Genomic DNA, 60,948 nt, shown 5'->3' with positions numbered 1-60,948 from the left:
AGTGCTGCCTGGATGCGGTGCTGGGATGGATGAGGGAAAACAGACTGAGACAAGTCGGAAATCCTGTGGATGGGGGCCCCTAGTTTCTTTGGTCTGGGTGCCTCCCTGTCTTTCGGGTGTGTCACTCTTTCCACAAAGGATGAAGTGAATAGCTTGGTTGTACTTCTGGACCCAGCACTATCAATGGCATCACAGGTAGCGTCTGTGGTCCATTCCACTTATTTCCACCCAAAGCGGGTCGCCCAGCTGCGCCCCTATCTTGACACCAGGTCCCTCACCATGCTTGTTCATGTGTTGGTAGTCTTCACATTAGATTACTGCAATGCCGTCTACATGGGGCCGCCCCGGGACGGCTACGGAGATTGCAATGGGTCCAGAAGGCAGCAGCCAGATTATTGAGTGGTACAAGGAAATACCAACATGTCTCCCCCACCCTGGCCACCTTACACTGGCTTCCAGTTAGCTTCCATACCAGTTTCAAGATGATGATACTAATCTATAAGGCCTTAAATGGTTTGGGACCTCGATATCTAACTCCTTCCAGTTAGGCCTGCCCATCCTATAAGATCGTCCCAGGCAGGGCGACTGAGAGTTCTGACCCCGAGAGAGGCCCGGAAAACAACTGCTAGAAATCAGGCCTTCTCGGCAGTAGCCCCACAGATATGGAACACTCTTCCGCCCGAAGTCCGCCTGGCCCCTTCACTGGGTACATCTAGGAAGCTGTTTAAAAAATGGCCATTTAAGGCTTCCCCTGAACAAACAACTGTACGATGCAACAGCGTTTGCTAAAATATCATCCATCACACTGCCATGCTTCTTGTCTTTTATATTTTATGCTTTTAATTGTAATTTATTGTATTATATTTCTTTTTATTGCACTTTATGATATTTAATTTATGCCCCAATAGTATTATTATTTTGTATTCGTATTATTTTATTATTCTGTTGTTTGTTTATCTGTTGTAAACTGCCCAGAGTGTCCTTGGCTGCCAGATGGGCGGTATACAAATCAAATTAACAATAACAACAACAACAACATCAGTCATCATCATCATCATCATCTTGTAGTAACAGAATAACGACCAAGCTAGAAGGAGTAATAAATGACTGAGTTGGGGTGGTGGGCAATCACAAAATTTGTTTTGTTATTTTGAAATTGCAATAAAACATGCATTTCATAGAAAGTTAAACTGGTCAGGCTAGGAAGCAAACATAGTCCTTTGAAGCAGCAATTTTCTGTTCCAACAAAACACCTATTCCACCTAAAAGAAGGAAAATAAAATTTCCCATCCTCAGCTTTAAATAAATTTGTCTTAAACCGTGTTCCCCAAATTGCTCCCACAGAAAGAGCACCCTTGAGTTTTCCCCATGCGAAACACAACCCAGACATGTGTGTACACATACTTACTAGCCTACACCCTGCCCATACTGCTAGCCCTGAAACACACCCATCACTGAAATCCACGCCCTGCTTTTCTAACACTCCTAATGCAGAGGGTTGGGGGGCAGCAGGTTACAGGAACACAGCCTGGGAGTATTCCTGGATTCATCTCTCAGCCTGGATGCCCTGGTTTCAAAGGTGGCCAAGAGTGCCTTTGCACAGTTAAAACTAGTGCGCCAGCTGCACCCATTTCTTAAGAGTTCTGATCTGGCCACAATAACACATGCCCTAGTTACCTGTCAGTTGGATTACTACAACACACTCTATGTGAGGCTGCCTTTGGAAAGTGTTTGGAAGCTCCAAAGGGTCAAAAATATTGCAGCCAGATTGTTAACTGGGACTGGTTACAGGAAACATGTAACACCCCTATTACAACAGCTCCACTGGCCGCTGGTCTGTTTCTGGGCACATCTCAAAGTGCTGGTTTTAATCTACAAAGCCCTAAATGGCTTGGGTCCAAGCTATCTAAAAGACTGCACCTTCCTATAAGCTTGGTCAGGCATCAAGATCACGAGGGGAAGCCTTTCCCTTGGTCCCATCACCCTCACTGTAGGGTGGGGACATGGGAGAGGGCCTTCTCTGTTACTGCTTCCAGACTTTAGAACTCCCTCCCATAGGAAGCCAGGCTGGCCCCATCTTTGCTCTCCTTCTGCAGGCAGGCAAAGATCTTTCTCTTCAGGCAGGCTTTTCCTTAATGACTGGTGGCCTGAGAAAGATTTTAAATAGATTGTTGTGCTCTGTTGTTTAAATGTGTTTTAATATTAATCTTAGTAATTTTAATATAATACTTTTTTACATCTTTTAATATTTGTATAATGTTTTTCAGATTTTAAATACAATTTTAATGATGTAAGGCACCTTGGGTCCTTTTGGGAATAAAATTTGGATAGGAATATTGACAGAGTTGCGGTATTTCCAGGATTACATCAGGTGGCGCTAACCAATAGAGCTTCCCTGAGATATGAAGACGTCAAGCACCAAATCAGTGTTGATAGCAGAATAGTTGTATTATATACAGGATATATACAGCTTAGTCCTTGCTTCCAGTCCCAATGTCATGCACAGCAGTTTCCACAGAGTTTAGTGCATACATCAGAGACAAAGTCCAGTAAATTAGTTCAGCAGTCATATACCATACGTTTTGTCCAGGTAGCCAGAGTTTCTCTTCAGCACACAGCACAAAGATACAGCTTCCTCCAGGATTCTCCAGCATGGCAACATGATGATGGCACTCCACAACCACACGAACATCAACACCAACCTATACTACCACTGCACCACCACTACACCACAGATTGTGTGTGCTTGGTCTGCTATCTTTATCCCATGGTTGACCAATCCAGGGATTGCTCTCACAGCTGTCTCAGTTTACTCAGCTGGATACATTCAAGCTTTGCTTCTCTTTACTGCAATGATCCTGACAAATACTTATTGCCATGCTCAAAACTGCATTTAACAATTCCATCAGGTTTAGCCCAAACCTGTCAAATATCTAAATAAATATCAGGCAGACAGAAATAGAGATTAGGATCCAGCATATCTTCTTCCATAACTGGGAGCTGAAACTTTCAATGGGGGAGGGGGAAACAAGCACTTTATAACAAAGTGTTGACTAAAGTACCTTCTTCCACAGGGACCCAAAAGAGTAATTTGAGATGTTCAGTGTTATCTTCAGAATAGACAGGTTTTTGGTAATGCTGAAGGCTTTTTTCTTTTGAGACAGTACAAAATAGTTTTCTGCTAAAATATTGAGATGCAAATAACACTGTTGCTTTTATTTTGCACACTCTTGAGACTGGGTATCTGTACCTTTTAAAAGTGGAGAGGCAGTTTGCACTGCAAGATAGGAATGAAAATGCCCACCCTTCTTGTTGTTTACTCGTTAAGACATGTCCGACTCTTTGTGACCCCATGGACCAGAGCATGCCAGGCCCTCCTGTCTTCTACTGCCTCCCGAATTTTGGTCAAATTTGTATTGGTAGCTTCGGTAACACTGTTCAACCATCTCGTCCTCTGTCGTCCCCTTCTTCTGCCCTCACACTTTCCCAGCATCAGGGTCTTTTCTAGGGAGTCTTCTCTTCTCATGAGATGACCAAAGTATTGGAGCCTCAGCTTCAGGATCTGTCCTTCCAGTGAACACTCAGGGTTGGTTTCCTTCAGAATGGATAGATATGTTCTCTTTGCAATCCAGGGGACTCTCAAGAGTCTCCTCCAGCACCACAATTGAAAAGCATCAATTCTTCGGTGGTCAGCCTTCTTTATGGTCCAGCTCTCACTTCCATACATCGCTACTGGAAAAACCATAGCTTTGACTATGCAGACCTTTGTCAGCAAGGTGATGTCTTTGCTTTTTAAGATGCTGTCTAGGCTTGTCATTGCTTTCCTCCCAAAAAGCAGGTGTCTTTTAATTCTGTGGCTGCTGTCACCATGTGCAGTGATCATGGAGACCAAGAAAGTAAAATCTGTCACTGCCTCCATACCTTCCCCTTCTATTTGCCAGGAGGTGATGGGACCAGTGGCCATGATCTTAGTTTTTTTGATGTTGAGCTTCAGACTGTGTTTTGCGCTCTCCTTGTTCACCCTCATTAAGAGGTTATTTAATTCCTCCTCACTTTCTGCCATAAGAGTGGTATCATCTGCATATCAGAGGTTGTTGATATTTCTTCTGGCAATCTTAATTCCGGCATCGGATTCATCCGGTCCTGTCTTTTTCATGATGTATTCTGCATATAAGTTAAATAAGCAGGGAGACAATATACAGCCTTGTCGTACTCCTTTCCCAATTTTGAACCAATCAGCTGTTCCATATCCAGTTCTAACTGTTGCTTCCTGTCCCAGATATAGATTTCTCAGTAGATAGATAAGGTGGTCAGGCACTCCCATTTCTTTAAGAACTTGCCATAGTTTGCTGTGGTCCACACAGTCAAAGACTTTTGCGTAGTCAATGAAGATGTTTTTCTGGAACTCTCTGGCTTTCTCCATAATCCAGCGCAAGTTAGCAATTTGGTCTCTAGTTCCTCTGCCCCTTCGAAATCCAGCTTGTACTTCTGGGAGTTCTCGGTCCACATACTGCTGAAGCTTACCTTGTAGGATTTTGAGCATAACCTTGCTAGCATGTGAAATGGGTGCAATTGTATGGTAGCTGGAGCACTCTTTGGCACTGCCTTCTTTGGGATTGGAATGTAGACTGGTCTTTTCCAATCCTCTGGCCACTGCTGAGTTTTCCAAACTTGCTGGCATATTGAGTGTAGCACCTTAACAGTGTCATCTTTTAAAATTTTAAACAGTTCAACTGGAATGCCATCACCTCCACTGGCCTTGTTGTTAGCCAGGCTTTCTAAGGCCCACTTGACTTCACTCTCCAGGATGTCTGGCTCAAGATCAGCAACCACACTATCTGGGTTATCTGGGACATCCAGATCTTTCTGGTATAATTCCTCTGTGTATTCTTGCCACCTCTTCTTGATGTCTTCTGCTTCTGTGAGGTCCCTCCCATTTTTGTCCTTTATCATGTCCATCTTTGCACAAAAATTTCCTTTAATATCTCCAATTCTCTTGAACAGATCTCTGCTTTTTCCCTTTCTATTATTTTCCTTTTTTCTTTACATTCTTCATTTAAGAAGGCCATCTTTTCTCTCCTTGCTGTTCTTTGGAAGTTGCATTCAATTTTCTGTAACTTTCCCTATCTCCCTTGCATTTTGTTTTCCTTCTCTTCTCTGCTATTTGTAAGGCCTCGTTGGACAGCCACTTTGCTTTCTTGCATTTTCTTTTCTTTGGGATGGTTTTTGTTGCTGCTTCCTGTACAATGTTACGAGCCTCCATCCATAGTTCTTCAGGCATTCTGTCCACCAAATCTAGTTCCTTAAATCTGTTCTTCACTTCCACTGTGTATTCATAAGGGATTTGGTTTATATTATACCTGACTAGCCCAGTATTTTTTCCTACTTTTTTCAGTTTAAGCTTGAATTTTGCTATAAGAAGATGATGATCAGAGCCACAATCAGCTCCAGGTGTTGCTTTTGCTGTATAAGGCTTCTCCATCTTTGGCTGCAGAGAATATAAACAATCTGATTTCAATATTGTCCATCTGGTGATGTTCATGTGTAGAGTCACCTCTTGTGTTGTTGGTAAAGAGTGTTTGTGATGACCAGCTTGTTGTCTTGACAAAACTCTATTAGCCTTTGCCCTGCTTCATTTTGAACTCCAAGGCCAAACTTACCTGTTGTTCCTTTTATCTCTTGTCTCACTACTTTAGCATTCCAATCCCCTAGAATGAGAAGAACATCTTTCTTTGGTTTCAGTTCTAGAAGGTGTTGTAAGTCTTCATAAAATTGGTCAATTTCAGCCTCCTCAGCACTGGTGGTTGGTGCATAAACTTAGATTACTGTGATGTTGAAAGGTCTGCCTTGGATTCGTATTGACATCATTCTATCACTTTTGAGATTATATCCCATTACAGCTTTTCCCACTCTTTTGTTGACTATGAGGGCTACTCCATTCCTTCTATGGGCTTCTTGCCCACAATAGTAGATATGATACTCATCTGAATTGAATTCGCCCATTCCCGTCCATTTTAGTTCACTGATGCCCAGGATGTCAATGTTTATTCTTGCCATCTCCTGTTTGACCGCCTCCACCTTCCCAAGGTTCATAGATCTTACATTCCAGGTTCCTATGCAGTATTTTTCTTTGCAGCATCGGACTTCCCTTTCACTTCCAGGCATGTCCGCAGCTGAGCGTCCTTTAGGCTTTGGCCCAGCCACTTCATTAGCTCTGGAGCTACCTGTACTTGTCCTCCGCTCTTCCTCAGTAGAGTATTGGACGCCTTCCGACCTGAGGGCCCCATCTTCCAGCGTCATATGTTTCTGGTCATGGGGCTTTCTTGGCAAAGATAGTGGAGTGGCTTGCCACTGCCTGCTTCAGGTAGGTCGCGTTTAGTCGGAACCCTCCACTATGTCCTGTCCGTCTTCGATGGCCCTGCACGGCATAGCCCATAGTTTCTCTGAATTACTCAAGCCCCTTCGCCACGACAAGGCAGAAATCCATGAAGGGGTTATATACAGTATTTCTATTCAAATGATGCACAGGTAAAATTGATTCATTTAGCCAGCCAGTTGATTTTTCCCCACCTCAGCAGTAGAGTTGTTTTAAAATATACCAATCATGTGTTGCTTCAGTTCTTGCATGTGTGAACACTGCTGTTGATTTATTTACTTTGCAAAGGGATTGGGTTTTTAGTCACTGTGATTACTTCATGGCCACTGCGCTTGTACCCTTAAAAAATTTAAAGGGATATTTACAAATCGCTTGTAGCAGCAAGAGCACCAGCCACAAAAAGAACATGAATGCATTGCTCGGGAGGAGACAGGCTCCCTGCCTCCTTGTGAGTATAAGGAAGGAAAGGGGAAGGAGGGCTTGAGCAGAGAAAGGGACATTTCCTGCTTAGAATTGTTTGAGGGGAGAAAGAAAGGGTCACTGAAAGGTCTCTTTTTTAAACCCTGCTCTTCCCAATACTTTACAAGTCTTTTAAAACCTGCCTTCTTCTCCTGATGCTGTTGAAAAGGGAAAAAGAAAAATGAAAGCCAAGAACTGAGAGGAAGAGCTATGCAGAGAAATGAGGAAAAGGACAAGATTGAGTTAAGGAGGGCAGGGAAAAGGGGAGAAGGACAGAAGGAAAATGAGTGTGGGTAGAAAAAAGGAAAGTGGAGAAAAGAATCAGGAAGTGAAAAAAGGGAAGAAAGGGCTTCAGGTGACATACTGTATACCACCAGGTTGTGCATTGACTAACTGTTGGAAGTGACAGAATAATAGCAATACAGTATATCGCTTGCGAATTATTTTTTAAAAGAGAAATAGAATTTTAGGGCAGCCAGGACCACCACCACCCCCGAAACAGGGTGGCAGATTAATCGATTCATATGAGATGGCACATGTAGCCTACAGAACCAGTACAAATAGCAAGAAATGTACCAATTGAACTGAATGTCATGTGAACAGGTCCAGCAGTATATGTACCACATGACCACATGTTAAAACGTCTCGATTCCTACAAGAGATGAAAATGGAACGATTCTTTTGGCACATGTGATCAAGCCTTTACACTGTAGTGTTGTATTTTCATGCCAGCAAAAGCCTCAACTGCCTAGTATTTCACTGTTAGACTACTGTTAAGGAGTGATGCCAAGAAAAAAAATAAGGTGCCAGCTCACGTTGCAGGGAAGACTGAATTCTGTGGTGTTCCTAACTGGATGGATGAGTCAAGTTTCAGCAGTGCTGCTCTTTTTATTCTTGCATGGCAAGGCCCAGCTATCCTGTCTACTTTCTTCACAGCTGTTGGGATTGAATTTTCTGCATACTTCATTAGAAATAGGTCCTACTGAATGTACTGAGATTTATTTTTGAGCAAATTTAGAAGAGACTTGTATGTAAAGTTGGGAAGAGAAACTTTATGGGACCCTCAAGCGAGGGCCCTTCACGGATTGCTGCCTTGTCATGGCGAAGGGGCTTGAGTAATTCAGAGAAGCTGTGGGCTATGCCGTGCAGGGACACCCAAGATGGACAGGTCACAGTGGAGAGTTCTGACTAAATGCGATACACCTGCAGCAGGAACTGGCAAGCCACTCCAGTATCTTTGCCAAGAAAACTCCATGAACAGAAACAAAAGGCTAAAATATATGACGCAGGAATATGAGCCCCTCAGGTTGGAAGGCATCCAACATGCTACTAAGGAAGAGCGGAGGACAAGTACAAGTACTGTAGCTCCAAAGCTAATGAAGTGGTTGGGCCAAAGCTGAAAGGACGCTCTGCTGCGGACGTGCCTGGAAGTGAAAGGGAAGTCTGATGCTGCAAAGAAAAATACTGCATAGGAACCTGGAATGTAAGGAAAAATCAGTTGTACAGGCATTTCAGTCTGGCTTCAGGCATGGTTATGAAACTGAGACTACTTTGATAACCTTGGTGGATGATCTACACCAGGAACTGGACACAAGATTGTATATCCCTGTGGGTCCTATTGGCTCTCTCAGTGATTTTCAGTATCATCAGCCATGGACTCCTTCTGGACCACATCTCTGATATGGGATCTGGGGGCCCTGTTTAACAGTATCTCAGTTCCTAACCAGAAAGACAGACACAGAAGCTGGTATTAATGAGGCTCCTGTTCAACTTCTTAGCTACTGACCTGTGGAGCCCCTCAAAGGTACAGTACTTTAATCCCATATGTTAGGCAATATTTACCTATTTGGTGGCTGGGGTTTTGGAGTGTAATGCCACCAGTATGTTGATGAGAAAGACAGCAAGCAAATCAATCAGCATTGTATTGGGTGCAGAAATTAACTTCAGGATCCACACGTGGGAAACAGTAAATGAAAATGAAAAGCTTAATCATATACATGTTTTGAAAGCCTGGTGTGGGATTGAACAGGAACATGTAAATTATTATTACTGTTAATACAACTAACAAATGGATACCATGTGCATAAATAAACATAAAGAGTTTATTTCCTCATGTGGTTTATTAATTTTTTCATGAGAGCAAAGTGGCAAAGGATTTCCAACCTCAAGGGAAAGATTCCAAACCCTTTTCCAATTTAGAGCTGCACTTCTAGCAGCCAGGCATATAAGAGCAATTAACTCATTATGACTCAAGTCACTGTCATTGGCTATAAAAAGGCAAGGGAACCTGTGTGGGGTCTTGCTTGCTGATCTTTCCCATTTTATTAAAAGTTGATTTTTCAAAACAGGAGATCCCAGAACAAAACCACAGCATAGGAAGACAAGGACCCAGGTGCCTGCATTTTCTCCAAGTTGTTGCATTCAAACCTTTGTTTGCATAACAAGCCTCAAGTGGGGTAAGGGATCAGCAATCTAAAGCCTTACTCTTTTGTTTTAGAATGCTTGCTGATGAGATCATTTTCATAGGAAGCTTTTAGGCCCATAAATCATCTTCCATATCACATGCAAAACCTCTTTCCTAAACACTCTGCCCAAGATAATTTGTCATATGTCAATGTCAGGTAAAGTATACATCATTTAGAAGTGAGCCCATAATTTTTTTCCCCTGGAATATAAAATTAGAGAGGTGACTTTAATTACTTGATGAGCCAGGAACCATTATATTACCTTTGGCTCTAACTGTGAATACAGCTGAAATTCTGTCTTAGAGGACAAAGTTCTTTCAAATGATCAAGGCCCTAGACTTTCCAAGCTTTGTATTTAGCAAATTTATCACAGTTTGCTAATGCAAAAAGGACACAAACAGGGTGTTAAGGAGGAAGGGGATGAAATAAACTTCTTTTGCTACTAGAGACAGATTTAAAAAGTCACATTTAGGGATTATTAGGAGATTTTATGGTAAAGAGTGAAAATAAGAGGAAGAAGATGCTCCAATTTTTTTTCAGTTTGTTGACTAACATTTTCAAGAGGGGTGCAATAACTCATCTGAGTTTGGAAAATTAATAAATCAATTGTTTAAGGTAAACAGCATGATAAAGTTTTAGATTATGGTTTTTCAAGGCTAACTGTTTTGCCTTTTCGTAGAAGGCTGAAAGAAGGATTCTGTTTCTTTATGAATTATATGTATAAATTTAAAATTAGTTTCTATCATTGAGAAAGGAAAGAATCCAATAAGGAAAGTGGGATAGTACGAAACAGGTTGGAAAATTTGGAAAGAATAAAAATTTTGCCAGCTGCGGTCCTACCCAAACAAGAAATACTGAGTTTCTTCCAGATTACAAATAGCTGCTTAACTTCTTGGCTGATGTTGTTGTTTCTGATTTACAGTGACCCTAATGTGGCTACCACAAATGGTGACAGCAGCCACGAAATTAAAAGATGCCTGCTTCTTGGGAGGAAAGCAATGACAAACCTCGACAGCATCTTAAAAAGCAGAGACATCACCTTGCCAACAAAAGTCCGAATAGTCAAAGCTATGGTTTTTCCTGTAGTGATGTATGGAAGTGAGAGCTGGACCATAAAGAAAGCTGACCGCCGAAGAATTGATGCTTTTGAATTGTGGTGCTGGAGGAGGCTCTTGAGAGTCCCCTGGACTGCAAGGAGAACAAACTTATCAATTCTAAAGGAAATCAACCGTGAGTGCTCACTGGAAGGACAGATCCTGAAGCCGAGGCTCCATTACTTTGGCCGTCTCATAAGAAGAGGAGATTCCCTGAAAAAGAGCCTGATGTTGGGAAAGTGTGAAGGCAAGAGGAGAAGGGGATGACCGAGGACGAGATGGCTGGACAGTGTCATCAAAACTACCAACATGAATTTGACCAAACTCTGGGAGGCAGTGGAAGACAGAAGAGCATGGCGTGCTCTGGTCCATGGGGTCATGAAGAGGTTTCTTTACTGTTCAGCTTTCACATTTGCACATAGTCATCAGGAATACAAGAGTGTGAATGATCTTGGCCTTGGTCTCCAGTGATACATCTTTACACTTGATGATCTTGTCTAATTCCTTCAATGCTGTCCTTCAGAGTCTCAAGTCTTCTTCTGATTTCTTGGCTGCAGTCTCCATTTGGATTTATAATTGAACCCAGGTAAACAAAATATTTAACTTTTTCAATTTCTTCATTGTCAACATTAAGCTTGAGTAATTCTTAGTAGTCATGAAGTCAAGGTATAAATTTCCCTTTTATTTTTTGAATCTTCTGGAAGATTTGTCTTGTTTTTCTTCATTTTTGTTTCTTTGCACTGGGCATTATAATAGTTCTCTGTGTCTCCACACAACAGGATTCTGAACCTACTTCTGTCACCCTTTTCCTTTTGCTTCTTAACTGTCCTTAACAATTGTGTTTCTTCTGTTATCCATCTAGCTTTTTCTTTTCTTTTTACTACAGGAATTGTATTTTTGCATTCTTCTCTAATAATATTTCTGATTTAAATCCACAATCAATTGAGTTTAGTAATGCGAATCTATTCTTTAAGCAGACATGAAATTAATCAGAAATGTTTAAATTATATTTTGGCATTGGAATTCTTTTAGTGCTTTTCTTCAGATTTACTCCAATGTTTGATATTAACAGTTCAGGATCAGTACCATAAACTGCTCCTGGTCTTGTTTTGGCAGAGAGAATACAGCTTGTCCATCTCCTGCTTCCAGTTACATAGTCTATTTGATTTTTAGATTGGTCATCTGGTAATGTCCGGGTGTGCAGCTGTCTGTTCATTTGCTTAAACTAAAGCATGAATTTGAGATAAACAGACTGTTGGCTTTACAATTAGTTTCTCACTCCTAGACCAAAATTTCCAATAACATTTGGTTCTGTTCTGTTTCCTACTTTTACATTCCAGTCATCTAAGATTATAAGCATGTCTTGTTTTGGTGAGTGATCAATTTCCTCCTGGATTCTTGCATAAAAGCTTTCTATTTCATCATCTGTAGTTAGAGCATAGATTTGAATGATTGTTGATACATTTTCCCAGAAATCTGTTGGATATTATTTAGTCAGACCTTGTATTTTAGCCCCTAACTACCTATGCTACATCTTGCCTCAGTATTAGATTCACTCCATTTCTTCTGAGATTGTTATTTCCAGAGCAAAACATTTTGAACGTAATTGTCTGACTTAAAATGCCCCAATCCACTTTCGTTCACTGACATACCAAGTGCTGCAATGTTTAAACATTCCGCTGCTTTGCATTATGGTTTCCAGCCTATCTTGATTAATAGTTCTTGCATTCCATGTTCCAGTTGTGTGTTTTGTGCAGCATCAGACTTTCCTTTCATCTCTGTGCACATCAGCCACTAGATGTACTTGTGGCGTTAATCTAGTTGTGTCATTAACAACAGTGCACACACAGTCTGAGTCTTTGAGTCCTAGTCCCAAGCCTCAAGGGGCAGGGAACCACTAGAGACTTGGACTTGAGGCTTGGAACTCAGGCCTCAGAACTTGGACTTGGGATTTGAGCCTGAAGACTTGCCAGCATCCCTGTTATTCATAGGGTTTTCAAGGTAAGAACCACTGTCTGCTTCAGTGCAGTACTAACAAAAGTTAGCTTTAGTAACACTGCCACTTCTGTGAAAGATTATTCAGTTTATCTGCAATAATAGCAGTTTAAAAGCTTGACACCTTGTTAGTAATAGTAATGGGGCTGTAGAAATCAGGGTTTGAGGAGTTAGACAGTCTTTACCCAATATTTTGGGACCATGTGGCCATTCAAGATAGAACTGAATAGAGAAAGGAGGGTAAGGTCAGCTTCATATTGTAATTTTGAATAGAAGCTATTACAAAAACAATCTAGTCCAGGGATTTGTTAAGTTTTAATCATTTGATTGCATTGTGGATTTCATCGCTAGAATTTTGGGGACAGAGAAATAATTTGTGTTTAGAGGATAACTTTGAAAAGTCAGCATTGTCCAGGAAAGATTAAATATCATTCAGACTGCAAACTTTAGTGGTGCAGAGGAATTTTAAAAATCTTTTAAAAACTACATCAATATCATTAGAAGTATTTTCTCTATTTAAATTTCAGACTTTTTTTGCACTTTTCCCCCTTAAGTTGATAAACTATGAGTTTAGAGCATTGGTTATTAAAGTCATGATATTTCTGATTTGTAAATTGAAGAAGATTTGTATTTGATTCAAATATAACAGTTCTAATTCATTTATCTTCTCTTGGAGCAATTCCTTACATCCCTTTTTAAATGGATATTCTCTAAAGCATAGTTGTGGTTGTAGAAGAGGTAGCCATCTTAGTGTGTGCTATCATATCAGGCCAAAACAGAAAAAAAATAAGATAAAAGTGGCACCTTCAAGACTAATTAAAATGTAGCAGTTAGTCTTTGAGGTGTCACAACATTTTTTCTTCTCTAATTCCACTAAGCAATCTATTGCTCATAAATTGTACACATTTCTTAAGAAAGCTGTATTCTTTGACACATTTTCTTCACAAATTCAAAGGACTGGTGCCCGGATTATTGTTTTATTTTGAAATGGTTGTTGTAATCTGCTTTATTTTGTCTCATGAATCTTGTCTGGTTAGCAAAGCAGAAGATAAAAACCAAGAAAAGAAAGTAAGGACGTTGCCTGGTAAGTATCGTCTCCATGAAAAAGGCATGCAGTCAAGAAACTGAGATGAAACTGATATCTGAGTCTACTAACTGACAAATGATGGGTCTTGATTTCAGTATAAAGTCCATTCAGGAATATTGTTTGTACCTGTGGAAGAAGAAATAATAATTCTATATACGTAGATGTAACTCCTACTAAGTGTAAAGTAGGCTGAATTCTATAAAGATGGTTATTGGCGCTCCTTTCCAGGGTTCCAGCCAGCATGTTTAGGTTTCTACCTAAAATAACAAATCCTTGTTTAATTATTTCCATTTGCTGAAGAGTAGAATAAAGAAAATGATCTGGACAAATATTGAGGTTATGTTAAGAGACCAAAATTATTAAGCATGATCCTTAATGACCTTTAAAAATAAATGTCCTCTTGGGTCTTTGATGGTTTCAAGATGCGGGAACATATTTAGAAAGTGCAATCAGGACTTGCAAAAATGTAGAAGAACCAGAGGAATCAAAATGGGTTTTTAACTTGCCATGCTGTGAAAAAAATGCATGGATTTTTATTAGGCGGAGTCTCTTGTATCATAACGATAACTGGGTCTCCACAACATAATAAAGTTCAGTGGGTGACTTTGGGCAGTGTGTGGGTCCCCAGACTCTCTATAGGCAAGGAGATGGATGTCAATTACCACATAGGAGAACAGTCTGAGCAGTAAACATAGTCATTTATTCCAAAACTATATGCAGCAGACTAATTGACTTTACTATCTCTTCCTTTCCAGACCTCAACTGCCTCAGATCCTATTCTATAGAGACAGGGTGGTTAACTTTCACCCCGTTGCCTCAGTTGAAATGCTCTGGGTTGTTCTATTCACACATGCACACACATCCCATCCCTCAGTGTCCTTGTTCCCCCCCACCATCAGTTCACTGTCAGGCTGGTGTAACAGTTTTCTGACCCAACTATGGTGAGTCCAGTGGGTACTGGCTATGGTAGAAGGATGCTCCATAGTACACCTGCAATAGGAGAGGACCTCTGGGCACCAGGGATCCTCCTGCTCCTCCAGAGCATTGGCCCATATATGCTCCCCTGTCTTTACTTCCCCATTGTGCTGTTCATCTCAGCACTTGTCTTTTCCTCTTTTATGCTGCCCCCCTCCTTCCCTTCCCAAAGGTTCTCCCTCTTTCCCATCTTTGGGAGCTCCAAAGGTGTGCAGCCTCAAAAGCAGTCCCCACTGAAGGACTGTCCCACCTTGGGTAGTGCCCGAGTGAAGGATTCCACACACAACCCTCTTCAGGCTGGCACACAAAAAGGGTGCAGAAGGCATTGAGGACAAACTCTTTCCATGGGCAGAGATGGCCTCCTACTAACAGTCACTACAGGCATTATTTCCAGGTGAAGATCTATTAATCTTACTTTCTCATGAGCAATTTTTACATCAGTCACATATTTGGCTGCTCCTGCTAGTGGTCCAGTGCTGGAGGATGTGGATATCTCTTCTAATATACTAAACAACTCCCAAAGCCAACTACAGTGGACCCTTGACTTACAGACGGCTTGACTTACCGACTTTTTGAGTTACAGACTTCTCTGGCCGCAAAATTTAGGTTTGACTTGCAGACTGAGATTTGACTTACAGACCAGAAAAGAACCAAAATGGAACAAAAACGGCCTGTTACAGGATTAATTGGTTTTCAATGCACTGTAGGTCAATGGAGACTTGACTTACAGACTTTTTGACTTGAGAACCGCCTTCCAATACGGATTAAGTTCTCAAGTCAAGACCCCACTGTACACCAGAGCACAGAGTGCTTGTCCTCTGAAGATGCCGGCCACAGAGACTGGTGAAACGTCAGGAAGAACAACCTTCAGAACACGGCCAAAGAGCCCGAAAAACCCACAACAACCATTAGATCCCGGCCATGAAAACCTTCGCGAATACTTTAATACTTTGTCCACAACATGAGAAACAAAAAGTACAGATGGCTATTACTGATTATTCAAGGTAAAGTAAATGGGGAAATAAGTGCAGGAAGGAGAAGAACAAATTGGCTGAAGAACCTTGAAGAATGGTTTAAATGTAAAAAAACAGAAAACGGAAAATTACTCCTGACTCAAAGACACAGCTAATCTAAGCCCAAGAGACAAAGAAAAGAAATACTGTATATAAATCCCCAAATATCTATAAATATATCAATAACATATGTGTATTCACAGATAGAAATAATACACAGTGTATGTGCGAACTTTCGATGAAACAACAAGTAAATCCAAGTAACAGATGATTATATTACATATGGAAAGTCGCATACATAAATCCTGAATACACATCAAATAAAGAGCTGTTGTATGGAATTCTTAGGTTAAGGACACCCAGGCCAAGCATTCTGTTAGAGACCATATGGAAGCTGTAAATCATTTTGACAACCAAACACATTTCAACAAAAGTAATATTTCTCAGTGTCCAATTAGAAGCCTTTTAGTGCTTAAAATCTTCAATACTCCTCAAAATACATTTCATAGAAAAGGTCAAAATTCTGTATCAAGGGGAAAAAAACTTTTTCTCCCTTCTCCTGTAGTAAAAACAGCATCAATAAAATAATGCTCTCATTAAAAATAACTTATGCTTACTTAAAATAAATACATCTGATTATAGAGGAAAGAGGGATGGAATGCTGAGCTTACTAAGAGTAGAGTATCTCATAATCACCAGTGGTGGTCCAACAAAGGCAAAAACAGAGAGAAAAGCACTCAATACAATAGCAGCCCCGGGCTGAGGCAAAAAAGAAAAAACCAAACACTCTTGCTAATACAGTTGTCAAAGTACCCTTGCGATTTCAAATCACCTTTCAAATCACCTTGTATAGTCAATTAGTACAATATTTATTTATTTATTTATTTATTTATTTTATTTCTATCCCGCCTATCTGGACATATTAGCCCACTCTAGGCGGCTTACAATAAAAGAAACAATATAATTTTAAAACATTGCACCTAGACTAAGATAGAAATCAAAGAAAGATATAAGAAAAGAAAAATCGTCAGGAGTTTTCTGTTGGGAAAGCCTGCCTATACATCAATGTTTTTAGTTGTTTCTTAAAAATGTCCAGCGAGGGAGCCACGCGAAATGCTTCCCAAAGAAACCACTACTGAGGGTGTGACTCCATGGCAATATACTCCCCCAGTTGTTCTGGATTTAGCATGATGCAAATCTATTCAAAATGTCCAGACTACACAATGTTATTATAAGCATGGGGGAAATTCACACTTTTTTTCGGGAATTGTTTATTTTTGAATTCCCATTGAGAAGTTTATTTCAAATTGCTCTGCACCCTGAATCAGTCAAAATACAAACGAAGTTCTGCAAATTTTTACATCACATAGTAGTAACATTTAACTAAAACAACAGCAAATAATATTTTTAAAAAATCCAGTAGAATATAGCCTATTGTGTGATCAGATGGGTATTTGTCCCAAAGTTTGACCTGGATTGGGAATGGGCTGGTTGGCTTCTCTTTCTGGTGACCACATGATGGATATGCCATCTTGAATCAGCCCACCCCTGATTTAATGCCTACTGATACCTTTTCAGGTCCCTGTCAGGAGCGACTTTGGTGAGTGAGTGGGTAGGATCGCTCTATTTTGGTTCAGTTACAGCATGTGTGATTGCTAGAACCGAACCAAAGTGGCTGGCTGGCTCTCCCTCTGGTGAAGCCACTTAAAGATTTTGAGAAATTTATCACTTCCTTGCCACTCAATTCTGAAGGGCAAGAGAGACTAAGTTTTCCATTTTTAAAAATTGTAGCCTTTCAAAGCATCACTGATGCAGAGTATTGGTTAGCAACAAAATAAATGTGAAACTAGCTCGCTTTTCCTCTCTGTAGGCAAGTGGAAAGGAAGCTTTCCATTTCTCAAGATGGTTAAGTGGCTTAGGTAAAGCATAGAGGAGGAGCCAGGAATGGAATTTTTGTTTTGTTTCTCTTCAAAGGGAAAGAAAATATGTATTCTCGAAGGCTTTCTATTTTCTCAAAGAACATAAACGGGGCCGCTCAAGATGTGGTGTGGTCAATTCTTGCATGTGGATGTAAGGATCATTTCAAATGACATTCTGCACCTCAAAGTGACACCCATTATCACTATCTGGGCTGATCCAGGACAGGATAATTGGGCCATCTAGTCAAACCCTGTGTAAACAAACAAACAAAAAAATACAGTTTACCTCTTAATTAAGTTCACTAAATTACTTAACCTGTGAATCCAATAAAGTTCTCTCTTCCTTAATTCATCATACCTTTCTCCTTTTTTCTAATTTGATATCCTGTTCCCTGTGTTTGCATTGATAGAAGTATTTAACTAACAGTGCCTGCTTTTTCCCAGTCATAACATTTATGCTTACAAGAAAAAATGGGATCTGTAACTGTGGTTTTCCCAAGATATCACAGGTTACAGTGCATTGAATCAGATAAATAACATTCTGAGTATAACAAGTAAGGCATTAATTAATGCTTTGATCCTGAGAATTAATTAATGTTTTCTCCTGACAGCAATTGAAACATACACTGCTTTTGGCACAGGGGAACCGTCCACTGTTTTCTGCTGTCAGCTACGCCCTGTAATGTGATGAGTTGGCTCACATTGCTAGGCATTAATATACCCCTAAGGTTATGTGCCCTTTTGAATTGAAATAAAGGAGTCCTTTTATAATTGTGAATATTGTTTAATATTTAAAAAAATAACTAGTTCAATAGTATGGATGTGAGGCATTAAGGCTACAAACATTCTATTTGGTTTATACTTAGTTTTTAAGATTCCAGTCCTATTCATTTCTGTTGCCATATACATGGCCAATTTAAGAATGTTAAGAGGGGTGGCCTCTCTCTAGAAGTTGCTAGCAGAAAGTATGATTAACTAAGCCAGATAGAATAGTTATAGCCTTAAATAAAGAAAAAAATGTAATAAAGAAAAATAGTTTCGCACAACTCAGAGAGTGGCCAGATGCAAAAGAAGGCAAGCATTGTGTACTTTTATAAGAGGCAATTCAACAGTATTAAGCAAATCCTCTGTATTTGCCCACTGAAAGCAGTGCAGTCTGTAAAAGCGTGCTGCTTATATACCGCCCCATAGCGCTTCAAGCACTCTCTGGATGGTTTACAAGTTAATTATGCAGGCGACACATTGCCCCCCCCCAGCAAGCTGGGTACTCATTTTACCGACCTTGGAAGGATAGAAGGCTGAGTCAACCTTGAGTCGGCTACCTGGGATTGAACCCCAGATCGTGAGCACAGTTTTGTCTGTTTGTGCTTAAATGTCTGTAAGGTTTAGGAGGGAAGAATGCTCCTTTCCTACTATGAAAACTGTGAAGATTAAGCTGTATGTAGAAGTACCGTTGGCACCTTTATTGACACCACAGTGATGGCTCTTGAAGTAGAGGGCTCCCTTCCCACACTTTGGCTTACACAATTGGGACACCCAAAATTAGAAACTCAGGTACAGTAGTACAAAAATCCTCTAATTGAGATGGGGTTAATGGCAACTGCATACTGAACTATTTCCCTGTCCACTGAAATATGGTGTCCTTTTCAGCCCATGTGATATTATCATTACTGTATTATGCAAGCATCAGTATACATTAAGATTTACACGCAGTATTCATTCACCAGACAATATAATCCTGCCTCAAGAGGCTCAGAGCCAACAGTTAGGCAAGGAGAGGAAGCAAGAGAAAAACATAGAAGAATGTATGAGAGCAACTACAATTTATTTCAGCTGGGGATAATAAAAAAGGGATTAACAAAAGAGAACAATTCCTCCAGCAGTATTTACCGGTATCTTGCCTATCACCAGTGCCTGATTTTCAAGACAGAGTTGTGAACAAAATGGTGCCCTCTTGAGCAGCCACATTGTAGAGTTATTCTCACTTGAAAGTACATAACAAGAATGAAGAAGGGAACATTACACTGCAGTTACAATGCAGTGGGTAGAATTTACTGTCTGCCTCCACAATCACATTTCTTTACATTGGTGTACATTGGTGTTTATGATAGCAGGAAAATCCTGTCAGACTTAAGCTTTATGTGATTCTACAAAGAGTTAAAAGTTAGATTTAATTAAGAAATTTGTTTATTTAGTTTCATTGTTTTGAATTATCTACAAAAATTGTTTAAATCTAAATCCTTTTACTTGAAAGTAAACATTATGGAATCTTTGATTCATTCATAACATATGTACACAATTTATTCATACAATAACTATTAGAAAGCAGATCTGATTTACATGTGAGTTAGGTATCTGGCTACAGAGCCTGAGGTTGGGAGTTCAATTCTGTACTGTGTCTCCTGTGAGTAGAGGCAGCCTGTGTGGCCTTGGGCAAGCTGCACAGGCCCAGAATGCAATCGTAGAAGGAGGAAATAGTAAACCACTTCTGAGTATTCTCTACCTAGAAAAATCTGAAAGGGGTCACCATGTCAGAATTGACTTGATGACACACAGTTCTTCTTATTTGTTAGTTATATGCTGTCAAGTTGGAACTGCCTTATAGCGATTCTAATAGGGCTTTCAAAGTAGGTCAGACATTTAAGGAGTGGTTTTACTACTTCCACACTCCCAGTGAGCTTCCATGGCTCAGTGGGGATTCAAACTCAGGTCTCCAGACTCTTGGTCCATTGCTGTACTGACAACACCGCACTAGGTACCCAACCCACCTATAACCCCACTTTAAAGCAGGAGTATCAAGAAAAAAGGTCCTCAGGGCGTGTTTAAATGTCTGTACTATGGGAGCAAGGTGTAAATCACCTTGTCAGCTACTCTAGAAACAAGATGTGATTATTAGAGTGTTGGAGATCTAGGACCTTGTCTCCACAGAGTTATTTACTCATGAAATAAGACTGAACTGATCACAGACTCTCAGCCTGACTTAACTTCACAGGGTGTTGTAACAATCAAGTGGGGAGGAGATGAGCCATTTACGCTGCCTTGAATTCAGTGGAAGAATGGGAAGATATAAATTAACAAACCAACCAACCAAATGGGGGATCCACACAATAATGAACAGTATTCAGGAAGAGGAGGAGCAACAGCAGCACCAACATTTTCTGTAGGTTAGGGTCAAATGACAAATAGTTAGGAGAAACAACAAAGTCTCTTGTGCCACCTTTAAGACTAAAATGTTTTCCTTGGTATACATTTTCAGAGACTTTTGCAGGTGCAGCCCTGAGCAAGTATTAAGCGGCCACATATCACCAGTATACGGTCATAGCACTGGACTAGTGAGGTCTGCACCAGCCACAGTAAAAGACCTGTTTTGAAGAATACCTGAACCCAGAACTGGTGGTGTTCTGATCTAAGCTATCTTCTCACAGGGAGTCACTGGACAAAGAATGTCAGTGTTTGCCTTGTCTGCCTTTCTGCTAGCTCAATATACTTTTTTCCATAAGGGATTCAGTGCCTTTTCTACATGGTATTTAACTTCCTTGCTCCAATATAAATTAGTGCCAAGGCAGTACAGTAGTACTTCTCTCATCATTAAGTCTCCTGTCATTGTTCAGACAGGACTGTCCGCAGCCCCATAGTTGGAAGTGGTGTGGGTTCAGTAGCCCTTACTTCCAAGTAAAAAAGGTTCAAGTTTGGAGTCCAACATCTCTGAGCTGCCTTTGGCCAAGTGTGTCCTTGTGGGCCTGGGGGTTCAGGGTGGCTTGCGTCCCAGGGCAAGGACCTGGGGACAGCCAAAGGCACATTCTGTTCCACTTGACAAGTCCAGAGCCTCAGATATATCACTTCCCACCTCTGATCTTTCAATTACAACTCTTAGGGGTCTAGAATTTTTCAAAGCCTGATTTTTCTTCAGTCAGGTTAAACTAGGTGATGGTTGTTGTGGGTGTTTCGGCTTCTTTGGCCTTGTTCTGAAGGTTGTTCTTCCTGACAACCTTCAGAAAACGGCCGAAGAACCCGAAAAACCCACAACAACCATCAGATCCCGCCCGTGAAAGCCTTCGAGAATACATTAAACTAGGTGACTTAGCTGGAGCTTTCTGAGAAGAGACCCTCAAGCGACCCATTCAGCCTGGATAAGTTATCTTTCGTTTAGTTAGCTCCGGAGGGAAAGAGCCAAGACTGTGAAACACAACTACGGTATCGGTAAAAGCACGTCGGAGAATTCCTATAGGTCATCTAGACCCCTTTCTCGTAATGTTCTGGTGGAGCGTTTACATTGCAGAGATTTATTTTCGGAAAACCCCGTATAAAATTTCTCCTCCCCCTCCTCCGCTTTCTCCCTAAATGGAAATTTGTTTGCAACTCCCCAGAACAAAGTCAGGTCGGCTGGCAAGTTCAGAAGCATCCTCCCTCCCCCCGCCCCCATTCCAAAGGAAAGGAAGAAATACAGTAAGAGTATTGAGAGGAGGGAGGGGGGGGAAGAGGCAGCAGCCGGCTCGGGGCTCCGCTAGCCAGGCCTGTGGGATCACCGAGATGGAGGCCTGGCTCGGCTCGGCTTATGCGTTGCATTGCCCTGGTTCGCAGGCGGCTACATCCAATCGCTCGGCTCTCTGCTGAGCCTGCCTAGGCTGACAATGAATGGCTGCTGCTAGTGCTGCTTGGAGGGCTAGGGGAGCAGAGCCCCTCCGTTGAGCGAGATCTTCCCTCCTCCCCCCCTTCTCTCTTCGCACAGGTGAGGGCTACGTCGCGTCCCCCCCCGGTTCAAGGGACGGAACCCCCTCCATGGACCCCGTTCCCGCGGGCGGGGGGGGTACGGCACCACTCCACCACCTTGCCCCCCCTTCTCCCAGTGCACGCACCCCTCCCCCATTAGTCTGGATGCTTAAACTTTCCTCTTCCCTGATCAAGCAGTTCCCCCAAACCTGCCTGAACCTCGAAAGCGGGAGAGGGCGGAGAGCTGCCTTAATCAGAGCAGCTCCTGCCCGGCGCCCCCTTTTCCCCCCCGGTAGGAGAGGCCACCCTTTCGCTGCCCTCTCGCCGACACCCCCCACCCCCAACCAGGTGCCTCACCCTCGCTGCCCTCTTCCCCGGTTCCCTCTCCAAGGGAGTCCTCCCTCCGGAGCGCCCTGGTGCGTTTCAGGGGTGTGGAGGGGCAAGGGAGGCAGGAGCTGCTGCTCCTCCGGCTAGGCCTCCGTGCAGTCTACGACTGTTCCTTTCCTCACCCCCCCCCCAAAAAAATAAACTGCCCCATAAAGAATGGGGTGGTGGTGAATTAAGCCCCCCCTCCCCGCTCCAGGCCTCTTTAGCCTTTCTCCTCTCCTGCCCCACTCTTTGAGCAAATAACATGGAGAGGCACTCGCTGCTGCTGCTGCCGCTGCTGCTGCTGCGCCCTCTCCGGGTTGCGCCTCTGCGCGAGATGGCCGGGAGGGCGCGGGCTTCCAACGGTTTGCAGGCCTGTCCGAAATTCCCCCCCCCACCCCGACTTTCCCTACGGAGGCTTTGTCCTCCACTTCCTCCTCGCCTCGCCTCCCGGCCCCGCACCCAGCGGGAGGAAGGGCGCCGCGGCCAGGAAGCCAGCGGCCGCCTCCCGGAAAAGTTTTGAGCCGGAGCTCCTTGGCCGTGGCGAGGCGAGGGCGAAGGCCTGCCCGCCTGCCTGCCTTCGGAGCCGGGAATTGGAGGGCTTCGGGGTGGGGGTGGGGAGTGGGGGAAGGGAAGGATGCTTTGGCTGAGGTGGGGTGGGGGAGGGGTCGCGGAAATAAAACGGGGCTGGCGGGAGGGGCTCCTCCCTTTCTCCCCCTCACAGGACTGAGGGGGGCAAGCCCTCGTTCCCCTTCCCTGTGACCTTTCGCATCAGGGAGGGGGGGAAATGGGGTTGGACACTCGGGAGAAAGGAAACTTCCCAAAGTCCCACTTGTGGTTTTTTTAGAGAGGGGGGAGTTGGGGGGGGTAGGGAAAGTTAAGACCCCTATATTGACGCGAGTTAATTACGTGGGGAGGGGCCGGGGAAAGGGTTCAGTGTTTGGCGGGGTTCCTTTAAATTGGGAATGGACGCCCCTGAGATTAAGGGGGCTTGACTCCCAAACCAGGGCGCCCAGTGAAGAGGCTGAGTTTCTGTGCATCTCCCTGCTGTGCAGAGAGGGGTGGCACGGGGATGAAAGTTTACGAAGGTGGTTTTGCGAGTGGGTGGGATTATGACCGTTTTGCCTAAGGTTAACTCCTTACGGACATGATAAGGGTGAGGGAATAAATAATACGGGTTTGATCTGAAGATGTCGTTTGTCCCTTGAAGAGACTTTTGTGGAGGTGGTGCAGCAAGTTCATGATGAACGTTGATGTAAGCCATAACTTGCTACTCTGTTGTCGCCATATGCTGTTTGTGTTCTTAAATCTTTACTTGGTTTTTTTTTCTTACTAAATTCCTATCTGCTTTTCTCAAGTGCCAAGTTTATTTTGCTATAGAATTCACTTATGCCTTGTAATTTACAGTTTTATAACTGCAGAGAGTTGCAATATTATTTTTTACCAGCAAGTGTGCTCTGCAGAAATAGTTGGGGTGATCTTGCACCCAAATTGGCTTGAAAAATTGGAAGGTGACTCCTAGATGGCCTTATAGAAATTATTAATTCAGCATCTTAGAAGGTCTAGCTTCTGTTGTAAATCACAGTTTGCACTCTATGCAGTAAGGACTACTCTGGAAAAATCCTGTTACTATTAAGGTCTGACTAGACAGAGCGAGAGAGCGAGAGAGCGCACAGACAGATGATGGAACTTTGCTCCAGAAAACATACTATCAGTACTTGTAACCATGCATTACAGCTAGCAGTTTTAGACAAAGTTGGGCTATTTTGAGAGACTGAAGTTCAAACCATATTTTGTTAGTAATGAATCATGGACAGTTGGATGATGGAATCCCATCCCTGGAAAACATCAGCGTATTGTTTCAGGAACTGGGCTCGAAAGTAAGTGGGCACAGAACTGTAGCTTATTTGGATCCCAAGCACATCTGCCAATAATAAGCCACACTGAACTCATTTGGACTTACAAGTAGATCTGTGTAGGATCACATTGTTTCTTTCCTGCAAAGATTTATGATGCCATCCTTACAGGGAAGAATATCAAATGCTAACATTTGGCTCACTGTACTCAAGAGCTCATTAGATGGTGTCTGGGAGTCAAGCCATCTCTGCCCACACCTCAGCTTTTGTTCACATTCAGGTACAACAAAGAGTTTTCTGGTTCAGGCAAGAAAAGATTTGGTAGCTGGTTCAGCAGACCTGGATCAACTGGTTCAGTTCCCAATTATGTGTGAAAGCATACTTGTCACTTGCATATATAAATATGTGTATTACAATAATACTGTTTTATGCTCCTAATGGTATAGCTGTGATCCCAACTTGGTGTTGTAGCCATGCTGGTTGGGGTTTATGGAAGATACTCTCCCCGAAGTGCAAATATGCCAGCTAAATTGAAGATTTTTGTGTGGTGAGGAGTGTGGTACAGAAGGGTACACCAATCATGTTGATCTTGGCTACTTCTGCCTCTTAAAATGTATACAGTATAATTTCCAAGACTTATTCCTTGTGCCTACTTCACTTGGCCCTATAGTACTGGATTGCTAGTTTCTTGTCTCATGAAGATACACTCTTCAGAAAAAGGAGACTGATAGGCTGTACTCCCTGGGCCCTTATAAACCTTGTCACACTAGCAAGGTTTATAAAGTTCTGACAACGAAGAGCTATGGAGACTGCTTAGCCTTGGGGGAAGCATTTCTGCGGTGCACAGAAATGATATCCTTTTCACCTCTCTATTCCTTTCCTCCAACAAACTGGAGGAAAGTTTCCTGCACAAAATACAAATCCAAAATGTGTAAAACTCCTTACAGGTATTGATTTCTTATACTCTTAAAGTGCATGTACTTTTGAAATGTAGTTAAAAGCATTTTGCCTAAACTTATAAACCCATACTCTGGAGCCTTTGGTGTTCTTTCCAGTTTCACTGAAGAAAGTTTCAAATAGCCAAAACTATATATAGTTGAGTGGATGTTCAGTTCCATGGTTTCTGTAAACTTGCAGTGATCCACTTTACTGGGCATCCATGATGCTCTTTGGGGATATGTAATGTCTGGTGCAGAAAATATCTGGCAGCAGTCACATCTGAACCCAGAGCTGTTCTCCTGTCACTCTCCCAGTATTGACATAGATAACTTGGATGTGTGAGTAGGGTTTTGTAATGATACAAGTTACCAAAATAAACTGTAGATGCATTTGTGCCTTAAATACTGTGTTCATTTCTGCCTACCTCATCTTATAAGTATAAAAGTGAAAACAGAGAAGGGAAGAGTTAATAAATCTATTTCATCTGAGGAAAAAGTAAAGCTATTAAGAGCCACTGAAGTAGATAAAAATTACATAGGTGAGTGTAAAAATTATATAGACTGTGAATAGAATGAGGAATACTTTATTACTTAATATATTACAATCAGTGGGTTCACCAGTTAAATAAACACAGAGCAAATATATAAATATTTTTGCACAGAGTACAGTATATTTGTGATTTGCTAATAAAAACATGAGCAGTAGTGTATAAATAAATTCAAAATATGACCAGAGCAATTTATGAGTGATAGTAATATCAACAGATGTTTGCTAAGTTGGTCGGGGTAGGCGTTTGCTGAGCTGTAAGTGCTCCTAGTTGAGAAACACCCAGAGGGTAAAAAAAGGATACCAAGGAACAGAATTCTGTAATGGTACATTGAAGAATTGTGCTTCCTGTGACAGATTTGGACTCTGCCAGATGCACAAGTGTACATTTGGACTGGTCCAGACCCTTCAAAAGCTTCTGTTGTAATGAACAGATAATACAGGCCGCAGTACTTTTTAAGAAACATAAGGCTACAGTGTGAGATAGAGGAGGGGGCATGGAAGTAGAATTATTACCCAGCTACAAAAGGGCGAGTGGGGCACTAGGAATTTTTAACTTCAGGATTTTTAGCTTCAGAATATAATTTTAATTTCCATGTGCCTGGTGTAGTGAAATGTATATATCTAATGTACAGTCTGAGGTTTTTATTAACTTATTTGGTCATCACAGATGACTAGGAATTTCAAGGCAGTATATAAGGTGAATGGGCAACCTTGCATAGATGGAACTGATCCATTTACAGTACTGGTCTGTGAATAGCAAGGCAACATAGCAGGCTAGGATAGAATGGATCTGGTAGAAATTCATTTCCAGTGAGCCTCCTAAGACACTGGTTCTTAACCTTGGGTTACTCAGGAGTTTTGGACTGCAACTCCCAGAAGCCTTCACCACCAGCTGTGCTGATTGGAGTTTCTGGGAGTTGCAGTTCAAAAATATCTGAGTAACAAAGGTTAAGAGCCACTGTCCTAAGAGATGAAAACAAAGGGTTTTTTAATGTTAGCCGCAGAAGAGGGCTTTTCTTTCTGCAGTCAGGAAGCCTGGGGATGTTCCGTTTTAATGTTTCACGACTAAGAGCTCACGTTAAGTCAAGACTATGTCTGCTGTACAAATAAGGTATGAATTGGCTCAGCTGGTAGCAGTTGGAACATTTGAGCACTCAGAAAAGCTTGTAAACTCCTTTGTTCCCCCAGTGACTCTCTCTGCCAGAATGGAGAAGTATCGCCAGCAGAGCAGCCTTGATAAAAAGCCCCACCTGCAAGGGCAAGAAGTTATGGCTGGTTTGACAGTCATTTCGAGGCCAGACCTGTTCTGTATAGAGACCTGATTTGGCCTAGAGAGGCTCAAAAATAGAATGGCTGTTGAAATATCTGAGCACTTATGGAGTCCTGTAAGCAAGTTTTCTTCTCTTCTGTCTGCCGTGGGAAGTCGAAAGTGTGAGAAGCAATATGAGTGGGAACTGTGTCCTGTGTGTTGGTAACACCTGGCAGCTACAGCAGCAAATTCATTTGAAATATGCCATAATTCAGAAATGCAGAAGGGGGAATAGCTGCTGGATTGTTTGAGATGTGAAGGAAGATTATATTTTCCCTTCTTAGTGACTCTTGCCCTTTTGCAAGGAGGGGAATTACATTTTGAAAGTATTGTTTGGTACTTTGAGAACTTTGGTAAATGCGTTGTAAATGCTGCATGTAACAAATAAGTGCCAGGGTGTACTGTTCAGTTATTTTCCCTGGTTTTCTGCCAGATACACTGGTTTGGACCCTGTTTTCATCTGCGTGCAAAAGAAGACTGCAGATGCTAAACCATTAGTTCTGTTGCTGTTGACTTTGTAAGGGAGAAATAGGGGCAGAAAATATTTATTTCTGTCAAATATTTTTTTATTTTTTTATTTATTTAATTTATATCCCGCCTATCTAGTCAGCTCAGGACCACTCTAGGCGGCTAAATAGTAGAGATTTGTTTTGTATTCATAAAGATGGTGTAGTTATTGTAAAAGGAAAATCTCATTTTGTTGCTATCTCTGTCTTCAGTTTTGCACACAGAAAGTAAAAGGAAATGCTAAGGACTGAGTTATATTCCCAGCTATGCATCGAGCCAGTGTCACAGGGTGAAGGCTGGAGTTCTCGTACTGTAAAAGTTGTCATCGATTGCTGTTATTCTTTTAGATAGCTTACTCCTCTGTGTGTGACTTATTGGTAACAAGGAAATGAAGAACCTTAAGTAGTCTTTGCTTTGCTTTGAGAAGGGAGGGCATGGAGATTCTCTTCTTTCTGGGCTTTGTTGAAGTCACTGTCACCATAGTATCAGAACACAAAAGGTTGTCTGGTTTGCTGATTGCACAAGGAAAGAGTCCAACCCAGATTTTTCATTAAGACTGCAGTCCTCAACTGACTGGTGAAAAGTTCCCGAGAACTTAAGAAAATGTAGGGCCAATATGTTTATTCTTCTTCCAATGTGATCAAGGGTCTCTCTTGATAGGGCCAAAAATCTGGGTTGATCTCCCCCTTTATATATATATAAAGGGAGAGAAATATCTATTATTCATGACCTTGCTATCTCTTGATTAGGGATGATTTGTGAACATCCTAATGAAAATAAATATATAAGTAATTATCTAATTAACTTTGGCCCTGAGAAGAAATGTTTAATTCTTAAATATGTGCAACTCAGTCCTATGCATGTTTACTCAGCAGTAGACTCCACTGAGTTTAATAGGCTTTATTCTCAAATTATGTTGTTGGGTTACATGACAATGATCTGGTCCAGTATTCTGTGTACAGTAGTTGCGAACAAGATATCCTTTGCAAAATCAGAAGCAAGGCAGGATGAGAAATAGCCCTGGTGGATGTGGAAGCATCCAAAAACATGAGAAATGCATTCTTTGAATAGGGAGTCTTCATTTTCACAGGTTCCAATCACTCCACTTCTTTGTGGAAGTAACTTGCCAGGCTTGCTGCTCAAGCCACCCAGGGACATCTGGGTGCAGGCGGACTAATCAGCTATTTTGTGAGGTGTAAGCAGCTGTTTACCTATCTGCAAGGCTGGATTTCTAACTAATCCCTGAAATGATGCACAATCCCAAATGATTTAAAAGTTTGTTGTTTTATTGAGTGGAAGCTCTGGTTCCATCTACAGAAGGGATGTCTGTTGTGGGTTGCGTGATCTGTTTCCTTTTGTGTGCTGGCACTGGAATTACAGTATAGGTACTGACCTTTGAGAGCTGCATGACCCTCACATACAATACTTTGCCCTGGCCTCAAGTGAAGAAGGTATATCAACTTGCCCACCTAATGGGTGGCCTGAAGAGCTTGCTTGGTAGTCACATGTTTGATTTATGTATCTATAGATTCCTTTCTGGTGAAGTTTTAAGTCATATGATGGGCCTAAGAGAGTCTGGTTTCTGACTTCTGTTTTGAGCACCTGGATTCTAAGTCTGAAAGGAGTGTTGAAAATTGAGTTATAACTTGTCCTTTTGCTCCTTAGGCTGCTCCAAAGAGAAGCAGGTGGTGGTCGTGAAGTAAATGAACCCTGATAAATACACTTGGTAAAATTGTGTTTCTGCTAGAGCAGAGTTATGTTCACAGAAGACTCCTTGAGGGATAAGTACTTGATATAAGAAATCTTGATATAAGAAATCCTTTCAGTCATCTCTTAAAATTGGCTGAAGCTGGTCTGCTAATGATTTTTGCCCTGGTTGTTTGCTCACTACACAGGAAGTATCATTGAGCTTTATCTTTCATTTTGTGAGAGGCTGAAGATTGTCCTGGCTGGCCTACCAAACATGGGTAGTCAGGGTGGATGCTTGAGCAGAAAGCCGGTTTGATAATAGTGACTAGAGTCTTGGGATTGAACGGAATGAAGACAGGTTCAAGTCTCTGCACTATCCAAAAGGTGGCTGGATTGCTGTAGGTGAACCTCTGTATTTCAGGATAGCTGTGTAGGTAAAATGTCTGTCTAAGTATGTCCTTTCGTCTGTTCATGTATGAAGATTTTGTCCGCATGGAAGTCAGGAAGTGTTAAAATGTACAACATTAAGGCAGGGCAGTTCGTCTGTGCGGATTTCAGATCATCAATGTCTGTCTTCTAAGAGTTTTTCTGTACCCTACCTCAAAACATAGACCTTTGTTTTACAGGTTATGGGGAAAGAAAGCAAACTCCACAGATTGCTGTTTTGTGAGGTTTTTCCAGACAGCTCTCTCTGTTGAACTCTCAGCCGATTTAACTGTCCTCCTCCCTTGGATTCCTGTTAGAAGCTCTTAGTGTAGGTTTCTGCTTAACCAGATGGAGATGCTTATTTTTTGACTTCCTGCTAAGGTTTGAGATGGCATTCCTGCAGACTCTCTTGATATCTGAGCTCAGATATCAAGAGAGACCCTTGATCACATTGGAAGAAGAACAAATGCAGGCAGTGGCCCAGAGGGATTTCCTCTGGCAGGCCCTGGTCTTTTGTTCCTGGTTTGTTCTTGCTTGAGTGCATAAACCCTCCCTGGGCCACTGGCTCTGTTACACCTTCCCTTCTGAAGAATGAGGTGGTATCCGATGTCTGAGCCAGGTGGCTAGCATGAAAGGTACAAAAGGGCAGAGGCTTCCTGAGTGACACTAGAACAAAGAGAGGGAGAGAGGTGGATTTTCTTATACTGAAAGCATCTATTCTAGGATGTCTTGTGAGCTTGGCTTGCTTGGCAGCTGTTTGGTTGAGCTCTGGCAGATAACAAGCTGCTGAACTTTAACCCCTCCTCTCTGGCACATATTCTCCCTTTCTTTCTACCTCTCTCTTTCCCATCTTCCTAGTACTTTAGAGGGCACAAGAGTGACCCTGTGTAAAAGAGGACAGTCCTCTATTTGAAGGGCTGCCAGAAGGTAAGTCGCTTTTGTGAAGGGCTGCCTAGTCCACGTCTGATTTAAAGGTAAAAAAAACCCCTACGGATGGAGACCAGGGTCCTTGGAATTGCCCATCCATGGTTAGCAGTGGCTGGCCAGCAGGTGCAGCAGGCACATGGGTTGTGGAGCCATAAGGTAAAGGTAAAAGTTCCCCTTGAGATTTAGTCAGTCGTGTCCAACTCCAGGGGGCGGTGCTCATCCCCGTTTCCAAGCCGTAGAGCCAGCGTTTGTCCATAGACAATTTCTGTGGTCACGTGGCCAGTGTGACTAGACACAGAACGCCGTTACCTTCCCACCGTGGTGGTACCTATTTATCTTCTTGCATTTACATGCTTTCGAACTGCTAGGCTGGCAGGAGCTGGGACAAGCGATGGGAGCTCACTCTGTTGCATGGTTTCGATCTTGCAGTGCAGAGGGTTCTGCACTTTAACCCGCAGTGCCACCACATCCCTTCATGGAGCCATAAATTGGGAGGTAATTCCATTAAAGTTCAACCAATGCTTTTTAAGTTTGGTATTGGAGCTTTTTTTTTATAGTTTCTGCAAGCAGACTCACCAAAGGGCTCATAGTGGACCCAGTGAATGACCTGGGAGCACTTCATGATCTGTAACTACTGTATTGAGGCTAAGAAGGTGGCCCTTGGTTAAGCATCTCTATCTGGTTACATTCACCTTGCCAAGTTGAAAGTAAAGAGCATCTCAAAGCTTTAGGATCAAACTAGACAGGGCATAGTATGGGAGTTCAATAATTGGGTAATTGCTTTTTGTTTGTTTGGTACAAACAATAGCTTTAGGGAGGGAGCATTTAAAATAAGGAATCCAAATCAAAGCAGATCTAACAGATTGTTGTCCAATTTTCTCTTGAATAGTTTTCTTGAACACTCCAAAAGAAGGTTTTGGACTTTAATTCTCATTAGACAAATCAGCATAGCCAGTTGTAAATAATGCAGAGAACCTCAGTCTAGTAATAAATATCCAGAGCTCAGGATAGCTCAGTCATTTAGGTATCTGGTTGCAGAGCCAGAGGTTGAGAGTTTTATTCCCACTTGTACAGTGGGGTCTCTACTTAAGAACTTAATCCGTATTGGAAGGTGGTTCAAGTTGAAAAGTTCTTATGTTGAATCTGCATTTCCCATAGGAATGCATTGAAAACCATTTAATCCGTATCTGCTCTTTTCCGTCCATAGAAACTACAGTGGAACCTCTACTTAAGAACTTAATCTGTTTTGGAATGGTGTTCTTAAGTTGAAACGTTCTTAAGTTGAAGCAAAATTTCCCATAGGAATGGACTGAAAACCAATTAATCCGTTCTGGCTGTTTTTTTTTTTTTTTTTTGGTTATGTAGAGGTGCGTTCGTACATTGAAGCATTAGTTCCCATAGGAACTAATGCAAAACTGGTTAATACGTACTCTACCACTAGGGGGAGAATTTTTTTTAACCTAAGATGACCTAAGGTTAAAAAAAGAGCAGGAAAGGTTTTTTTCCTGTTCTTATCTTGGATTTCTATTCCCAAGTAGAAGCAAAATTTAGCAAATGGAGCTGTTCTTAAGTTGGATTGTTCTTAAGTAGGGACGTTCTTAAGTAGACACCCCACTGTACCTCCTTGACAGGGGCTGCATTCAATGAGCCATAGAGTACCTTCCAGGTCTGCAGTTCTAAGATTATTACGGGTTTCATTGTGGTGTAGTGAATAGAATGATGGACTAGAACTCTGGAGAACAGGGTTCGAATCCTCACTTGGCCATGGAAACTCACTGAGGGAGTGGAACAGATAAAAGCACTCCTTAAATACCTCACTAACCTTGAAAGCCCTGTGAGGGTTAGTATAGGTTGGTTCCAGCTTGGTGGCACAGAACACACGCATGATATCAAGAGAGCCACAGATTATCCACCTGGCCTCAGCAAACTGTACAGTTGAGGTAGCTAATCCACTGGATCTGGCTATCTGGAGGTAGGTGAACAGGCTACTTGGTAACTAAGGCACAGGATGCCAGTATGGAGTGATACTGCCTCTGTTAATCTATTTTATAGTAAATCTCTAGATTTTGTGGGAGAAGTGAAGATGATGGAGAAAGGGAAGCCTCAGCATCCCTTTAAGTAGGAAACTGATCTGGGGCGGCTCTCTGAGGAGCAGGACTGCCTTTTCTGATGGGTCTTTGCTATAGAACGCAAGGGCTGCTGCTGTTGCAGCTCCCTCGAGGAGGACCTGTGCCTGCTTCTCTGTAGCTTGAAAATAAGGGATCCAAGCAGTATATCATACCTCATCTATGATGTTCCTAATTTTTAGCTATATTTACTCTGTGCTGACAGAATAAACGAAACAAAGGGGAAAAACCAAGGGCAAACATTGTGACTCTTTGGAGACAAACAGATTTGCTTCAGTGTGAGCTTTCGTGAGTCAAAATCTTCTTCTTTAGATGCAGTACAGTATTCTATATGGATCCCTGTGCCGGAAAGATCTGATGTTATGATTTAATTTGGATTGTGGACCGTGGGCAGGAGCTGTTTGCCTTCAGTCAATCCGGCCTTCTGTGACAAAGATGGGTAGTTTCTAGGCCCTGGCCTTTAACTGTTGGGCCCTTCTAGAAAAGGCTATTTAGTTATTTAGCTGAACTTTGAGGAGCCAGCTGCCTGACAAGATTAGGTGTGACGACAGAAACTGGTAGGTCTCAAAATGTATTGTGCACAGTCCTGCCTTTCCTTTAAGCACACTTTGAATTTGTTTCTAATCTTCTTCTGAATTTTATTCCAAACTCTTGACGGGCTATTCCAGAAAACAGCACTTGAATTGCAGTATAGTTGAAGTGTTTAGATTTAATTCACAGTTGTTTAAATTTAGCAGTAACAGAGGTGCAGACGAAGAGGAGTGTCTGGATTCTCATCATAATTCTGAGAAGACAGTGAAAGTTTTTGGAGGTGAAAAGAGGTATCAGTTATGATTTTTGGATTTCTTACTGGTTAGGGGCATGTTCTGTCCTCACACTGGCCTGTGTTATATTAAGTACCAAACAGAAGCAACCATCTTAGGTGGAAAATTGTGGTGGATAGCACTCAAAATGGCTATGCCTTCCTGTTGAAAGTTTATGTATAAATCTTTGGACGTCATGAATATTGCATAGACCGTACAGTACTATGGAAAGTGAAAAGGCATATAGCCTAAATAAAAGAGGAAAATTTGGCATGTAAATCCATTTTGTTACAGCTACATCTTCAGTCAAAAAGTATATAGTACCCATACCAGTTGGAACAAGCCCACTTCATTACCTCTGTCTCTGTTTTCAGTGAGCACATACAAGCACTGTGTGCTGTTTTGGAACGTGTGAGCGGTATAAAAATGGCACAATGCCCAGGCTCTGCCAAGAATACCAAGTATAAGTGGCACCCAGTTCATCACATTTACTCAAGGATGGGCTACCAGGCACCCTCTGTATATTTTAAACCAGGCATTCTCAACAGGGGCCATATTGAGGAAGAGGGGCTGTCCCATTTGAAAGGGGCCACAGACTGGAAACAATGCACACCACCTTATAAGGTTCACTATGCAAATTACACACTCCTGATTCAACCTGTATTTCTTTCATATTGTGCTTTATGGCCATGGCCAAAAATTTAAAAAATCTTTAGAATTGCGGTTTTGGGCTACAAGTTCCATCAAGATGGAGCCAGGAATCTCAGTCAAGGAGTTTGGGAGACATAGTCAAAAAGACCTGAGGATATTGGTTACAAATGATTTTTAAATATATAACATCTGTAAAGACACACCTTAAACTGGACATGTGTTGCTGTTATGGCCATGTACTGAATATGATACTTTTCTGCTCTCTTCTTTCCATCATCACTAGGAGGAGGATTTTTATGACATGTCATATTTTTTTGTGTGCAGTCCATGTTTGAACTTACAAGTGGGGTTGAACATGTTTATGAGTACTCTGACAAGAAAGGCCATATTACTCATAAACATGCCTGAACTTGCTTACGGGTTCAAATGTAGGTTGCAGAGAAAGTGTGAAATGTCATAGAAATCCTCCCCCCCCCCCCGCAACATTACAGTTTGACAGTTGTCAGAACTAGGGTGGATTTAAATCACAATTTTACTGTTAAAAATTGGATTTTTTTGACAATTTTAAAAAAAGATTTTTAATTAATACAGTATCTTGATTTAAATTTGTTTGAGTTTTAAAAATCATTGATTTTTACCTACCCTGCTTAGTATTGTATGATAGTGTTACAAGAATTACAGCATGTTTGAATCATGGTATCTGTCCTAAAAAACAAAGGTTAATTAAAACATTAGAATATTTTAAAAACACTGTATAAAAAAATCAAACAAGTTAGCAATAACCTTGGTATGCATACATCTGTGTTTGTTGCATGGTGATCAGCTGTAATTGAATACAATCAAGTAATATTGCTGCTAAGCAGAAAACTTTTCAACAGTAGTTGGTTTACCCTCATTATTTTATATTTGCAAAACACTGCAGATTCTCTGTTTTCTATAGAAGAATGTATTGTGTCTCTGATGCAGAATGAAGTGCTCTGCTTAAACAGTAATTCTGCACAACAAAAATCACAAAATAGCCACATAACAGCAATTTGTGTGTCACGTATAATGAAGAAAAGTATGCAGAATAAGGATACATAAGATTAAAACAAGGACTACTGAAATAGTTTGTCCTTCAAGCTGGTTTGTTAACAGTAATATTATTTATTTGACTACATAAACAAAAAGTACACCACACTACTCAAAATACATATTGTATTCTCTTAAGCTTCCCCCAGCCCCATTAAATGGTAACTAATACCCCCCCAATCTGAAATTCAATTGCTTGAAAGTAATTGTGTTTTGAATTCTAGTCTTAAATATTTCAAGCATTTCTGTACTTTAAAACTATGAAAAAGCTTGCTTGTTTTTTCTGAGCCATATTATATTTATAAACAAGCACTTCTAAGTGAAAGAGAATACAGTATACTCAAATCTGACCACATTCCAAGCAGGCTGGAAAGCAAGAGCACATAGCTCTTTCTCCACTTTCACTGCAGTGGAGCCTGATGGGGCTTAATAGAGCCCTCCTTTTCTTTGTTCCCCACCTCATGTATATAGATAAGCAATGCAGTAGAATATTTGGGGGGTTCTCTGTGTGCCTATCTCCCATACTATCCAACTCTCCTTCTCCATGCTTTGGAAAAATGGAGGCATGCTGTGACTTTCTGTTTTTCCTTATATAGTCATGCCCTGCTGGACGATTACCCTGCTCTACGACGAATCCGCATTACGTTGACGTTTTTGCGATCGCAAAAGTGATTGCAAAACGATGGTTTAAATGAGGGAATTTCGCTTAGCGATGATCGGTTCCCTGCTTCGGGAACTGATTTTTCGCTTTACCACAATCAGCAAACAGCTGATTGTTGGGGTTCAAAATGTCCACTGGCTTTCAAAATGCCCCCCCCGCTATTTTCTAGGATGGATTCCTCGCTTTACAGGCACTGAAAATGGCCACCGTATGGAGGATCTTTGCTGGATGGTGAGTTTTTGAGCCCATTGGAATGCATTGAATGGTTTTTCAGTGCGTTTCAATGGGATTTTTTTCGTTTCGTTTGACGATGTTTTTGCTCTACAGCAATTTCGCTGGAACGAATTAACATTGTCAAGCAAGGCACCACTGTATCCTGCTGCTGTATCTGTATATGTGCTTAGATAGATAGATGGATGGATAGATAGATGGATGGATGGAGGGGGAGGGACCATTTACCCACAGCACATCCCCAAATTTTGCATAAATGCACATGAGGGTGATTTATTCTTTGGAACATAGAGACACTTCTGTGGATTTTAACCAGTCCTCATGTTGTGATGGCTTCATTCACAGTGAATGAAAATACCTGTTTTCATTCTCCAAAAGCTGTGAGCACAGAGCTTGAAATTTGTGGAAGTTGGCCCTGATCCAGGCAAGATAACACAATTTACAAGAAATGGAATGCAGATTAATTGTAACTGAATTTAGGAAGGTCATGGTGGGTTTAGCAAATTACCACCAAAATGTATATTGGAGTGAGGCTCTTTTGTTCCAGTAACTGTACAATTATTTTTCAGAAGACTTGTGTAGGACAGGGAAGGTCTCAAAGAAACTGAATGTTTCTGAAATGATCGCTTCTTTAGACTTGCTCCCATGGATGTTTTGGGGATAAAAGCTTATGTTTGAGAGATGGTTGTTAAGTACTTGCAGGATTTTTTAAAAAAGCTTTTACTGTATATTTGAGTAACTGACTGATTGACTTTAAAAACCAAACTAGGGGAGGTTTTCAGATTCTTCACCCTATCCTTATGGGCATAACTCACACTCCCCAATTAGCAGTGATACTGCTTTCTGAAAGAGATTCTTAGTTCATTCACACTGAGGATTGTCTGTGCTACTCAGGGCCAGCCTTAAACATTTTGCTGCAGTGGACAAGATGGCATCTCCTTTCAATGTACAAATTGGCACTTTAAAACTCTGGCAATGGGACAGTGTCCCACCACCACATCACGGGCTGTGGGGTGCTCAACAGGATGTGTGATTCACACAGGATCTCTTTTAACAGAGGGGAATGCCTGAGGGGCTTAGGTGGAATGGCTGCCACTCCTGTTCCCAAGGACCTGTGGCACTGAATTCGCTTTGCCTGGTGGTAGGGCCAGTTCTCATGCCATTGCATATGTGTTTGCAAGAAGACCTTCAAGGTGACACAGAAAGCATGGTTCTTCAAACTGCCGACATCTGTTGGGTTTTATAAAAATGTGATCCTAACCAAATATGTGCCAGTGATCTTAGTCAAATCTGGCACCATGGTCTTTAACAATGACAGCAAAACTCAAGCCTGCATGCCAAAGTAAAACTTAATTGTCTTCCTGCATTGTTGTGCTCGACCGTTTTTGAAATGACATTTCAAACATTGCCTCACACTTGGCCTTTTGTATACCATGGGATTTTGAAAAGCAGCAGTCTCCATGCTGTGTCTCCAGAGCCCATTGTATACCCTGAAGTCCCTCTAGCCCAGTGATGACGAACCTATGGCACACATGCCACAGCTGGCACACAGCCCTCTCTGTGGGCACATGAGCCATAAGTCACTATAGAGAAATATTTATCCGTCCTCAGATGCCGGATTTTGGCACTCCCCTCTGCTGATGCAGTGGTCCAGCAGAGGGGTGCAATGGTGACCATTACCAGTCTAGCCCAATGGGGGATTGGAGGACCAGTAAGTATTTTTTTGTTAATACCACCTATTGGGGGGGGGGGGAGAGAACAAGCATTTAACCCTTGCAGTGCAGGAGCAGTTGTTTTTTCTAAACTAAACCCTCAGGTTTTAAATGCAGTATTGGCACTTTGGAATAAATAAGTTGATTTTGTGTTGCGCTTTGGGCACTCGGGCTCAAAAATGTTCGCCATCACTGCTCTAGCCTCACATAGTCTCTCCCCCATGTAGCAGTGTATGCTGTGAGAGATACATTTTTAAAGTGAATTATTGAGAAAACATCCCTGGCAGGGCTCAATATCTTAATCGCTCAGTAAAACTGAACATTCATTTTTAATATTTAACATTCCGTCTAGCATTAACTTGACCACTGGTGTTGGCAAGTGTGAAGGAATAAAAAGCACGTGACTGTTTTCTCTGTCTTTAGCAAAAAGCTTTCATTTAAATTTGTTCTTATTTCTAGTCCACATACTGTTTGTCTTCACCGGACAATACCCATGAGGCAAAAGTCCGTGAGCTGCTGGAGGGAACAAGTCATACTCTCACATGGGCTTCTGTCCTTTCTTCGATCTGAGAGCTAGGTAGTTTCACTGGCGTTGCACATGTTTGCCACATAACAGCCAAAATTATGACTTCTCATTCTCATATGTCTCCTGCAGTACAAATGCCATTCCTCACTTCTCTCCTCCAAAACTTTCTTCTTCCGATGAAGAACTAGCTTTAGTCCTGAAAAGATGAGACCAAGTGAAGTCGGTGGAACTTTTGCTACTGCTTATGGCTACCACATCCCACTTGTGTCACATCTACTTCCTATTGTCATTTCCCCGTAATTCTTGCAGTGCTTGCATGATATCAAAGCATCTTAAGGAACCAGCCATGAAGCTTCAAATCTTGCACTCTGGTGTGTCTGCTTGATAGCTATAGTGCTTATTCAGCATCGGTTTAGTGTGAAAAGTATGGATCAAGCAATAGCGGTGGCCTGCCAGAAGTGGCCTTTCCGGTTGCAAGTCACCACAAAGTTGTAGAAGGTTTAATACACAGAGACATTCTTGTGGTAGTAGACTGGTGTTTTTTGTTTGTTTGTTTGTTTTTAATTGGCTGAAAGAAGAAGCAGTGTCTCTGCAACATTTTCATCCATTTGTGGGTATATATATTATATACTCCCATACATACATGATTCATGGCTCCAGACCACTAGTAACAATTTCATTTTCACATAACCTGTTTTTATGTCTCTCTTGCCTGTGTTTATGCTATCCTGCACAATTTTCGGCTTCTTTACAGTTCTCGAATTGGCTTGCAGCTCATTTATAGTGCTCTGATAGTGAAAGGTCATGCATGGGGCTGTCAAACACGATTGTGAAAAGAATATTGGCTGGCTAGGGAGTCTGACGTTGAATGAAACTGCATGTGTCTGTTTAAAAGGGTAGGGCAAAGGGTTTAGAGTAATGGATGTTCTTTGCTCAGGACTTTTAAAGGATATTTGGCAAATTATTAGGATGGTCTTGACCTACTGTTGTTGAATTTGTTCTTTGCGTGTTGCCAAATCTTACTAAGTTCTGCTATTTATTTGTGTGTAATACTTATATCTTTCTTCATGTAGTTCAAGATGGCCTCTTGCGTGTACAGTACCTAGATTATGTACCCAATCTCCGGCACCCACCACGTCCTTTACCATGCTGCCACCAGTTGATCTCTTTACCATCTATGTTTACTGTGAAAGACTGTCCACTTAACTTTGAAATAAGAAATAAGGTTTATTGGTTACAAGTTGTTTCATGAATAGTTCTTAAGCACATTTTAAAGTTACACAAAGTGTTCACTATATTCCTTTAACCTCTTCTATGCTTAACTAATATAGATAACACTCTGACTGTTCACTCACTAAAATCTCTCTCCGCCACAAAACTCCCAAACTATCTCTCTCTCCCTCTTCAAACTCTCCACTCCTTTTTTCTCTATATTCCCCCCCACTCTCTGCTTCAGCCCCCCTTCTATGCAGCTGACTCCGCCTCCCAACAGCTCCCTATTGGTTCATGCAAATACACAGAAGAATAGGCATGACACTACAATTAATCTCTTGGCAATATCTTGATTTTAAGGGTTGGGGTGTGATGATGGGAATAGGGTCTAATGGCCTTCTAGTAACTTCACCACTTGCAGGTCTTTCATAATGAATTCACAGAGAGTCATTTTCACTTGCAAAGATAGAAACTAAAATTCTAATAGTGTATAATCCTATAGACTCCCCAATCATAGCTCTATATATCTTCTTCACAAGGTACTAGAGATACAGTCCATACACTTGCATTTATGAGTTGTTTGACAGTCATTTCTTTGTATAGTCTCAGGCTTGTAGTTCTCTCTGGCATGGATAAATCTCGTGGAAGTTGGATATGGAAAATCTCCCTCAGAGCAGAAGTCCAGGAGGAAGTTATGATGGACAGGTCTTTATGATAGCTCACAGCAGGAGTCTTCTTTAATGGCCTCCTTTCTTTTCCTCTGTTTCTCCAATTCTGATTAAAAAAATATAAAGAACAACTAATTGAAATCTTAGCGTGTAGGATAACCAAAACACTAGTGACTGGCAGTTTTCACTGAAAAGTATACTGTGTAGCAATGTACAATCCCGTTTTCTCTTTCTAAAATAACAATTTGTCTTCTCTTTGGTCAGTGTTGATGGATCCACAGCAGTGGAATTTTACATTGTCAGTCATAAAACAAAAGCACGTTTAAAGACATCCTTAAAGAGGATACAGTGGTGCCCCGCTTAACGATTACCCTGTTCCACGACTAATCCACTTCACGATAATGTTTTTGCAATCACAAAATGATGTTTAAATAGGAAAAAACCGCTTGACGATGATCAGCTCCCTGCTTCGGGAACCGATTTTTCGCTTTACGACGATCTAAAAACAGCTGATTGTCGGGTTTCAGAATGGCCGCCCGCTGTGCAAAATGGCTCCCCGCTGATTTCAGGACTGATTTTTTGCTTAACAGGCACTGGAAAATGGCCGCCCTATGGAGGAACTTCGCTGGACAATGAGGTATTTCGCCCATTGGAATGCATTAACTGGTTTTTAATGCATTTTAATGGCGTTTTTCCCCCCGCTTGATGACGATTTTGTCCTACAGCGATTTTGCTGGAACGTATTATCATTGTCAAGCGGGGCACCACTGTATTTTCAGTTGAACAAGAGGACCATGGGAGGCATTCGGTATTTGTTTTAAGAAAATTGGGATGAGAATGGTGTTGGCTGTGAAGTTTTGTCCTGAGCTATTGCACCTCTCAGATTTGTACACCATTCTTCCTCCTAGAGTAGTGGTTCCCAACCTTGGGTACTGAGATGTTCTTGGACTAAACCTCCCAGAAGCCTTCACCACTAGCTGTGCTGGCCAGGATTTCTGGGAGTTGTAGTCCAAGAACATCTGGAAACCCAAGGTTAGGAATCATTGTTCTAGAGCTTGCTGTGCAACATGATGGTTCAGGAAAGTAACCAGTACCTCATTAATGAGGAGCAGTTTGCTGCCACAATCTTTGCAATTTCCCTAATACATTCGTTTTGACCAGCTGTTGTATCCAGATTTTTGCCTTATGCTGTTACAAACCGACTATCCAGAAGTAGCCAACTTGGAGCGCTTCTCCTGATATTGACAGTGACTTCAACTCTCCTTTTGCCTGCCTCCTGTTTAGTTTATTCCCCACTGATTAGAATTTTTGCTTTCTTTCTCAATTACATATTTAATGTTGTTTAAAAGAATTCTTGGTGATAATAGACAAATCAGTGTAGCTATGACACATAATATGATTGCGCTACTGTTTCCTTTGAATTAAACTGAATATTAAACCTTCACATCATAGTAACTGCAAACGTACTCTCCCTTCATTTCACTGGCTCTTACATGTTTCTTACATGTGGACTATTTATAATATTCCTCACCATAGGGAAAATGTCTGCTAGAAGGTTTGTTCTACAGTGCTGCATCTCCCATGTTTTAAGCAATGGTGAAATGAGGTCAGACACAAGCTGCAGGGGAGTTCCATTCTTGGCTGAAAGACACACTGTATATATATCATCGTGATATAGCTCTTGCTTGTGCTTGGTTGAAGCCTGACTTGATAACAAGCTTAGTTTAGCCTTGTTCTGGTGAAGCCAGCCTTGATGCAGCCTCATGCTTAGGGAATCACAACCCTTCTAATGACTATAACTTAAGAAGGGGGAATCTTATAACCCAGTAGTTCCAAAATGTTGAGGGAGGCATCCCCCTGTCTCACTCATAAGGGGCCCATATGCTGTAATAAAATAACGGTGATGTATTTCTGGAAATGTGAATTAGTTGATTGGATGGAGTGTGTAATGGATTTTCTCTGCTGGGAGTTGTAGTAACCTTGCTCCGGAATGCCTAATGGGAGACCAACCAGGCAGTAAAAAAGGCGACTGACTTCTCTTGTCTTCTCTCTCCCCACCTATGTCCCCCTTTGTGAGGGGGCCCCCCCTCTTTTCACTGTTCTTCCACATTGGCCCCATGCACAACCTGTCTGGCATCTTCTTCCTTTTTTCCAGTGCACCCATCCAAGTAAGGAGGAGAAGGAGAGAATGGCTCAGATTCTCCAGATGGAGATTCCCAACTTTGGTAACAGCATTCTGGAGTGCCTGAATGAGCAGCGGTTGCAGGGCCTGTACTGTGATGTCTCGGTGGTGGTGAAAGGCCATGCTTTCAAGGCACACAGGGCTGTGCTAGCTGCTAGCAGCTGCTACTTCCGGGACCTTTTCAACAATAGCAAGAGCACGGTGGTGGAGCTTCCTGGTGCCGTACAGCCACAGTCCTTCCAGCAGATCCTCAGCTTCTGCTACACTGGCCGCCTCAGCATGAATGTGGGCGATCAGTTCCTGCTCATGTACACGGCAGGATTCCTGCAGATCCAGGAAATCATGGAGAAGGGGACTGAGTTCTTCCTGAAGGTCAGCTCGCCCAGTTGTGACTCCCAAGGCTTGCACGCTGAGGAGGCGCCTTCATCTGAGCCACAGAGCCCTGTGGCCCAGACGTCCACCTGGCCCTCTGGCAACACCCCCTTGCCCTTGGTCTCTCGCGTAAAGACAGAGCAGCAGGACTCAGACTCTGTCCAGTGCACATTTGTGGTTAAACGGCTCTGGGAAAGCAGCCAGAAAGAAGGGGGAGGTGGTGGCGGTGGCGGCAGTAATGGGAGCCGTAAAATGGCCAAGATCTCCTCCCAGCAGGATTTGAGTGGGGGTAACAGGCAGGCCCAGCAGCAGCAGCAACAGCAGCAGCAGCAGCAACAACAACAGCAGCAGCAGCAGCAGCAGCAGCAGCAACAACAACAGCAGCAGCAGCAGCAGCAGGGGAACCTAACCGGTGGAGGTGGAGGGGCAGGTGTGGTCAGTGGCCCCAGCACTTCAGACCAGACCAGTCCTGGCACCTCCAGTGCTTACACCAGTGACAGCCCCAGCTCCTACCACAATGAGGAAGATGAAGAGGAGGATCCTCCTGAGGAGGGCTCCGACGAACAGTACCGGCAGATCTGCAACATGTACACTATGTACAGCATGATGAATGTAGGACAGACGGGTGAGTGTCAGCTGTGGGTTACTGAGGAGTAGCATGTGACAAACCCAGACCTACTGGGATCTGCCACACAGTTACACTAAGCTGCCACCAACCATTCCCTTTAAGAAGTCACACAGACCAGGGATGGATTTTTAAACAATAAAAAGAATAAGGTTTATTTTAAATACACACAGGGAAAAATAAACAATCAGGTGAATAAAATAAAGTAACGTGGCTTATTCTCACTCATACAAGCATACAGTTTGGTTCACCCAGAACCCTTAACTTGAAGCACAGACCCTGAACCTATCAGTTCTGGCTAACCAACAGACACCTGAACCTATCAGGTTGGTACTCTGACACACAGTAGTACCCTGTCTGACACACAGACTCCCACAACAGCTTCTTCTTCCCAGCTGCTGCTTCGTCACATCCCAGTGTCTCTCAGCATCATCTCTCTCACCACACAGGCTTCACATTTATATACAGTACAGCCCCTCCTCCTGATGTCCCGCCTTCCACTCCCCATAGGATGGAACTTTCCCTCCAAACCCATGACAGACAGGTAACATCAGTGCTGTATGTAACACCTCCCCTCTTTATAAGTTGTTTTGTAGGGGGAAAGCTAACGTGCTTTTCACCAAAAAACAACCTGAATAAAATACACAACAACAGTTATACATACCATATTATACTTACTTATACTTACATTCTAAGTTAAACCATAGCAAATAGGCATTTAAACATTTACCATATACAATACATCAATTTACCTTTATTCATACAAACCAAATTCAAAACCAGGTACATTTAACTGTTTGTCATCATTATATACACATAGTCCATGTTTCTTTCGCCGTCTTCAATCTTCAGGTCTTCTTGATAAGGCGTCAGCAACACAGTTCACTGACCCTCTGACCACCTTCACTTCAAAGTCATAGTCCTGTAGGTTTAAAGCCCACCTCATAAGTTTGCTATTGTGGGTTTTCATTGTCTTTAACCATTGCAATGGTGAATGGTCAGTGCACAGAATAAAATGTCTTCCCCAGATGTAAGGCTTGGCCTTCTGGATCGCGTAGACTATGGCCAAACACTCCTTCTCCACGGTTGCCAAATGTCTCTCACCTTTTTGAAGTTTCCTACTCAGGTAGGATACTGGATGCTGGTCACCATTCTCATCCTCCTGGCACAGAACTGCTCCTACCCCGCTGTTAGACGCATCGGTGTAGATGATGAACTCCCGGTCGAAGTCTGGAGCACGCAGCACAGGATAGTTGATTAACGCCTCCTTCAACCTCTGGAACGCCGCCTCACAGTCGCTGGTCCACGGGATGCGGTCATCAGCCTTCTTCCTCGTCAGATCGGTCAGCGGAGCCGCAATCTCGCTAAACCTCGGGATGAACTTTCTGTAGTAGCCCACCAACCCAAGAAATGATTTGACTTTTTTCTTGGTGTTGGGTCTAGGCCAATCACGAACAGCTTCTATTTTGGCCTCCAGGGGTTTTATCATTCCTCCCCCTACCATGTGACCCAAGTATTTTATTTCTGGGCTACCCAGCTGACACTTGCTGGCCTTTACTGTTAGCCCTGCTGCACTTAACCTCTGCAGCACTAACTCCAGGTGTATCAGGTGATCTTCCCAGGTATTACTGAAGATCCCTATGTCGTCAATGTAGGCCACTGTAAAGTCACTGAGCCCTGCCAAGGTCTGGTCCATCAGCCTTTGGAATGTGGCTGGTGCATTTCTGAGACCAAAGCTCAGGACTCGAAACTCATAGAGACCAAAAGGGCTGCAAAAGGCAGTCTTTTCTTGATCCCTGGGATCAATTCTTAATTGCCAATATCCCTTTACCAGGTCCAATGATGAGATGAACCGACAACCCCCTATGGTTTCAATCAGGTTGTCCAGCCTGGGCATTGGGTAGGCATCAGGAGTGGTTACACGGTTTAATTTCCTGTAATCGACACAAAACCTAATGCTCCCATCAGGCTTGTCCACAAGGACTATCGGAGAGGACCAAGGACTAGAAGAGGGGACGATTATGTTCTCCCTCAGCATCTCGTCCAGCTCCTTCCGCACCTTGTCCCTGTAGGGTCCCGTTACTCGGTATGGGGATACTGCCTGCGGGGGTGCATCCCCTGTGTGGATCCGATGCATCACTCCCTTCACTATCCCCGGCTTGTTGGAAAACACCTGTTGATATTTACTAAGCAGCATTTTTAGTTCTTGCTGCTGGTCTTGGGTGAGTGCAGGACTGATCTTTACCTCCTCTGGGTTGTATTTTACTTCCCCTCTACCCTCCCAGAAGGGTAATTCCGCTTCCTCACTCTCAGCTGCTTTTATCGCGAATAAAACCCTCTGTTCCCCTCTGTAGTAGGGTTTTAGGGCATTCACATGAACCACCCTCCTTGCTTGGTTCTCCTCCTGCTCTATTAGGTAGTTCAGGTCTGACATCTTGGAAATGACCCTATATGGTCCTGCCCATTTGAGCTGCAGTTTATTCTCTCTGCAGGGCCTAAGCCAAAGCACTTCCTCCCCTGGGTCAAAGTGCCTCTCTCTAGCTTTGTGGTCATACCATGTTTTCTGTCTGACCTTCTGAGCTTGCAGGTTTTCTGCTGCCAGCTCTAGATTTCTCCTTAGGTCATTCATCAAGGTGTCTATGTAAGTCACAACGTCTTGTGGGTCATCCTGGGTGATCTGCTCCCAATCTTGCTTGATCAAATCAAGGGGCCCTTTCACCCCTAAGTGTGCAGCAAACATGTCAGAGTGACCCCTTTGTAAGATCATGGGGCGATACTTTTCAGGTACCACCAGCTGACTTCTGATCCCATCTCCCCCTTTTGAGATATTCCTCATGGTTTCTCTATATAAAATCCCCTTTTTCTCCAGAAATCTCACTGGGGTTTCAGGTGTTAGCTGGCCGTCAGTCACCTGTTCAAAACACTTTTTGAGAGTGGCGTCTGCCTTTTGCTCCTGTCCAAATCTGCTGTCTGTGGTTAAGGTTTCCACCACAGCTTCTGAACTCCCCTCTGCTTCCGTCTCTGGCTCATCATTACCCCCCTGAACTGTCCCTGTGGTGGCTTGTGAGCGTGTAATCACTAGCACCCGTTTCACATGTTCAGCCAGGTCATTTCCCACGAGCACGGCTGCTGGCAGAGTCGATGAAATCGCTAGCCGCCAAGCTCCCCTCCAGCCTTGAAAGTTGACAGGTACCTCTGCTACTGGCAGAGAGATTACCTGCCCCTCAATCCCTGCCACCTTCATGCTCTCATTTGGGATTATAAACTCCCTGGGAATAATATCTGGATGGCACAGGGTTACCTGGGAACAAGTGTCCCGCAGCCCCCTATACTGACGGTCAAGTATTCCTACGTCCACCCCGGCTGTCTCAAACAACTGAGAATCTGTTTTCACCAGCAAGCAGCGCTTTACCTCCACAAGAGGACCATTTTCCTCAGCCTGATCAGCAGCGGTAGCTGTTCCAGACTGAGTAGCCATGGCAACAGGCTCCCTCAGTGACACTGAGCCTTGCTCTTTCTGGACACAGAACATAGCTTTTGGCTTGGTCCCACTAGAATTCTGAGGCACCATTCCTTTTAGCTGCTTTAATTTCTCACACTCTGAGATTAGATGACCCTTTCCCTGACAGAAATAACATTTTCTGGTGTATTTTGATTCTCTCTCATCTTGTTTTGGTTTTCCCTCCAAAATCTGAGGTCTTTGTTTCATGTCTGAGGGCTTCCCTTCACCATGGGCCCCTCCCCCTTGCTGGCTTTTCCCTGGTCCCTGAGAGTACTTGCTGTAGGTTTCTTTGGGTTTACCCACAGATTTCCCCTCACCCAAGGGCTTTCTTATTTGGGAAATAAAATCTGCGATCTCTGCGGCTGCTGCCACAGATTTCGGTTTCCTTTCCCTCACCTGGAATTTCAATTCCCCATGCAGGACTGAATAGAACTGTTCCAGCGCTATCAAATCTTTAAGCTGCTCATAGGTCTCTGTCCCTTCCTGCGATAGCCATTTCTCAAGCAGCCTCACCAATTGGGCCCCCACTTGGGTAAAAGTCTGTTCTGGTTTCTTGGTGAGGGACCTGAATCTTTGTCTCAGCTGCTCTGCATTTATCCCATGTCTGGCAAACACCAGTTTTTTAAACTCTGCAAAATCTTTCATCAGTTCCTCAGGCATCTCGGCATAGACCTCAGCCAGGCTACCACTGATTAAAGATCGCATGATGGTCATCTTCTCAGTTTCCCTCACTGAGAAGTCCACAAACGCTCTTTCCACTAAGGAAAAGAACACCTCGGGACAATCTCCCTTGTGGTACACAGGGAATTTCTTCAGGTCAGCTTTAGATAATTGGCCTCCCTCAGAATCCCTATTGTTATTATTGTTCTGGTTCATTAGTTCCAGTTTTCTTAATTCAAACGCCATTTTCTCTCTCTCCAATGCCAATTCAAATTGTCTCTGTTTCTCTCTTTCCCTTTCCTCCATTTTTTCTCTCTCTAACCTTTCCTCCACTTCAAATTGCCTCATCCTCAGTTCATGCTGTTGGGCTAGGAGTATTTTTCTGAGTTCTGGGTTCTGCTCTCCTGTGCTGTCACCTTGCACTGAGCCAAATTCATCCTCAGAACCTTGGTCAATCTGGGGGTCTTTCACTTCACTCATTTCGGCCATCTGGCTTCGAGTCAAGGGCATAATCCCCCCTCAGAACAGGCTGCTTTAAAAGTCAAGCCTCAAAATAAAACGACCACTTTTTTCCTTCTTGCCTCAGAACCAGCTCTCCCTAGAGATTGCTGCTGTTCTTCAGCACTAACTTGCAACAGTATCGAGTCAGAGCCTACCCCCCTCTGCTGGGCCTCTCAGCTGGCAAGCTAGCTCACTGTTACTACGCAGTTTTGCCTCAGCTTTTTCCCGCCAAAACTAGGCTGCCTCAGAGCACCTTAATCTAAGTCTCCCCAGTTGGCACGTTCTTCTACTAGCGCACCTCCCCGTGAGGTACACCTAGAAGATTACCTACGCGCCTCAGACTGTCCCTGACTAGACCCCCCTTGCTCTGGGCACACTTGCCAAGGCTTTGCTGGACCGCTGGACAACTGGACCAGTCGTATCCCACACGCTGGACACCAATCAATGTGACAAACCCAGACCTACTGGGATCTGCCACACAGTTACACTAAGCTGCCACCAACCATTCCCTTTAAGAAGTCACACAGACCAGGGATGGATTTTTAAACAATAAAAAGAATAAGGTTTATTTTAAATACACACAGGGAAAAATAAACAATCAGGTGAATAAAATAAAGTAACGTGGCTTATTCTCACTCATACAAGCATACAGTTTGGTTCACCCAGAACCCTTAACTTGAAGCACAGACCCTGAACCTATCAGTTCTGGCTAACCAACAGACACCTGAACCTATCAGGTTGGTACTCTGACACACAGTAGTACCCTGTCTGACACACAGACTCCCACAACAGCTTCTTCTTCCCAGCTGCTGCTTCGTCACATCCCAGTGTCTCTCAGCATCATCTCTCTCACCACACAGGCTTCACATTTATATACAGTACAGCCCCTCCTCCTGATGTCCCGCCTTCCACTCCCCATAGGATGGAACTTTCCCTCCAAACCCATGACAGACAGGTAACATCAGTGCTGTATGTAACATAGCATTCTAGGTCTCATTCCCCAAAGGAAAACAATGTGTTGAACTTCAACATCTGCCTGTGTTTTTATGAAACACTTGTACAAGTAGTCAGGAAGATTTTGGAGGAAGTGGATTTGCTTAGAGTGTGGGCCTTTCACATTTTACCTCAGAAATGGGTACATGGCAAATATTTATTGCATCCACTTCTGCACTTGATGACACTGAGGCACAGTCTTTTCCCTCAAACAGGAAGCTGAAATGCCCAGAAGGGAGTTTAATATAGCTTTTTCTTGGCCTTGACTCTGTCATGTATTTCCTTCAGTATTCATGGAGTGTGAAAACAAACCCACAAACATACATTCATCTTGCATATTATACAGTAAAAATGGCTGTGTGTTAAATATTCTAGCTAGCAAGTAGCCGCTCCTGCTATAGTATGTGACATACGCCTGACAGAGTAGCTTAGCGTCAATCTTAGAAGTTTCCTTTGAGGGGAGAGCGTGTTTTTCAGTAAAGTCATTTAATTCTACGCTTCTCATAATCCAGCCCCTAAATTCTTATAAAGTAAACTGCCCTGTCTAGACCAAACCAATAGTTTTGTGGTAACTGGAGATAAATGTCTAAATATTAATTATATCGATAACCCAGTGAGGGAGTCTAAATGAATTCTGCAGTTTGAAGGTGTAGCTTATAGAGAAGAGAGTGGCCAGAGCTTTGAAGCTGTACGTGTCAGAGCGGCCAAGCAAGGGAGTGTCCTTTCTACTGGGGATTTTTCTCAGGTTCTTACTGTGAACATGCTCTTCTGTGTTAATATGACATGCAGTTTTATGTGGATGTTAAACGAATTGGGGGCAAGGTGGTATCCTGAAAGACATGACAGTCCAACAGCCGTTGTATCTCATGGGGTTGGGGGTTTTCCTCTGGCCCTGCGTCCTGAGTGTGCCCTGCCAGGAAGAATGGCAGTCACCAAAAAGAGTATCTCCAAGTCCCATCCCAAACAGTGACTCAGACAGCTATCATGGCTGATATTTGTGAAGGCTACCAAGAGGTCCCACAGAACTGAGAGAAGCACTTCCCCGCTGTCTAATTCCTGGTATAAAATTGCCTACCAAGTTCACCAAGTAGTTTCTCTTCCATAATGAGGCTTGAAGCCAGATTGGAAAGAAGTCTCTGTAATCCTTCTCACCTGGAACTCCTAGACCTAAAACGCAATCCACATGCTTCAATATTTTGCCCAAGAACTGAATATTGGAAATTGGCTGAGGGCATAGAATAGGGTGTGTTTAAGAGAAGGTTAAAAAAAAAGTGGTCCCAATACTCACTTTAAAAAGTTCCTTGTAACATCAGTGATCACTAGTATTCCCACCCTTTGCCATTTGTGGAACAGATCCAAAGTGTAAGTTCATACCTTCCTCTTTGCTCTTGGCAGAGGAAGAGCTCATGCTGGTCACCCCCATTTAAAAGGCCAGTGGTGCCAAATGCTGCAATGTGTAAATCCAAGGGTTTGGTGAATCTACATGTGTAATAATTCTGTGTACAAATGCAGCCGGGGTAACACTGATTCAGAAGCTTTGGGGGGGGGGGAAGCATATTCCTGTTTCGATTTCGGCACATGTACTTCCATTCCATGCTTGATTGTCACACGCTTTCTTTGCAGTTTTACCCTTCTTCTCCCCTGTCTTCTTTGCCCAGCAGAGAAAGTTGAAGCCCTGCCAGACCAGGTGCAATCAGAGTCTCGCAACCGGATACGGGTGCGGCAGGACCTGGCTTCCCTGCCTGCTGAGCTCATCAACCAGATAGGGAACCGGTGCCATCCTAAGTTGTATGATGAAGGTGACCCAGCTGAAAAGCTGGAACTTGTGATAGGTAAGAGAAGTGCCTTGATCTGTGCACTGTGTGTGTGTGTGTGTGGGTGTAAGTATGTAGGTTTCAAGTTGCACATAGGTGGTAAGAAAAAAATCTCTGTTATTTCTTGACTAAGAGTCATTCCAGTCTAAAGTACTAATAAAAGTGGCACCCACTGGTAGCTGTGAGCAGGCTCATGCTAAGCATTGCATTTCATGTGCTCTTGGAGGCTAAGGGGAGCCAGCTGAATCTCATCATAATTACAGTCCTGTGCAGGCATTACGGAGGTATGTACATCGGATATGAGGTGGAAGGCACTGCTTCCATCCCTCTGTCTCCAGTTCTATCACCTACACAATGTATGGAAAGGGACAGTCCGAAACATACTTCCTCCGCTAGCTTTAAAGCAGTGGTGTCCAACTTTGGCCCTCCAGAGGTTCTTGGACTTCAACTCCCAGAACTCCTGGCCAGCAGAGGTGGTGGTGAAGGCTTCTGGGAGCTGTAGTCTAAGAACATCTGGAGGGCCAAGGTTGGACACCACTGCTTTAAAGCCTTCCCATGTGGTTTGGAACTTTGGGAGTGCTGAGGTTCTGACTTGCATGGAGAGCTTCTTCAGATAGCTCTCCACCTCAGACTGCTGCCTTTCAGAGTGTTGAGGGCAACATGAAAGGACAGTGGAAGTAGCTAACCCACTCTCTGTCCCTGGGCTTAATTTAGACACAAAACAAATAAGGCTTGCATTGTATCTTTTCAACTCTGCAAAACTGCTGAGAACCGTGGTGATATTTGGGTAACCTGGACCCTGCCCCACTTTGGAAGTGTTCTGTTTCCTCAACGTTTACTCCCCCTTTCTCTTTTCCTTATCCAGGTACCAATGTGTACATCACTCGGGCACAGCTGATGAATTGTCACGTCAGTGCTGGGACGCGGCACAAAGTGTTGCTCAGGCGGCTACTAGCATCCTTCTTTGACCGGTGAGTTTTTCAGGAAGGGGAGTAAGGTTTTCTTCCTTGCCCCTCTCAGGATCCCTCGGTTCAAGAAGCCTTGTCAGAGTGAGGAAGGGGAACCAGTACTTCGGATGAAGCTAATTGAAAATGGAACTGGTAGTGAGGGGAGGGAAGCTGCTAGATATGCAGTCTGTTGGGTTTATAATTGCTTTCTCTTTAACTGCTTGCCAGGAACACCCTTGCCAACAGCTGTGGCACCGGAATTCGCTCTTCCACCAATGACCCTAGCCGGAAACCTCTTGACAGCCGGGTGCTGCATGCTGTGAAGTGTGAGTGTTTGTTAAGGAGATCCACCAGTGGGGATGGTGGGAGTGCAAGGGTAGATGATCAAAGCCTTCTTGAGAGGTAGGCAGTGAGGTTGTGCATTTAGGTCTGTTTCCCCAAGACAACAGGTTGTAACATTGCAGTCTGTCAGTCTCTAAGGTGGCATTCTGGTCCCTAGTGATCACAGCAGAAGAGACCAATTTTGTTCTGCATTTAAAAACTTTGGAAGGTGGGTCCTTTTATCCCAGCTGATGCTGTGCTTGTGAATTTGATCATGTGTTGTTTATGATAGGAGTCTTTGTGGGCTGGAGTGGGTATGGCTCTTATGAAACTTTGCCTAAGGGCTGTGGGAATATGTCCTATTGCTGTTCAAGTAGCCCTGATCATGGTGTGCATTTTTTTCCCCTTGTTTAGTTTATTGCCAGAATTTTGCCCCCAACTTCAAAGAGAGTGAGATGAATGCCATTGCTGCTGACATGTGCACAAACGCACGGCGCGTAGTCCGTAAGAGCTGGATCCCCAAACTGAAACTACTGATGGCTGAGGGTGATACCTACACAACCTTCATCAATGACACTGGCAAGATGGAGCCAGACATAATGGGGGTGGAGCACAGCTTCGAGACGGGCAGCCATGATGGTGACGCAGGCACCTCCAGCGAGGGCCTCCAGTAAAACCTGCCCACCTCTTTTGTTTTTCCTCAGTCAGTGGTTTTTATTTCCTAATCTGATTTTTTGTAGAATTGTTTTCCACCCTTTCCCCCCCATTTCCTTTTATTTTATTTTTTGTTGTTGTTGGTTTGTTTTTGTTTCTGCAGAGGGGAAGGAAAGCATTTCACTGTTTCCTTTTTTTAAAGATTCTTAAACATGGGCCTTGTGTCCTTCATCACCACAGGTAGTAGGAGCTCAGAGGGGAAGCCCTGCTGATGTAAAGGCAGTGCTGGCTGGCATTTTTCCCCCCACCCTTACCCTGCCATTCCTCTATCCTTGTGCTATGAATTGTTCTTAGACATATATTCTAATAGAAAACCATATTGAAAACCAAATCCATTTACAAATAAAGGCCATGATCCTTTATTCATGATCCAGGGAAGTATTGTCTCAAAGTGCTGCCTCTTCCTTCATCAGATCTAGTTCTCTCCCAGAAAGGGCTTTGACTTGGGCTGATCGTCAGATCTTGCTCAGGTCCATATCAGAGAGTTGAAGTATCCTTGTGCCATGAGAAATGCAAACAGAGGCGGGATTGAACCTGGTGCTGCTGTCATATCAGCCTCCCCTTCCTCAACTGCCCTCCTGCCTTCTCTCGCTTAGGCACGTTCAGGTTTACACAGAAAGGCAGTCTCTCCTCTGTCATTGTAAGTATCCTTCCCTACACACACATAGATGCCCTCTACTTTATGTACTCCCTGAGCCTATGTATTTTCTCCACTCTTGTAATTGTGTTTAAAAAAAAAAAACAATTGAAGTACAACTAAGTTCAATTATGACCATAACTTAAGGATTGCTTCACTCCTTTTCCAATGTAACTAACAGTTTCAATTACTTTTACAGTTACAGGGTGCGTATGTCCTCAGCTACTGTATTTGAAGCTGATTGGTTTTTTTATAAATCACTTAACCAAGCCCTGCCAATTCTGTAGCTGCCCTTTATTTGTCCAGTAAGTTTGGACTGCCTAGCTTGGCTACCAAATTGGTAACATATAGGCCAAACCAGTATAGTAGAGCAGTCATCTGTTGTTTTCAGTGGTACAGGAATCCATGAAGCTAAGAAGGTGAATTGTTTCTTAAATTTTATAAAAAGAGGCATAAATTTAAAAAATATGCATCCTCTTCTGAGGTGGCTGTGAGGCCTTCGGTTCTCCCAGCCCTAGCTACCATTGCCTAACTGAAATGCTGGGGTTTCACCTGGGCTGCAGCTTGTTTATTAGCTTTCAGTCAGAGTGTGTGTGTGTGTGACTCTGTGGGTACAAGGCCAATACACGTTGTCGTTCTAGAGGCGAGCGCAGAAAGGCTTTTGTCGGGTTCCCTCTGCTGTCCCAGTTGGGAAAGGTTCCTAGAGTGTCACTTTTTGCAGTGCTGTCAGTCAAAGGGCTAGCACCCTCCAGTCTGTGCTGTCGGATGTTGGTCAAAGAACTAGCCGTCTTTTCTGTTTCTTTTATACCAAAGGTCGTGAAGGGCAGGAATTGGTTTCGGAAAGAAAGGGCAAAGGCCAAAGGAAATATAGCACCCCTTCCTTGGCTCCATCAATGCCAGAAGCTCCCCAGCGTGTGGAGATGTTGGAGGGCAGTGTCCATGTCTCCAGGCCAAGGAAGGGGTGAGCTTAGACTTTCAAGGCCGCTGCCGCCTTCAGTTCTGTATGTAGCTCCCCTAGCCACCAACAGATACCTAACTGCAATGTGACATTTCACCTCTTTTCTGCCCCCCCCCAATTTTTCAGTCTTGATCCCCCCCTTTTTTTTAAAGGTTTATGTGAAGTGTTTGATCCATAGTATGTATCTCCCGTGCTTTGGTATCTTGAAATGAGAAGAAAATGGGGCAATGCAGGAAGTAGGGACTCTGGTCCAACTGGATGATCTTTAATTATGACTGGAGTTAAACTCCTCCCCTTTTTGCTTTTTTGTGTGTGTATGGTGTAAGATAAAAACGCATAGTCACATTGGAGGAATCTCTCTCCTCACTGGAAATATTTTTAAAATGTTTATTCTTACTGCAAATGAACGCCTTTGTCCCAGCACTGTATATCTTCCAGAAAGAGCCTTTGCAAAATTCTCCAAACCTTCTGTTTTTAACCTTCCTTTAACCCTGCTATTTCAGGGAATTCTAGGGTTGGGGCTGAGTTCCTCAAATGCTCTTGCACCTTAACCACTGTCAGGACCGTGTCATGTAGATTCCTTTGTAAATTAAAGCAAATTGGGCTAGGGAAAAAGCCCACTGACACCCCCCCCCCAAAAAGGGTTTGCCATTGGGTTTCTATCCTTGTTTGTAAAGGGATGTGACTTTGAAGAGGCTTTGTCATCTCTTGTGAAATAACCCCTTTATCAACTTTTAAAACAGGTGTAGTAGATAAGATCTGCTCTGCTTGGGTGTGTTTCACTTTGAAGAGTTGCAGTCATCAGAATCGTCCTGTTTCGTAAAGAACAGAATCTGTAGCAGAAACATCCTGTCCTTGATGCAAAATTGGCTGCTCTTAGAGACATCTCTTTGTTTGGGGGAGGGGGGGTTGGGAAAAGCATATTAATGCCCCTCATTAAGCACTGGTTGTTAGTCTGTGTGTATAAAGGGAAGGCTGTTTTCAGTTGTCACAGACCAATGTGTTCAATCATTTTGTGGGAGGAGGAAAAAGAGGAATCTGCGGTGACTATTTCATGTATTAATTAGGGTGGTTAGATGTTTCACAAGCAACATGTACTGTACTGAAATTCTCCTTTTTAACAGATTTTATTTGTAATTTGGACTCCTGAACCCTGAGAAAATTTCTGCAACCTTAAGGATCAAATACTAAGCAATATTTGCCTGGAAGTAGGTTCCATTGAACCCTTCTCAATGTAACTACTTCTGAAGAGGCAGATGATAATAAGATCTGCACTGCATTGATACATTTTGAGTCTCAACATTTTGGCTAGAATGCTGATCTGGCAGCTTGACAAAAATGATCCCTTTAATCTTAAGACATGTGTCTGATTTGCGCATCACACAATAGTTAATAAATTGCTTCATCCTGAAAGAATTAGTTTCTACTTCAGAGCATGGTGTTGGTTTTCTTTTGTGTAGGGTTGGCAGTCCAAGTACTGTACTGTAGTTGTTTCTAATAATCTCTTGAAAGCATTTTCTTTTCCTGCCACTGGGGGGAGACAAAGGTACACAGGAAGGTACAACCAAGCAAAAGGGGTTTTGTAAATTTTGCTGGATGCTGAACACCTGAGGATGCTGTGGTTTAGCCCAGGAGGCTGCTCTTGCTGTGAAATGTTTCTACAAATAAGGCTGGCTATCATCGAGATTTACTGTAGCTAATTTACATTACAAATTTAAGCCAGTTCTATATAGTATTGGTTTCATTTGGGTAGCTTCCTGCAAAGGATCCTACAAATGGCAATTTGTTGACTTGCTGAAAATTTCCTTCTCTGGGTTTTTGCCTGGGGCCCTGTTCCCAGGGCTCCTTTGGCGGGACTGCAGATAGAGTGAGTGAATTTTGCAAAGTAACCATGTTTAGTCACTAGCCAGTCTCGGCGTCTGCCTCACGCTTGGAAAAAGGCACGACCCATTTTGTCCAGACCTGAAAACTACCAGGCTTATGTTATGATGGTTTAAAACTTAAACCATTTTCATTTCTTTCCAGAATCCTTTTTTCTTCTTCTCTTCTCCCGCTATTTCCTTTCATGTAGCAAAGGGATCTTTTGTCATTCAGTCAGCAGTAGACCTTTATCATATTATTAATTTTATTGTATGTACGGCCATTTATATAAATAAGTCCATTCACTTCATTCTTGATTTCTATTTTCCTTTCAAGAAGATGAAGTGATAAATAAGTTAAAACCAAATAGACATTTGTTTAGAAACCTGATGGAGTATGTGTATAGTTTATTTAATTACACAAAGCAATCTTTAAACATACTCTGCTTAAAAAAAGGTAGGGAATAATGCATGTCTTTGGAAGGGAATGAATGTTCCTATTTGTGTAAGTCTCCTACCAATTCTTCTTGCCTGATTTCTCAGACTGAGAAAGAAAATCTAATGAGTCCCTCCCCCCCCCCCCCGCTTCAAGTTTCTTACAGTTCATTGCAGGTGGTGATCATTTTGTATCATTTCAGGATCTCAGATCTGGCAGTGCTTTTGAGTCTATTGCTCTCACAAACACCCAAAGCAGCTAAGTATATTGATACCTATATATGGATTTATAGTGCAGGCACTCTGTGGATTACTCCTCAGGTTTTGTAGAGACTATCTCGATGCAACGTGATGACAACTGTAGAAAGAATACACTAATAGCCAGAACTCACAATATAATGGATGTAAACGCTTTGCTAAGAGATTCTGTTTCCACATCCTAGACTCATAGAATAATTGAGTTGAAAGACACCTATAAGGCTATTGTATCTAATATCCTGCTCAATGCAGGGGTACAAATCAAAGTATATCTGACAAATGGTTGTCCAGTTTTTTCTTGAATACCTCTAGCATTGAAGCTCTCACCACTTCCTGAGGTGATCGGTTCCATTGTTGTACTGTTCTAACAGTTAAGAAGTTTTTTATGGAATTTAGCCTAAACCTGGTTTCCTGTAAGTTGAGCCCATTGTTGCGTGTCCTGCACTCTGGGATGGTTGAGAACAGATTCTGTTCCTCCTTTCTATGACTAACTTCCAAGTATTTGAAAACTATTATCATATCTCCCCTCAGTCTTGGTTTCTCAAGGCTAAACATGTCCAGTTCTTTCACTCTTTCCTCATAAGGCTTGGCTTCCAGTCTCCTGAACATCCATGCTGCCCTCCTCTGAACTTGCTCCAGTTTGTTGGCATCCCTCTTAAAGTGTGGTGTCCGGAACTGGACACAATACTCAAGGTGAGACTTGACCAGTGCTGGATAGAGAGGGTGACTAGTACTTCTGTTAATATACCCCAAAATAGCATTTTTTTCTTTTGCAGCCACATCACACTGTTGGCTCATATTCAGCTTGTGATCTACAACAGTTCCAAGATAATCACTTCTAGTATTACAAAAATTATAACTATGCATTTGGTTTCTGTTTCCTAGGTGTAGAACTTTCCACTTATCCCAGTTAAATTTCATTCTGTTGTTTTCTGCCCAGTGCTCAAGTCTATCCAGACCTTTTTGAATTTCGCTCTTGTCTTCCTAGGTATTAGCTGTTCCACTCAATTTTGTGTCATCTATAAATTTGATAAGTATCATCCAAGTGATACCCCTTATCCAAGTCATTAATAAAAATCTTTCTATTTAACAGAACACTATTTAGCTTAGAAGTGCTCTCCACAAGCATGTCATAGTTGTGATTGGTGGGAGGGGGCAATTGGTCTGTGATACACCATAGGCTTTCTCTATAAAGTGGAGCTAGGAGAGACATAATAGATGGACCAGTTCTCTGATTCTGCGTAAGGCAACATCCTATATTGCTAATAGCTGTAGATGTTTCTGATTATCTCTGAAAACGTGCTTTGTTTGGGGGCAGCTTAGTGTGGAGAAGACAGGGAGTGTATGGAATGTATCACCCCATGTTAGCGTTGAGACTGAGACTGATGAACACTGGTCCCTGTTGATGTGTGGAGAAATAAGAGTAGGGATTGTGCAATAGTAGCGCCACCTGTTGGGGAAGAGTGGCCATGTTGATTGGGGTGCTTGGCATTGTTGTTTTGTGCCATCTAGTCAATTCTGACTTACGGCAACCCTTTCCAGGGTTTTCTAGGTAGAAAGGACTCACGTGGTTCACCATTCCCTTCTGCTGAGGGCATGCTAGGACTGGGCGGCTTGCCTAAGGCTTCACAGGTTGGCTCTTTTGGGATGCACAGTGGGGAACTGAACTCACCGCCTTTGATTCTGTAGCCAGTATCTAACTTACTGTGCTGTTGAACTAGCCGCATGACATTGTAAGAAGGGAAAAGGAAGTGTCAGGATTTAAATGGAAGAGAAACCATTTCTTTGTTACTGCTGTATTACAGAGACAGTTCACATAAAGAGGTGTACTGAGAGGACCCAGATAAACTTGTAGAGTGACTCCTGTGTGGCTGAAGACTATTATTTTGTTCACAATGCAAATAGACCAGAAACAGCCTCTCGCACTGCTTATGCATCTATGTGTTGCATGTTTGACGGTTGGTGTGCTTGTCTTAGGAATCCCCGAGCCCCAAAAAATGAAGCTGTCCCATGGTTGGCTTTCTCACCAAAAGGTTCAGCTACGTTAGCAAAGCTCCTGCTCCCCTTGAAATGGAAGCTTCAAGACTTGTAGCAGCCTGCAACCATGTCTTGTGACCTACGCAGCAGATTTGGTATTGTGTATGTTAGCGAGGAGTGTAGGAGAATGGAGAAACAAAATAGGCACATCCTGAATTAGGAGGTCTGATGGATTAACTGGGTGCTCAAATTCACATCCTACATGAGATAATCTTATTGAGGCTCACCTAAACCCAAACTTGGGAGTATATTCCATTGTTGTGGTTCCTTCCAGCCAGCTGAGGAATACTCTCTCTTAATGGCCTCTTTGCATCTTGGACGACCCTTCTATTAGGGACAGGAACAACTGTAGGCTGGGGGAGGACGCACAAGGCCTTTGTCTGTCTTTTTGTTGTATCCACCTTTTTCCCCTCATCCTTTATTTTGCTTTTGTTTCCCCCTCTCTTCCTAAACTAGATCAAACTTTTTTAAAAATAAAGGACAAAAAATGTACACTGAAAAGCACTAACAAAGCCTGATTATGTAACCTCTGTGCAGATGCAGCATGGACTTCTTCTCCCCCCCTTCCAGGCGCTTTGGGTTGACGCAAGCAGCTATTCCAATATCAAAACCTCTCCTTCTCCTGCCCCTCATAAAATCCTTTCAGAGAGCTAAACCAATCCTTTAAACTAAAACAACAGAAACAACCTCTCCTTTCCCTTCCCCACCCACCCCATCCTATCTCCCCATCACCCTCCCTGCTTCTTTCCTCAACTCCACCTACTCCACCGCCCCCGCCCCCCCCCGATCCTGGATAATGCCAGTATTTGTTCTGTGTTATAAGTGCCAAGAAAAATTTTGTGACTCCCTCATCCCTGTGACCTGAGAGTATCAAGAATTGCACATTAACTACTGTAAAGATTAAAATAAAAAAGGAATTCAGAAATGTTAATAAAAAAAGTTTGTAACAATTGTGTCCCTGGTTATTTCCCTTGTAATCTTGATTATTCTCAGTCATCATGAAACAGCCTTAAGACATGTCCAGAATGGCATATAGCTCACGATTTGGGTCACATTTGATGCTGTTTGGTCTGAATCAGATTGCAGTGTCCACGTTTTGACTTAGAGCAATCCATCCTGCCCTTTTTGGCACAGCTCAAGGGCTACAGGGTTTTTGGTACAACTTGGAGCATTCCATATTGTCCCATTCTGTTGCTTGTGTGGTTAGTCCGCACCCAAATAGAGCTGTGGGTGGTGTTATCTGAGGTGGTAGCTCTGTGATGTATTAGGTGGGTTGTGGTACTGGAAGGGATGACACATCACACACACAGACAGACAAAATGTTCATCTATTCTATGATTTTAATTGTTTTAAATATATTTTCCTGTTGATGCAGCACTGTTGGAGGAAAATGAGATACGTTGGCAGTATCGTGTATACCATGCTGGATAACTGAATTGCTGTTCTAAGTCATGTACTTTAACAACCAAAAAAAGTTGTGGCAGCCTGTTGAACGAATGACGGCTGCGGGAAAAGGCAGGGAAGGGTAGTGTCATTAATCGAAAAGGAGGACAAATTGAAGCGATTCAAAGACCCATCTGGACCTGTCTCACAGGAGAGAAAAAACATTCATCAGTGTGAATAGAAAGATTGCTCAAATGAGAGAGAAAATAGATCACACTAAATATGAGAACCCTTTAGGTGCGAAACAAACCACTCCAAATCCCCCCATCTGGGCATGTTCTTACTCAAGACAGCTGATAGGTTCACTTGAAGCAGGACTTTTAAGCGTTGGAAGTGTTGCAGGACGTCTGTGTTAAGAAACAGCTTCC

General features: G+C 42.8%; 1 protein-coding gene across 1 annotated transcript; it reads left to right on the top strand.

The window, feature by feature from the left end:
• The first annotated feature begins 23,574 nt into the window (after positions 1-23,574).
• On the top strand, positions 23,575-55,976 carry NACC1 (nucleus accumbens associated 1). The gene is given in 8 exon segments (XM_020800364.3): positions 23,575-23,714; positions 42,478-43,188; positions 43,191-43,283; positions 43,285-43,501; positions 50,816-50,989; positions 51,837-51,942; positions 52,147-52,244; positions 52,654-55,976. Coding segments are annotated over 8 exon segments (1,674 nt in total). The 5' UTR covers positions 23,575-23,699; the 3' UTR covers positions 52,914-55,976.
• Positions 55,977-60,948: the final 4,972 nt, after the last annotated feature.

Source organism: Pogona vitticeps, chromosome 2 (assembly GCF_051106095.1).
Source record: "Pogona vitticeps strain Pit_001003342236 chromosome 2, PviZW2.1, whole genome shotgun sequence".
Lineage (NCBI taxonomy): Eukaryota > Metazoa > Chordata > Lepidosauria > Squamata > Agamidae > Pogona > Pogona vitticeps.
The sequence above is the reverse complement of the archived record's forward strand: the minus strand, read 5'-3'. Positions and strand labels throughout refer to the sequence as shown.